This window comes from Pinus tabuliformis, chromosome Q (assembly GCF_031772625.1).
Source record: "Pinus tabuliformis cultivar Carrire ecotype Pingquan chromosome Q, CPIR1, whole genome shotgun sequence".
In the NCBI taxonomy this organism is placed as follows: domain Eukaryota; kingdom Viridiplantae; phylum Streptophyta; class Pinopsida; order Pinales; family Pinaceae; genus Pinus; species Pinus tabuliformis.
In genome coordinates, this window is record NC_142296.1 from 522,435,173 (window position 1) to 522,507,261 (window position 72,089).

At 34.4% G+C, this 72,089-nt stretch overlaps 2 protein-coding genes across 2 annotated transcripts; both read right to left on the minus strand.

Annotated features, from left to right (window-relative positions):
- Positions 1-42,127: 42,127 nt before the first annotated feature.
- LOC149220494 (protein neprosin-like) lies at positions 42,128-43,096 on the minus strand. Its single transcript, XM_089387111.1, has 3 exons — positions 42,992-43,096; positions 42,610-42,759; positions 42,128-42,508 (listed from the first exon to the last, which is right to left on the minus strand). Exons 1-3 carry the CDS (start codon positions 43,094-43,096, stop codon positions 42,128-42,130), a joined length of 636 nt encoding a protein of 211 aa, XP_089243237.1.
- Positions 43,097-45,790: 2,694 nt separating this feature from the next.
- Positions 45,791-50,824, minus strand: LOC149220495 (uncharacterized). Its single transcript, XM_089387112.1, has 5 exons — positions 50,704-50,824; positions 49,805-50,607; positions 48,900-49,705; positions 46,938-47,864; positions 45,791-45,878 (listed from the first exon to the last, which is right to left on the minus strand). Exons 1-5 carry the CDS (start codon positions 50,822-50,824, stop codon positions 45,791-45,793), a joined length of 2,745 nt encoding a protein of 914 aa, XP_089243238.1.
- Positions 50,825-72,089: the final 21,265 nt, after the last annotated feature.

Below are 72,089 nucleotides of genomic sequence, written 5' to 3' on the forward strand. Positions count from 1 at the left end.
AAACTTGAGTTTCAATGAATTCATAGGAGGAATACCTCCACAAATTGGAAACCTAACTAATTTAACATTTCTCAGTTTAGAAGGTAATTCTTTTACAAGGTTAATCCAGAGGTTGCAAGCCTTACAAATTTAGCTTTCTATTTCAACTTGTCAAACAATTTATTACATGGCCATGTACCTTTAGAACTAGGAAAGTTCAATAAGCTTCAAGCTATAGATATTTCTGCAAATCAATTAACTGGCTACATTCCAAGTGCACTTGGAAGTTGCCAAGAAGGAGAATATCTGAATCTTTCTTGCAATGCACTTGAAGTTCAAATTCCACTATTCCTCAACAAACTTCTAAGCCTTCATGACCTAGATCTCCCTTCCAACAATTTGTCAGGTGGAATACCCATATCACTATAAAATCTCACAATGCTCCATCACTTGAATTTTTCTTTTAAAAAGTTGTCAGGAGAAGTCCCTAAAGAGGGAGTTTTCAAAAATATTGGTGCCACAACATTTATGGGAAATCTTGGTCTATGTGGACCTTGGACAAATCTACCACCATGCTATGCTCATAAACATGAAAGTGTTCTAAATCTAAAAAGAGTTATCACACTTGTTTTTGTTGTAGCATTGTTCATATTGTGTTTGTTTCTTGCAATCTTGTGGGGACGAAATTGCAAGAGACATATTCAAAGAGAGAGTGATCCATCATTAAATGTGGGGCATGGAAGAATCTCCTATGCAGAACTTGTCATCGCAACAAATGAATTTTGTGATGCCAACTTGTTAGGAGTTGGTAGTTTTGGCAAAGTGTACAAAGGGGTTTTGAATGATGGTAGAATGGTCGCTGTCAAGATTCTCAATCTACAATATGAAGGGGCTCAAAAGAGTTTTGATAGAGAGTGCAAATTTTTGGGTAAAGTTAGACAACAAAATTTGATTCGAGTCCTAACATGTTATTCAAATCTCTAAATCAAAGCTTTGATATTTCCATTAATGCCAAATGGAAGCCTATAAAAGTGGTTATATCCTGATGATGGAGAACAAAGTGGTTTGAATTTGATTCAAAGGCTGAATATAGCAATAGACATTGCCCAAGGCATGACATATCTCCATCACCATTGTTTTATACAAGTGATTCACTGTGATTTGAAACCCAACAATGTGTTGTTGGGTGAAGATATGACTGCATATATAATAGAATTTGACATTGCTACTATATGTTTTCCAAATAATGAAGGTGGAGCTCTTGCTTCCACAAATGCACTCAAAGGATCTACAGGGTACATTCCTCCAGGTATTATTTAAACTATATTCCATCTTAAACAATGTTATGATTTTCTTACGTTTACTTAACATTTTGAATTAAAAAATTTAAGATGAGGATCTATGAATGCATAATATGGAGTGGGAGGGCAAGTTACAACAAAAGGTGATGTTTATAGCTATGGAATAGTGCTATTGGAAATTCTCACTAGAAAGAATCCCACCCACCACATGTTTGTGGAAGGAATGAATTTGTAAAAATGGGTGGGTAGTAGTTTTCCAAACCGAGTACAAGAAGTGGTGGACATGGGTTTATTGAGGAGCACTAATAGATGTAATGAAGAAGATAAAGATATCAATTGTATCAATTCACTCATAAATGTGGGCTTGCTTTGCACAAATGAATCTCCTCAAGGACGACCTACTATGATGGGCATTCTAGGCACACTGCAAAACATCCAAGATGCGTTTTTGAGCACTACTTCCATTCCCAAATTCCAACCAAATCTAACACATTTGTTGGGTAGTACAAGTACTAATGTGAACAAAATTTGTGAAGGCCAAAATTCTTCCTCGTCTTAGTCTATTGTAACAAAGTGGTAGTTACGTAACTAAACTATGAAGTAATTTGAGCCTTATTTCCCTTTCCTTGTTTGTACATAAATATTTGTTGTTGATTGTATGAAAATGTGAACAATAAATTTAGATCCATTGTCAATGGTGTTTTGGAAATGTCTTTATGATTATAACATTTCTTATTCTATCTTTAAAAATAATTATATTCAATGTCCTTTACATTTATAATTGAATGTATCACAATCTTCTAGTATTAAATACATAAGGATTTTTGTATTTCTTTCCAATGACTATAGAAATATTTTTTAATTCTAGAAATTATTGAAGAAAATATCATTCTAATTGATGAATATAACTATGGTTGTTCAATTTTTTTATATAACTCTTTACAATTAGGGCTGGAAAAGTCTATCATAACCAACATAAAATTGATGCTACTAGTGAATTTAAAGAAAAGTCAATTGACACACTTTACTATAAGAGCTTTAGCTTTAGGTAGTCATAGTTCACAAATTCTATCATGCCTTATCTTTAGAACATTATTGTCATTGCAAATACAAGGAAAACATATATCTTTTCTATCTTTCAATAAATTAGTAAATTTCATTTCCTTTTAAGACTAATGCATAGACAAAAAATTTGTTCTATATTTCAAGTTTTTACTATCTCCAAAGTTATATTACAATTTCTATTATAAAGTGTTTTTTTATACATGGACTCAACCTAACATGAATTACCTATGCATGAAACGAAAGAGTGCTTTCTTCTCTGCTTGTCAATGAGAGAATACATTCTATTGCAACACTTACTTATGCATCAAATCCATACCATACTTTCATACCTCAAATATTGCCTACTTATAATGTGTATCTCTAATGATTAATTATCTTTGTGTGCATGAGTTCATTTTTAAAGTAAACTACCAGAACTATCATTGAAACTATTTTGTAGAAATATTTTAAAGAGTACCTTAAATCTATCGGAACTATCATTGAAACTTTTGTAGAAATATTCTAAAGAGTCCAAGTAAAGGATAATATATCATTTTAGCATATAGCTAATAACATACTTTATATCTATTATTGAAACTGTTTTGTAAAAATATTCTAAAGAGTCCGAGTGAAGGATGATATATCATTTTAGCATATAGCTAATAGCATACTTTATATCATCTAAAATAGATAAGGAAATTAGAAAACATAAAAGAAGTTTATGAGTTTCCAATCTTACCCGTGATTGACCAGAGTTTTAGCATTTAAAAGCTGATACAATTATTTTTCCATTAGATTTCCAGTATTTTAAATTGACTATTTTCGTGAATGGTCTTGATGTTTGTTAGTATTCTTAGTATTTTAAATTGAGTATTTTCATGAATTATCTTGATGTTTAATAAATCTAAGATTAAGATATATTTATGTTTGTTAGTATTTTGGAGCGAATAATATTAGCAAATAAATTTGAATGCAAGTGATCAAAATGAAATCTTACTAAAATATCAATGTTTCTTTGCGAGTACAATGTTTTTGATTAAAAAAGAAATGGATTGGGTACCTTTTCAAAGACCTTTGTCATGTCCTTTGGTTAAAGAACATGTCCACATGTAAAAGTTTGAGAGACTAATCACAAGCAAAAGTTTGAGAGACTAATCAGAAGCACAAGTTTGAAAGCTCTAATTTGATTATATTATCATCAAACTAGAATTGTTATGATTAACAAAATCATAGGCACATCCATACCTTATTGAAGAGGTTGTGTATCTTGCAACATACACTAGTAATAGAGTATTAGAGTAAAATTTTGGGTGTTATTATCAAGTTGTGAAGCATGTATTAAAGAGTTATGTAGCGGCAAATTGACCAGTACAAATTAAACACTCCTTCCTTTTCCAACAATCTATTTTGATCATAGAGATACTATGATTCATAACTATATTAGTTTTAATTGGAGAATCCTGAATTATGAGAGCCATTATCAATATTGGATGTTAGAGTAGCGGAATTTATATTTTTAAAATTGTCATTGATATTGAATATTAGAGTAGTGGTAGCTTTATTTTTAGAATTTATTTTGCTCCTAGAGATACTCTGATTAACATGATTGGAGAAACCTAAATTATCAAAATTGTGATCAATATTGGATGTTAGAGTAGTGGAAGTTCTATTTTTAAAATTGTCATTAATATTGGATGTTAGAGTAGTGATAGCTCAATTTTTAGAATGTTGTATAGATTCTATGTGAATTTCGTGTTGTGTGGATATTCTTCAATGAAACCAAGCACTCCCTTACCCAACATCACATGATATGGTGGAAACTATTCCATTTGGATATTTTATGGTGGCAACTATTCCATTGGGAGATTTTGCATAAAGAACGTTTCAGTGAAGCAAATGGCCTTTGTGGAAGATCACAAATGGTAAGGAGGTGTGGTCCTATTAACATGGCTTTGGAAATCTTTGAGACGTGCTGACAATGCATAGTATAAATTCAAATCTATTGTGAGTTATCATATCATTCCTCATTCAGGAATTGGAAAACTTAACATGTTATATAAATCACAATATAGTATTCGTATAAGACCTTAAATAAATCGAGTGTCCTCTAGCTGACTCATATTAGAAGTTGTTTTCGCACTCCCACTGTATATTTATGTTATTCTTTTTAAATCCCATTAATCAACATTGTGATTCTTTATTGCACTTTTAGAGGTTAACAATATTATATTTTTTTATCTACTTTTGAAAAAAAAATGTACGCGTTGAAACCTATTGATTAGGAGACTTGTTAATTATATAACCCACATTTAAGACTTTGCAACCAACTTCTTCTTGTTGATAATGTGGATCCGAAGGAATTGGGCGCTCTGACATAAATTTAAATAGAGATCCAGAGGATTTAGTTGTTTTGACGAAAACTTTAAATTGGAGAAGAATCCTACCAAACTAAATGACGAGAAATTTAGCAGGAACATAAAAGCATGGGGTAGAAGTCAGCGTTCTATGGCTAAATGTTGCATGTTTTTGAGAATATCCTACGAGGAGCATCTTTTTTACTGACAAGCACTCATACAATGGCAATTATAGCTACAATTCTCCAACTTTAAGTGCATTGTCCAATTCCCTAGCAGGATTTCTAATGGAATGTTCAATTCCATAGCAATATTATTTCCAACAAAAGTTCTTACTAGTCAAGCAATTCTAGCTTTCAGTTTGCTTTCAAAATCTCTAAGGTAGATAGCATTTTGCACTGCTATGGCGGAAAAAAAGTCTTATTCACAAAACAATTGGAAAAGCAAACATGGTGCACACAGTACTCACAAATCAATTTTTATATTGCTCACAAAGCCAAATTACAAGCCACATAAATAGTGTTCATGAAATCCAACAGATTCCAAACAAGGAAAATGTTGAGAAAATCTCTCAACAAAACTCCAACACCCAACAACTCAATCCTACCTATATACTAATATAAGAATTATTCCAAGTCCCCCCTTTAATGCTTGCATTATATCATTACAAATATTAATACAGAAATGACAAATTACAATTCACATGTCACATTTGTCTGGTCTTCCTAGGCACATATTCTAATTTTGAAGTCTCCAGACAATGCTCTTTCACCACCACAATATTTGAGCTTCCCATTCAACTCATTTAAGACATAACCGCCTCTAACCATCTTTGATGGACTTTATATAATTTATGCTTCTCAATCTCCCGAAGAACAATCTTGATATTGTATCTAACAATAAATTATGCAATTGACTATTCTACACATAGATTTCATAAAGTAACGTGTAAATGATGCTCTTGAAGCTCGAAGCACAACGCTCTTGAAGCCCCATCAACGAATAATAGATTCACACAATCAAATTAGCGATATTTTTGCTCAACACCAAAAAAAATAGATAACCACTAATTTATGCTATGTTTCTTTGTTAGTTCTTTCATAATACAAATTTTACAAACTCAAATACTTTAAAATAGAATACTCAGGAAATGTCACACAAGTATCTTTTAATGATCTCCTCATGTGCACAATGGAGATATCTTACACATGAGAAGAGTAACTGACAGTCCAGCATGGAATGATTGCGCATAGCCTCCCGTGAATTAAATCTCCTCGTTTCGAGCATGAAGATACCATAGCTTCACTGTTAGTCGCAGGGATCTATGAGCTCCTCCTCCCTTTCAAAAATAATTGAGCCGAAATGTAGACGAAAAACGTCCACCCGCTTCAGAGCCAAACTTCTTAATTAATGATCTATACAATCAGCCCCAGGTAAGATTGTTTCAGATGACAACTACTTTCAGTCCGCGTAGCTCTAGTTTCATTGCATTGTGTTAAAAAATTAAATCGACAAACCCAAACTTGCAGGAAAATTATAATGAAAACAACATGGTATTTCTTCCCGTACGAATACCCTTCTCAGCATCCATTGAGGCTTGACATTCTTCGAGCAATCATCGCAGCAACAGGACACTATGTTGGACCTCAACGATACTGCACACATTTTTATGGATCTTGCAGTCTCCACGACAAACAATGGCAGTGATATCAAAGCCTTAGCACCCCGTCATATGAAGTTTTCTTATAGCTATTCTACAAGCTATCAATCAACAGCCACTCCGTCCCCATGAGATCCAATTCCCACTGGCAGTTGAACCACGGAGAGTGCAACGCTAGGCTATCCACCATGTCAAATTTTTTTCCCACACCACAAGCGAGCTCGTCCACAACGCTGTGAAACTCACAGCCCAGTCCTTTGATGTTTCCTTATCCACGGCTCAACATAGTCGTTCAAGAATCCACAAAGTCCTCAATGTAGTAGGTTCAAGGTTCAAAGAAATAGTTCAAAGGCTCCACACAGCGCTCACTGCTCAAAGAAAGCACACAGGCAATCTCAGCATATCAACAGTGTAAAAGAAGCTCTCCTTGATGCCTCGACGCCCTGGTTAAAATAGTTAGGAGGTCCAAAAATTTTCCGTTGTCTGCAATCCGATTACACACAAAAAAACAAAAACTCCAATCTTCACGCAGACTCTCACACTCTAAATTAATCTAACGTTACACGTTGTCTACTTATGTACAGAGAATTTGGAATCCCTCACATCTCTTCCATCTGTTTGGGCGCTAACTTAGGGAGTTAATTTCATACAAGCTTTCATACTAATAAAACACTTGGTAAAACAAACATGGTGCATAAATTACTCACAAATCAATTCGTATATTGTTCACAAAGCCAAATTACAACCCACATAAATAGTGCTCATGATTCCAACAGATTCCAAACAAGGAGAATGTTGAGAAAATCTCTCAACAAAACTCCAACAACCAACAACTCAATCCTACCTATTGGTAAACAAACGTTAATTTTGAGTTAGATATAGTTAAGCAAAATGCAACAATGGTGGTTGTGATTTTCCGCATGCAAAGATAGTTGATGGACTACTTTGACGAGTGAGAAAATCTACTAAAAAATGGAGGTGGGATAAAATAAATTGTCACAACATTCTTACATTGGGATTCGCTAAGCGTGCAATAAGAGGTGGATTTTTTTATATCCAAAAACTTTCGTTAAAATTTAGATGGATGAAAATTGCACTATAAAACTTTGGTTAAACGTTGATAAAGCCAAAAGAAATTGGTCAATTAATGAATTAATGGCCCATCAACGATCTAGTGATCGCTATAGTCTTGCGCGAAATTTCAGCTGAAATCCTTGTAATTCTAAAACTTTTTCATTAATTTACATAAAATTTAACAGAATCATACCACTGTAATCACTAGAAAGCAGAGTAGAGAAAGCCTAAATAAATGAAATAAATCCTTTTTCCCAACTAAGAAGGTCAAATATGAAACGCCGGGACGGTATCGAAATGTAGTGTAGGGTTAGTTCTTTATTTGACTATATCATCTAGTTGGGCTAAGATAACATTAGCCAGAACACATCAAATCTATTAGCTATGTCCTTGGCTCTGCTAGGGTAGCGACAAGCATGGTGACACAGGGAAGGACATGATATCAATGGTGTCGATGTGTGGCCAAGAGATGGGCCCACAAATTTATTTATAGCAAATTAATTACATTATATGAGGCTCAAATAATTTGACGTGTTGACGTGGTTCTCAACGGTATTTATATCCTTGACACATTCTAACATTGTAAACACTTGTCCTTCTTTATACATCGCCTGACTATGCACAACCTCGATCAGATGGGATGGAAGGAAAGGATTGTTAGATCATCTGGCTTGGGATCAATGGGTGGCTCTTGATGGGACTGAGGGTGAGGCAAAACCCGCATTAAATGGAATGAGTTAGCAGCATTGGTGAGGTAAGGAGGTCATACCCATACCTGGTCTTCATGCGGATTCAGAAGAGAGAGAACGTAGCACAACCATACAGATTGATCCCAACCAACCTTTTTCTCCAACTTGATCAATTGGAAGGGATGTTATTGAGTGAGGTGGTGTTACAATAAAGAACTTGAATGTTGCACTTCGATATGCGGAACTCCTGAAAACTGGTGCACTTGATTGTATAGGAGAAATTTCCAAAAGCTTATTCTTTATGGGTCATCAGCACTACTAGTGCATTTGTTCCTCTGCTTGTCCACTACCCATAATAATTCCTTATGTCATTATGAGTGAAGATTTTTTTCAGCTAGCCTTTATTGATCGACCTAACTGCGTATGAGCCTTGTTCTTGGCCTTTATTGGTACTAAGTGGGTGTACATGGTGAAATCATATCTTCTAGTGAGTGATAGTGAACATGAAAACCAGTTAAAAATCTATTACATTCTAGTAAGATGAGTTTATTATGTTTTATCCTGAGTCTATTCATGACTTCCTTTAGGCGAAGGCACTAAAGCACTACATAACTCACCTACCTGACGGGATATTCATTTTAGCCCTGCCAACCAGAGGGTACATGATTTTTCAACATTCGTCGTCGAAAGTGTATAAATGAGGTGAGGTTACTGAAGGTGTCTTATTGTTGCAGGGGGTATTTATAAAGGCTTGACCACCTCCTCACTTCATGGATTAGATTCTAGCTCTCTTTACTAGTTGTGGTATGGTTGTTACGTGTTCATTAGAAGTAATTTTTGATGTTGTTTATTCAAAAATATTGATGGTCTATAATTATTGCAAAAATATTCAAATTCTTTGCTAATATGAATTATAATGTCAGAAGTGTATTCATAGCTAGAATACAATGTTGTTTATAGGACCTGAAATGAACTGCTAAATGTTTGTTTTGGTGAAAAGACAAATTCCATAACATTTTTTAAGCAAATTATATTTTCTAGATGGGTTTGTTAAGCAAATCACAATTTCTTTACGAGTTTCTAAAATATCACAATTTCTAGATGGGTTTGTTAACCAAATCATTATTTCTTTATGGGCTTCTCAATTCTCACAATTTTAAATGTAAGGGTTTTCAAATCTCTTTTTTCCACATAAATGTTCTTGTTGATCTAATGAACAAAAGACATGTATTGTTTAATTCCCACTGACTACATTGTTGTTATGGGTCTGAAACGAAATGCATAACGTTTTGTTAGGCGAAAAGACAAATTAAATTACATTACATTTTTAAGCAAATTATATTTTCTTCATCAATTTGTTGGCTAAATTACATTTTCTTATGGGGTTTCTCAAATATCACAATTTTAAATCTAAGGGTTTCTTAATGTTCTCACCAATCTAATTAATTGAGATGACTATTTATTTTATGAGTTGTTTAAGTCTACATCTTGTAGATTAAAAATAGGGAAGAAACCTTACTTGCGAAGTGGAGAACTTTGGCATTTATTCAGTAAGATTTTGAAATATTTTAAAAATGTATAACCAAACTAAGTTCAATTTTTTGAACTGCAAAAAACATTACATCATAATTATATTCCACACACATCAATTTAAGTAAATTGGAAAGAAAATATATTCAACACTTTTTGAATTTAGAAGATATATTGAATATTGAAACTTCAGATTTGTAACAAATAAATTTCAACTTCGGCAGCAAACCGTCTTGCACATTGTCCTATATTGTCAATGTCATGGCTAAGAAATGTTCCACAATTGGGTTTTTTTTGTAGCATAAGATTGCATTTAGATTTTATGAAGCATACCTAACTTCGAATGTGAGCGACGTTCATGAGCTTCAGTGATAACCTTCTGCCTCATTCTCCTTTACCAGCAGGTCTCTTAGCATGCCCATCTCTACTTTACCAGCACCATCATGTCTCTTACCATGTCCATCTCTCCTTTAACAGCACTAGCATGTTTTTACCATGCCTATCGCAGTTATACACGAGATATGCCACCTGTACACACATGGAGGATTGTTGAGAAGTCTCCAACATATGGAATTCTTACACCAACAACTAGTTGTTGTGCACGAAAAAACTTTGGGTGCAATGCTGAAAAAACTTTGGTTATAAAAAAAATTTGGATACCAAAACAACTTTTCCCCAAAATTAAAATCAATTGTCACAACATGCAAACTGGACTTTGGATAAAATAAATTGTCACAACATTCTGCAAACTAGACTTCAAATAAAATAAATTGTCACAACATTCTCACATTGGGATTCTCTATGCATGCAATAAGAGGTCGATTTTTTTATATCCAAAAACTTCCGTTAAAATTTAGATGGATAAAAATTGCACTAGAAAACTTTGGTTAAACGCTAATAAAGCCAAAAAAAATTGGACAACTAATGAATTAATGCGTCGTCGAGGACTATAGCGATCACTAGATCATTGATGGCACATTAATTCATTCGTTAACCCATTTTTTTTTTTGGTTTATTAGCACTTAACTAAATTTTTATAGTTCGATTTTCATCCATCTAAATTTTAACAAAAGTTTTTGGATATAAAAAAATGGACCTCTTATTACACGCTCCGTGAATCCCAATGTAAGAAATGTAAGAATGTTGTGACAATTTATTTTATTCGAAAATCCAGTTTGCATGTTGTGACCACTCATTGTAAGTCATGACAACTGATTTTAAGTCTGTGGCAAAGTTTTTTGATATTCAAGGTTTTTTATAACCAAATTTTTTTCAGCACTGCACCCAAAGTTTTGTTGTGCACAAAATCCAGTTGTTGGTGTCAGATACCATTGATTCCATATGTTGGAGACTTCTCGACAGTCCTCCACGTTTGTACCAGTGGCATATTTAATGTCTAACTAAGATGGGCATGGTAAGAGACATGTTGGTGCTGGTAAAGGAGAGATGGGCATGGTAAGAGACATGATGGTGCTGGTAAAGGAGAGATGGGCATGCTAAGAGACTTGTTGGTAAAGGAGACAAAAGCAGTTAAATAAGACAGAAGGATATTGCAGGGAAGGCTATTGTTGAAGCTCACAGACGTGGCTCACATCTAAAAGTCAGGTACGCTTCAAAAAATCTAAATGAAATCTTATGCTGCAAGAAAAACCCAAATGAAAAATCCTCTTTATAGAATTTGTATCAAGAAAGAAGCTTTGTCTGGTTCCTTTCCTATCATGGAAGTGTGAAGTCTGAAAAAACCAACTGTGGAACATTGATAAGCCATGACATTGACAACATAGGACAATGTGCAAGACAGTTTTATGCAAAAGTTGAAATTTATTTGTTACCAATCTGAAGTTTCAATATTCAATATATCTTCTAAATTCAAAAAGTGTTCTTCCAATTTACTTAAATTAATGTGTATGGAATAGAATTATGATGTATTGGTTTTGCAGTTCAAAAAATTGAACTTAGTTTTATTCTGCATTTTGAAAATATTTGAAAATATTACTGAATGAATTCCAAAGTTCTCCACTTCGCAAGTAAGGTTTCTTTAATGTTTTTAATCTACAAGATGAAGACTTAAACAACTCATAAAAAAAATAGTCAGTTCAATTAATTAGATTAGTGAGAACAATAAGTGGGAAAATAGAGATTTGGAAACCCTTAGATTAAAAATTGTGAGATTTGCGAAACACGACAAGAAAATGTAATTTGGCCAGCAAACTGATGAAGAAAATATAATTTGCTTAAAAATGTAATGTAATTTAATTTGTCTTTTCACTTAACAAAATGTTTTCCAGTTTGTTTCAGACCCATAAACAACATTGTAATAAGTGTGAATTAAAAAATACATGTCTTGTTTTGCAGAATTTCACAGAATTGAAAGGAATCAAAGGGCATCTTGGAGAGATGAATATTTATATTAATCCAGACACTAAGCCTGTTAAGCACTGACCTTATAGAACTAATCCATTTAAACTAACTTATTTTTCCATCGGCTTACTAAACTATAAGGAGGGTATCCTAATCTAACTCGATAGCTCATGCCTCATTCAGCTAGTCTGGCTTACCCACCTAGAAAGAAATACGTGTTCACTGATTCAAAGAGTGGAAGTCAAAACGAGATGTGCGTACTAGCCATCACATAGTATTGGTTACTATCACCGCCATATAGGACTTCTCTATTTATTGGATTGTTACGAGGGTGAAGATGAGGAGGGTTTTGCACATCGATAGCTCAAACGAAGGTTTTTATTAATATCGAATAGCCATTGAGTAGGTTTCAAAACATTGTGTGAGCTTGACCTTGTAGTATGTGGAAAAAAGAGATTTGAAAACCCTTAGATTTAAAATTGTGAAATTTGAGAAACCGGTAAAGAAATTGTGATTTTCTTAACAAAACCGTCGAGAAAATATAATTTGCTTAAAAAATGCTATGAAATTTGTCTTTTCGCCGGAAAAAACATTTAGCAGTTCGTTTCAAGGCCTATAAAAAACATTGTATTCTAGCTATGAATACACTTTTGACATTGTAATTCATATTAGCAAAGAATTTGAATATTTTTGCAACAATTACAAACCATCCAAATAAATAACATTAAACTTACTTCTAATGAACATGTAACAACCAGACCACAAATAATAAAGAGAACTAAAATCGAATCCTTGAAGTGGGCAGCACGCAAGCCTTTATAAGTACCCCCTACAACAATTATATACCTTCAACAACCTCACCTCATTTATATGCTTTCGACAGCGAATGCTAAAAAATCATGTACCCTATGGCTGGCGGGGCTAAAATGAATATCCCACCAGGTATGTGAGTTATGTAGCACTTTAGTGCTTCCGCCTAAAGGAATTCATGAAGGGAATCAAGATAAAACATAATAAACTCGTTTTTCGAGAATGTAATACATAATAAAATCATCTTCCCATAATGTAATAGATTTTGAACTTGTTTTCTTGTTCACGATCACTCACTGGGAGATCTGAGTTCACCATGTACACCCACAACATTTCCTACCATTGTTTTATTTGTTATTTTAGAAAAAGGGAGGCTTTGCATAGTTAGACGATGTATAAAGATGGACAAGTGTTTACAATGTTAGAATGTGCCAAGGATATTAATATCGTTGAGAACCATGTGAATGTGTCAAATTATGCAAGCCTTATATAATGTAATTAATTTGCTATAAATAAATTTGTGGGCCCATCTCTTGGCCACTCATCCACACTACCATCGTTATCATGTCCTTCCTTGTGTCGTTGTGCTTGTCGTTGCCCTGGAAGAGCCATGGACATAACTAAAAGATTTGAAGTGCTCTGGCTAATGTTGTCAGAGTTGAGCTAGATCCTATAGTCAAACAAAGAACTAACCTTACACTACATCTCGATACCATCCCGGTGTTTCATATTTTACCTTTTAGTTGGGGAAAAGGATTTATTTCATTTGTTTAGGCTTTCTCTGCTCTGCTTTCTAGTGATTTAGTGGTATGATTTTGTTAAATTTTATGTAAATCAACGAAAAAGTTCCATTATTATGAGGATTTCAACTTAAAGTTCCTTTGATATTGTTATAATTACTTCAACTTGTGATGTTAACCTCATTTATCTGTTAAATTTTTCTTTATTCTTTGTTCGTAGGTGAAATTTCTTGAAATTTCTCTTTTAGTTCCCAAAGTTTTTTCCTTTTAATCATAAGGAATTTTTTAATGGCTTAGACCTTTTTTCACTTTGCTTTCCAATGCATTCCATGGCCTGGCTCTCTTAAACTTTATGCAAATCAAGCACATGTTATGTTGATGCCTCTAAAATCAGTGCAACAACATTGGGGATAACCACCTGGTCGGGGACTTGAATATCATCCCTTTTCTGTTTGGAATAGTGGCTCCGTCTGGATATAATGGGACCAATTTCCCAATAAAATGTGATAGAATGGATGTAGAGTGCTTATAACCGAATCTAGGTGATAAATGGAAGTGATTATAAACTAAAATACATGTATTAATCTATCTATTACCCGAGGTTACTTATGTTTATGCGATCTAAAATAATTGTCCTTAGTGCATGATAATAAAGATTAATCAAACACTTGCAAAAATGAAAATAATTTAAGATAATTATTTTGATTAAATAGTTAATCAAAATAATTGATGAAACTCGTATCACAATCAAATAACATTAACAAATCGCTTATATATGTATTAAAGATGACAATTCTAGCATGTTTAGAAATGAATTAATGCAGAATTGCATTAGAAAAGATACATATAATAAACAATATAAAGAGGAATGACTATCAATTCATAAACAAAACAGAAATACAATGATAAAAGTACCCGATGTATGTTACTCTACTCATGAAAGAAATAGTTATGGTCTAGTCTTTCTCATTAAGATGGTTTCAAGAATACAAAAGTGCAAGCTCTCAAAGCCTTCTCTACAAAACTTCAGGACCCTGATCCAGTCATTCTACTAAGATAAGCTTGAAAGTACAGAAGTGCAAGCTTCCAAAGCCTTTCCTTATAAAATTTGGGGACCCTTTCTTTGTAGACATGAAAGGGTTTATATAACAAAAATAAAATATAAAAATAGACAATACATAAAAAGTGTTGAGGAGGTCAAAACAACTCTCCTTAAAATAAGAGACAATAGGAAAAAAAATAGAAGTTGTTGAAATGAAGAGCCCATGAATGTAATTGTGTATATTCTTACATTCGCTGCCTGAGCTTGTAAATACATAACATTGGCTTAAATTTAGGGGTTGAGCTATCCTCATGTGTAGTTGTCCAGTGTACACTGCATCTGAAAGCATAGGAAGCATATGAGTGGATGAGTCAGCAAGGCAACGGAGCATTGGCCATTGACTATGTAGCTTCACAAGATATTTCCAGTACATCTCCCAGTGAATTTTTGTTAACTTTTTAATTGCTTCTTCCTTTTCCTTTGAAATTTCCTACCATTTCCTTTCCAGAACTTCAATATCAGGAAGATTACCAAGTGGGCATTCTTGAATCAAGTTTCCATTATGTAGGTTATCATTTGTAGTTTCAATTATGTTATTGGCAACATCATTTGCCCTGGAGGCTGCCCTTTCTGCCTATTTCAACTGAATGTCCCAATCAATAAAGAGGATTTCCTTGTGAGATTCCTCTATTCTGGGAAGGTCTGTTGCTTTACCTTCTCACATATCCTGCCATGTTATAAATCCTGAGATTTTATCATCAATGTCATTGAAATTCACCCTCAGATTGGATGATTGATTCATCAGTGAATCACTTTTGACACATAGTGGATTGATGATAGATAAATTCTGATAGAATATAGCTTGTTGTTGCGATAAAAAGGTGTTTAGCTCCAATTCTTCCTTTGTAAAGTCTTCCACTTTAGGATTTTCCTTCAGCTGATCAAGTGAAAAACTGGAGCTGTCGGATTTGAGTATCCTTAGTATTGATCTCTGTCGGATGTTGGAGCTTTAATCGATCAAAGCTCTGCTAAAGTTGAGACAATTGTGTCTTCACTTGTTGATCAATACTTTGTTTTTCCTCTATCAACTGATGTTCCAACTGTTGAATTCTTTATTTCTTTTCCCTAAGCAGTTGTCGAACTTCTGCCGCTTTATCAATCATGGCAGATGCATAAGCACCTGCAAACTATGACAACTTTGTTAAATTCTCTGAAGGATCAGTTTGTGTATCCTTCCACACTATGTCCATTGGTATATCACTGGGAATGATTGTTGATGATTGCTTCGTTCTTCTCCTTTTCCTTTGTCTTTTCACCACAGCCCAATGTTTGGGACTGTAAAAGACGTCGAGAGGAGGGATTTCTTCCACGTTAAGGACAATTTTGGATGAAGGGAATTCCTGGATGATTTCAATTTCATCTATACTTATAGCTTTATCAAAAGCCCTATCAGTAAACGAGCTATGTCCATTGTTCTGGGGTGTGCTGACTATTTTCTCCAGCTCAGTATTCTCTGCCCCTTGCTATCCTTTTAACTGCTAATCAAATTGTTTCCAAGCTTCATCCAGTTCATTATTGAAGGGTGTTTTATCAATTTCTGTTGATTTATCTTCCACTTCAATGTCTTTAGAAACCTACTCTGAGTCTTGTCCTGAATTCTTCTCTTCTTGGGAAATCGGTTGAGAAATCCTCAACAGATCCAAAGGGATGTTCTACAGTCTTTTTTCCCTGTATTCTTTGAATTGCGCTAGCTTTTCTAGATTAAGTTTCAATGTAGCTAGGTGTTGTGCTTGTGAAAATATCTCGACAGACTCAAATAGGTCATCATAGTCATCATCTTCATGACTGAATTGCCTGATTTTTACTTGAGCAGTAACATTTTGTGCTACTTTGTTTGGATCAAGCTGTCTGCCAGGAACAATAGCAACATTTAAACATTTGATGTTATCAATTTCAAGCTATGTGTGCTTGAAATCATGTAGAGAATATACACCACATTGGATAGGGAATGAAGACCATAAAGATTTCTTGGCTTCCTTTAGGGTTTTTGTCAATCCGTCCCCTACAGTTTGATAGGCAATCTCCTTGTCCAATAGTTTATCAAGGACATATAATGGGAGAACATGAAGAGTTGCTAGACTTCCATAGACTCTAACATAGGTAAATAATTCTTCACCAAACCACCTGCCTATAGGTATGAAATCAATTTTGGCCTCTTCGGACAGTCTTGGGGCTCTTTTATCAAAAACGGCTTGGTGTATTGGCAGAATGACTCCTTGGAAAATTTTATAAAAATGGGCATGGAAATTAGACTCCCACGGGATTTTATGATATACATGGATAGGAGTGGGGTCTTGAATGGTCCATTTCCATCCCATGATTGGGAAATCTGAAGTGAAACAGACTGCATCCATGATATATGCACTCATAAAGAATGGTGGAACTACTCTGGTAGTAACATATCGATTTTGTCTGTATTCTCGGATTTGGGAGGCAATATTATTTGAAAGGATAGTGCCCCAATCCATTATATAAGAATCTGATGTTGCCTCAATAAGAGGAACCCATTCGACTGAGAATTTAGTAATATTAGGGTACCCGAATAGCCTACACATCATAGTTGCGACATAAGAATAGGGAGAGGCAAGAGAAGATAAAGAGTACATACTTGACTTTTCATGTTTGTGTTTGTTTGGGTAGGATCTCCATCATCTAATTGGATCTGATTCCACCTCATTCTCACTTGCAAATTGTTCGAGGAAAGCTTTGCCATATACCTTATGTGGGTCGGTTATATGGTACATTTTCTTCAAATCTTGAGTTGTAAAATACCCAATGACTATTTTTCTTGAAGTCAAGAATTTCCTATCGTCTATATTGATGATCTCAATTATCCATTCACCATATCATTATAAGGAATGATCTTGGGTCGAGCAACGATCCTGTGAAGTAAAGAGCTGGCGAATTCATAGTTGGAGGCTTCAGAAGATGAAGTAGCATTCGTTGTTACCACTCTCTGAATTAACTTGGGTCCTTCACTTTCAAGAGATTGATACATAGATTCCCATGAGGATGATCCACTATCTATCATGCACGTAGTGTCCAAGAAAAGCGGGAGCATTTCTGTTACTTCGGAAACAGGAGGTGTGGGTTGTGAAGCTTCCATGGTTTTCTTTCCTTTCTTTACTTTGGTCATTCTACTACACTGTGTCTTTTCGGGATTAGCCTACAATTGGAAACATAGAGGAATGAGAAAAACATGTTTGAAATGTGGGAGCGTTGAACATACAAGGTTTGAAATGATGGCGAATATAGTTTAAATACGAAAAAAAATCTGAAATATCTACATATAGACCATCAAATCACCTTGGGGATTTAAATCATAAATACTGTTACAAGTCCTTAATAACTGAAATCATGGATTCACATGATAATTTATTATTCAATGAATAGATTGTATCACAAAAACCTTTCAAACGGTAATCGTAAACATGTCTCATTGTGTTTTCCCGATATGTGATTGTGATACCATTATATTGGCAGTTTGGGTATCGAAAGTCTGCGATGCGATGATCGTAATATCGTAATCGAGGGTTTGGAGCAGAGGACAATGGAAATGACCAAAATCCTTTTTCGATTGCGAAATTGCGAGGAATTATGTGGCAGTGGAGCAAGCCCAACCGATGACTTAATATTATCTTTCAACACGCTTTTCCTTTGTTTTATTCATTCTTATGATTTTATTAAAGTTGCGCTTTAATAAAGAGTTTTATCGCAGTCAGAAGATCAAAAGTGAATGGAGCGGCCTCCCTTTTGCCAATTTGTGATTCATCTGGATGCAACATATTTATAGGGTTGTGTTAATTGTTATATCAGTTTGGAAGGTTTATCGCATATCGCAATCAGAGTGGTCCTCGGGTCCTTTTTAAATTGCGCTTGTTATACGTTTTGCGATGCGGGTAAGCTCCAATATAGAGCATATATTTAACAATAATTAAGGCTTTTAAAGCTTAAGTATGTTTTTGTTCTCGGGGGCTATATGCATTGGGATATGTGATTTGCAATATACTTTATCGCATCGCATCATTTCAAAAGGATAAAACAGGGAGTTGCTCATTAGGACTTGCGAAGTGAATCCACAGATGCTAACTTCATTCTGATCTGTTGTTGAAACTATCAAAGCCTGTCATATTTATTCAACTTATGTCCCAGCTGTGGAGGTTAAATAAGTTAACCTTGCAAGCTACAAAACTATTATGATTAGGCCAATCTTTGTTAAATCAAAATTTTGGATGTTTTGTTCAATCTTTTTTAAATCATAAAACATCTGATGTTTAGAAAGAAAATGAATGATAGAGACTTTTGTAAATACCTCAGGGTGTTTCTCAGTATAGATAATAAATAGCAAATGTTTTTTCTGCAATTAGAATGACATTTCTTATGGAATATTACTTCTTTCCATCAACCCATTTTTGTTTTATCTTTATTTATCATATTACTTCAGGCCATCAACCCATTTGGCTTCATCTTTATTTGTAACAGGCAGGAAATTCCCAAAGTCATACCACATGGTTGACATGCCATAGAAAATTAGTCTTCCAGTATAGAGTATAGAGAATAAACTGTATTCAATGTTTTTTGTACAAGTACAATGCCATTCCTAAAGTCATAGTGGCTAAGATGCCATTGCAAGTTATTCCCTGATTATGGAGAATAAATAGTTTTCAATGTCAAATTCATACTACATGGCTGAGATGCCATAGCATTTTAGTCTATAAGAAATAGTATTCAATGTATTTTCTGTTAATTACAAACCATTTCTCAACGAATATTACTTCATGTGATTGGCTCACTTTGTCTTTATCTTTATATGTGAGTAGTAAGAACCTACATAGCTGAGATGCCAAAGAAAATGATCTTTGAATGAAAAATTCGTGAAGTCATACCACATGGCTGAGATGCCATAGCTAATTCTGTTTAAATGGAAATAATTTATTCAAGATTTAGAAAGAAAGGTGGCTCTGAGATTCCACTATAGTCTTAATGAATAACTCATAATAAGATACCATTCCAAAACCTCTCATCGTTATTCAAATCATGTCCCAAGTGGTGGAGGCTCTTGCTCTGTTGGTTCACTCATGGAAACACGACACAGTCAATGTGAAGACCATTATCAATATTAATGATCATTCATAGCAGGATGGATATTTGTGATGTCATCAATTATTATGATGGAATCACACGTAGCCATCATACCTGGCTATAGAGTCTCTTCGCTTAAAAATCTAATTATGTTACTGGTTGGTATGGCATGGCCCAAATCTAATGAAATACCTAAATAATTTTAACTATTTATAAACCTTTGAATCACAATTTTTTAACCAAAAGCTAATCTCTCCAATGATAAACAAATTAACAAAGAAAAAAAAATCCCAAAGTTAGATGAAAAGTGCTTATATTCATTTTAAAACTCGGAAATAAAATTTTGTTCAATCATAAATTTTTTAATGTTTAACTCATTCTTTGTAAAATCATAAAACTCTTTATGCTTGGAAAGAAAATTAGTGATACAGACTTTTGTAAATAAGTCGGTTGTTTTTCTTAGTATAAATGATAACTAGTATTCAATGTTTATTGTGCATTTACAATGCCATTTGTTAAGGAATATTAATGCTTGTGCCATATGAAATAGAAATTCATGGAGTCATACTACATAGTTGAGATGGCATGGCAAATTAAATGAAATGATATTTTAACTAGACTAAAAATAGTCTATGAGACCATTAATCATTGCTTTTAGTCTTTTGCAATTAAAGCATTTTTTTATTCAAAATGATGATGGGCTAGCCCAACTTTCCAAAAATCCCCTCACTAAAGAGACAATGATTAAACCACATTTGTAAAATCATGCCACGTCATTAAAATGATGCTATAGAAAATTAGCTTTGAACGAGAAATTTGTAAAATCATACCACATGGTTGAAATGATGCTCTAGAAAATTATCTTTCAACTAGAAATTTGTGAAGTCATACCACGTGGTTGAAATGATGCTATAGAAATTCGTGGAGTCATACTACATAGTTGAGACGGCCCTTTCAACGGGAATTTTGAAAGGGAAATTTGTGAAGTAAAAACACATGGTTGAAATGTTGCTATAGAAATTCGTGGAGTCATACTATATAGTTGTTTTTGGAATCATACTATATAGTTAAGACCATGATTGGAATTTGGATTTCTCTTTATCTGACAAACAATTTTTTTTTGACGTTTTGGATCTTCATACTACCCATCAAAGAACTTTATGTTTAAAAATTTACCCTTCACAAGTGATTCTTTGATAATAAATTAACCATTCACCAATGAAGTTTTGAGTAAAAACTTACCCTTCAGTAACACAATTATGTTAAAAATTTCACATATTTATCATAAGAAAAAATACAAAATGACCATTGAATCTGATCATTTCTTTATAGTTAATAATGATAACATATTTTCTATTTTAAAATATCTTTTTATATCAAAATTTCTCAATAACCAAATTGAAAATCAAATTAATTGTTAAAAATTAAAATAAAAGTACTTCATTGTAAGTTTTGTATAAAAAATCATATAGTATTTCATAAGTATACAAAAAATCATATATTTTTGTACACAACTATATTATTTTTTATTTTTGTACATAGCCATATTATTATTTGTACACAATTGTTATTATTAATTCCAATTAGACTCAATTAAGTATCATTCTTTACCTAAGTTGTCAAATCCCAACCCTCATGGGGGCTACTATGAGGACTCCACCCAACAAACAAGTTGTGGTTGGTGAAACTGTTAACATAGATATACAAATACAAATGATTCATACATCATTAACTTGTAGCAAAAACTAGTCCAGTGAAATCAACCCAAAAATGTTGGTCTAATGAAAAATTGATTAAATTACATTTTCGATTTCCACCCAAAAAAACTGGTATAAGGCAAAGTTGATTAAATTACATTTTCGATTTCCATCCTACATTACATGTTTATAGATTCTCTAATAATTTATGTCCCTCTTTCCCATATATGTAATAGTAAATCTATAGTCAATAACTACTATATCCTCTTCCTCATCTTTTAAAGTATCCTTACCCTTTACCTTGGGCATGACTATCATGTCACCCTCATGTAATTTCAGTCATCTCATGGTGCACATATTCTAATTTTCATGTGAAATTATAGGTTTGCCTCCACTCCACTCCTAATGTCTCATCCTCAAACTAACTTCCTTTTTTTCTTTGTTTTGTGTGCTAATTTCTTGTCATTTTAAACTAACTTCCCTTTCTTTGTTTGTTTTATGTGTTAAGTTCTCATCATTTTAGAGCATAGATTGATATACTTCCTCAAAAATGCAGCTTATGTAAATTTATCTCATTTTACATCGTAAATTTTTAACATATTTAGGATGTTGGAATTCTTTTTTCCTCCTGATTTTTATGTAAAATAATATCTCATAAAATTCTATAATATACACTTTATACTCTATTCCTCAAACACATTTTCACTCATTTTCCTTCTCTTACATTTGAATAACACTTTCAACTCCTTTCTTTCATTTAATTCTTTCTTAGCCATAATTACAACTCATATCAAATTGAAACTAAATTTAATTGAGAATCCCTTAACACACTAATATTAATTAAAACTAAAATTATTTTTATTTTTTTCCAAATTTTATTATGAAATGTTTAGTAAATTTTAAATTAAACAATTAACATAAAAATAAAAACCAAAGGCTAGTGAAGTTTATCACCTCAATTGGGATTTAATCACAACATTATAATAAGTCAAGTGAAGTTAATCATCTCATAATTGGCACTTTACCACAACTACATAATAAATCATACTCGTTTCATTTCAACACAATAAAAAATATGTTACTTCACCTGGTAGTTGGCACTTCAAGACTACTTTATAATAAACCATACTTGCTTTTCATGTAAACACAATAAAAAAGATGTTAAAAAATTTAATGGGTTAAAAATATAATTTAGGAAGAAAAATGAAAAAAATATAAATAATTAAATAGATTTTGTTGTAATATTAAGAGATAAAGTAGTTGGTCAATCCTTAGTGAATAAACTCCATCTTGCAATTAAATATAACTTGTGAGAATATTTTTTATTTTTTTTAATAATAAATAAAAAATAACAATTTACAAAATATTTTTAATAAAAATACACATCAATAAAAGCAAAAATACACAAAAAACTAATAAAAATACACCTCACCAAAAATAAAAATACACAAGATGTTGCACACCAAAAAAACACAAAAATCTATATAAAAATATAATTCACCCTTTATAAAATTTCCTAACCTAAACACAATCCAAAGGTATCATTTAACTGTTATAAAGTTTCCTATCATAAACACAACCCAAAGTATCATTGAACGGTTATAAAGTTTCCTAACATAAACACAACCCATTTTGCTAGTTTCCTTGTTTTGATTTATTTTTCATTGCTACCAGATTTCCATATTTTTATTAATTAATTTTTATGTTAAATGGCCAATAAATAATGGTTCGCTGGAATGGTTGAGATTTGGTAATAAATACACATGTAATAACCCAAATAAGAGTTAGATTGGGTCCAAATACAAATATCTCAAATGGAGTTGTTTTTAGTGCTAGTTTTTGAAAGTTTTTATGGTGGATTTTTTTGATCTAATTTTTCTAACATTTGATACGAATTCATTGAAATCACAAGATTGATAGGTAAAACCTCCACAATAAAAGTTCCCTAGGGTTTTTCATAGTACTGAATCCATATATACACTCAAAAAACTAGTTTAAATAACACAAATCAAGATTTCACCTCAAAATTTTCACCGGATTCTGCACCGGCACCGGAAACTCCAAAAAATCACACTATAAACAACTCATATTTCAAATGATATGATGGCGTCACTCACCCAGGGGTTAAATTTGACACCCATATACACATTTTTATCTTTTTTCCCCATTAAATACCACTGGTTTCCAAATCTACACGTCATCTGTGACTGGCATATAATTTTTGAAAAAGTCATATTGATGGGAATACTTAAAATTGACCGTTTTTTTTTTGGTTATATATACGTGATCCAGTACAACCTCAATAGTTAGAAACTCTATAGCATGAAATGATGGAAAGGTTACATAGTCGATAAATTCTCGAGTGAGAATAGCATTTACAAACCTAGGGTGGTTGTATTATTTACATTGCAGACTAATGATGGCTATGAATTATGATATGGAAGGCTCCCTCACGTGTATGGCTATGCCCAACATCACCTACAAGTGGATCTCTCCCTTAGATGTGACTTTGGTTGCAGATAGTAGTAATATTCATATTTCTCAGAGCTTAGATATGCAACTACCAAGTAGCCACGCCGGTCATTTTCATTGCGTATGTGCTCCCTCTAGTCGAACCATCTATGGGTAGCTATTCATTCTCTGAAGCATGGAGAATAGATGTTGTTTTGAATTTGTCATTAGTTCCTCGCTCTTCACCAGAATTCACCTGGACTCTCTGGGACTTAGGTTGGCTGCCTCATGTTACATTTATAATCCATCTATCACATCAACTGACCTACATCATCTCATTTTTATGATTGCTTTGATGGGTCCTCTTCACATCAGTGTATTCATTTTTGGTGATGTCCCAAGTTTCATTGCCAATAACCGTGATATTAAGAAATTCCACAGGCCCGGGTTGACATTATTCAAAGGGTACTCAATTTTGTTCCATTATCTATCAAGTTCTCAAAGAAATTGGTGTGATGAGAGCCTTAGAAACCAACTCATGGTTTACCCATTTCCATATCTCGAGGGACATTCAACATTCCACTTGGCTGGGTGGTGGTTTGTGATATTTCACAAGAAACTTCCAATGGTTCCTAGCTCCAATGTTCGTCGTCCATGGTTTGTGGTGCCCTAGTCTATGGCTCATGTCTTTTCTTTAAACGTTTGTAGACAACAACATACATCCTTTTGGTTGGTTTCATCCCATTGGGTTGCTCAGAATGTGTGGTTCTAGGTAAGAATGTGTGGTTCTAGGTAAGTTGTGGCCTAGCCCAGTTCTACATATCCAAGACTCTCCAAGGAAACCCTTTGAATCCATATGCACTCTTGGAACATATCTTCTAAATCTATGAATACTCTCAATTATAGAATATTTTGTTCTACAAAGCAGTGTTTGCTTCCTCTCGTTCCTTTATCCAATATTCATATATTATTTTTTTAACATCTTCTCCAAGTCTATATTTGTATGGTTGCCTACAAATAATTGTCCAACAATCGAGCTCATCATTTACATCTATTTGTAATCAAAATTTCCTATGTTTGTGCAATGTTTTTCATGAGGTCCCTAATATTTTTGCCATAGATTTTACCAAACGATTTTCTTTATTACTTGATGAAACCAGTACCATTTGTATTGTTCTATGTGCATTTATATTACTTGTCTTTATAGAACTTCCAATTGATTTTGAAGCACTATTAATATTTTGAATCACATTTTCCTACACCTTTTTATCTTTTGTTGATTTTTGAATACCAAATATAGTTGTAGAGTCTTTTAATTTCTTTGATGTTAAGAGACCTCTCAAAATTTGAGTTTGAAATGTCACACTTTCATCTTTGAAGAACTTCTCAATAATGATCTTAACACAATATTTTACAATATGGCCATCTTTTTTATCTCCATATATGTCAGTGTCAACATTTTCTAACATATCATCATCAATATTGATTTCATCTGTGCATATGAAAATTAAATGTAAATGGGTATAAATATTCCTTAAATAATAAAATTAAAAAATGGAGTTTGAATGAAATTGAAATTAATAAATATGTATAGCTTCAATTATACACATGATATATATATATATATATATATATATATACTTGATGGTGATTCAACTTCTTCATTTGAATATCTTTCAACATTTTCAACAACATCATCAATCATTGGTTCATTATCTTTTTCACTTTGTCTTTCAACATTTTCAATCTCATCATCAATGTTATGAGGAATATCTCTCTCTGTTTACATTGCAAAATATTTTTCAAATTAGTTCATCAAATAAAAATTGAATTTCACAATACACTAGTTAAATTTTAAATATCATTTATAATATTTACATTTACATACCTTCTTCAACTTCTAGTTGAGATTGATTTTCCCTTTCAATATTTGTGTGTTCTTCTTTCTTTCTTTTGTAATAGTTTCTCTCGTATTCTCTACGTTCCTCAATGCCTCTTATTCGATTATAATTTCTCTTGCAATTTCTTTGATTTTCCATGATAATTCAATCTAAGTAGATTTTTAAAATCCAACCCAAAAAAGTCAATTCCAAAAAATCCTGCAAAAAAATCCACTTTCAAAATTTAAACCAAAAAGCTCACTTTAAAAATTCAGCATAAAAGAGTTATTTAAAAAAAAATCACTTTAAAAAATTCAGCCAAAAAAGTTTACTTTAAAAAAACGCACTTTAAAAATTCAGTGCAAAAATTAACTTTACAAATTTAGCCTAAAAGACTTACTTTAAAAATTAAGCCCAAAAAACTTACTTTAAAAATTAAGCCCAAAAAACTTACTTTAAAAATTAAGCTTAAAAATATCAATTTAAAAATTCAGCCCAAAAGAATTACTTTAAAAATTAAGCTAAAAAATCTCACTTAAAAAATTCAGCCCAAAGAACTTACTTTAAAAATTAAGCTAAAAAATCTCACTTAAAAAATTTAGCTTAAAAGACTTACTTTAAAAATTAAGGCCAAAAAATTTCCTCCAAAAAGTTTAGCCCAAAAAACTTCCTCCAAAAAGTTCAACCCAAAAAAAGATTTACCTTAAAACTTTACTCCAAATGAGGAAAGTGTGTGAAAATGAAGTTTCGACTCCATGTATTTATATTGTTTTGCGTGAAACATTTTTTCGGAGAGTCACATCATTTCATTTTTACGGTCGATCGAAAATATTGACACATTTTCGGCTGAACTTTCAAAATTAATTCAACCAAACTTTTAAAATAATTCGACCGAATTGTTTTTCCGTTTATTTTAATGGGCATCAATGACAAACACAAGTTCGACCGAATGTAATTTTAATTTGGCCAAACTGTTTTAACCTGCAACTTTGCAACAACTCGACTCTAGTCACGTTTTTCAAATTTCGGAATGCTTAAACTTCATCAAATATGATGAATTTGTTGTCGGAACAAAAACCAAAATTTGCATAATTCAATCTACTTTCAGTAGATATAAATTTTATGGAATTTCATAGAAATTTGCTAAATTTTAATCAATTTTCTAAAAAGTTGTGTGCAAAAAATTTCTGAAGGCCATTATGATTCAATGAAATCAAAAAAATTTATTTACCAAAATACACTATAAAAAATATGAAAAACTTATGGTTCATTATATTGGTTCGTCTTCTATAATGGGTAATTTTCAGAGTTTTAGTTTATAACTAATATGTTGAGAAATTGGACGCTTAGCTAAACATCTTCAAAATCTATAGTTTTTTCATATTGGTTCAATTCAAAAAAATTTAGTAATTATGATGTGCATCAATTGGTTTCATAAATATAATGATATCGTAGTAGAGTCTATCTAGATTGCTGCAACACATTTTGTTTTTCAAAAACACCAAGTTAACAAAGAATACACTAGTGCTAAAAAACATGGCGTGTTATGAATCCCTTTATTTTTAAAGAACACACAGTCAAACAATTGCGAAGTTGAAATATCAAGTGTGAATAAAAAAATTCCAAAAAAATAAGTAATAGAAAGCTAATAAAATTTCTGACAAGTTTCATTTTTATTGTAAAATGAAATTCTAAACAAAAAAATTGCTTTGAATTGCCAAAAGTTGAAAAACTTCTAAAAATGATATTGTTTTTCTCAAAAAATGGCAAAAAGTGTAACCCAGCTTCACATTTTCACCCTATTCTACTTATACATGTAACAGATAAAATGAAAAAACTAGAGAACAATGTAATGCAAGCACACATCAAACACCATGAGCACCAAGATATGCTCTAGGAAACCCTTTCAGAAAAAAAAAAAAACCCATTTGGATGGTCAAGTCGTTTTGCCCCTTTTTATGTGGAATGGAAATGATGAAAATACAAAGGAGAACCTCTCTCTATGTAGTTGACTAAGACCGTTGGCTCGTGGGCTACATCAAAATAAAAACTTGTCTCTGTTATTCTCTCTCTCTCTCCCCGCCCCCCACACTTAGCTATTATGCTCTATTATGGAACAAAATACCAAAAGATATAATAGAACATGTTTTCCTCCTAGTTGTCTAATTATAACACATTTTATAGCCAACTAGGAGTTAAATTTAACCCATCTGATCCTCAACAAGAGTTTCAATTCGACCCTTCTAAATAATTCTTTATCATCCCCACATGGCCATTCCCTTTTCCATGAGTAATGGAATTTAACATGGTATCCTCTCAAATATGGTGGTCAATCACAATATGTCAACTTCTAAGATGCATAACTTTTGAACTTGAACTCTGATTAACATCTTTCTTTGACCACTAGAAAGATCTATATGTGTAGAATAGCATTAGGGTGTGTGGTGCAGGTGACAAAGTTTTTCCCCAAATAAATGTCACTTAAGACTTCAAAATGTGCCCAAAATGTTTATGATATAAATTCTGCAATCTAGGTCCCACCACTAAAATTTCTCTTGTAAGTTGATTTCTTTGATTTTTTTACCCTAAAAGCATTGAGATGGATGGCACGGAATATAATGATCCAATCCAAATTAATTGAACTCTAACCATAATGTCTATATCATTTTCCCCTTGGTTTAATGATGCATGCCTTAGATGATTCATTATTTCTTTAAAATTGAGCTTTTTTATGTAAAATACCTATCCCTTTATGCTTGGTGATAGAACTTGGTTATTCTCCTTTATTCGGAATGCCATATTTAGACATTTTATCATTGACCTAGTCATTTTTTCGATGTACATGCAAATTATTTTATTAACAAACAACACTTAGCTAATTTTACCATCTCCCTAATCTCTAGTCCAAATAATTGAGTCACTCTATTAACCCTACCCATTTTCTTATCAAAATATCTTAGTATTTTGTTTAACATTCGCAACATAACCACTTATTCCCCTCTATAAGCACTACAATTCCTCTCTACTACTAAAACTAAAATACTTATCGCTCATTAAACACCTACTAAACCAACCATTTCAATTTACTACCTGATAATCAACTCTTTATTTAACCCTAAATTATTTATATATTAATAATTTATTTAATCTTACTTAGAAATCAACTATTACTCAATACATATTCATTTTATTAATTAAAAACACATTACATAAATATACAAGTCTCTATCTAAAATAAATACATTTAATCTAACTTAATAAGAAAATAATGATTAATCATCTAATAACAAGTACCATCTCAATTAGATCACAACCTACCTAAAATAAATAAAATTAACCTAACTTTCTAAGTTCATTTACATAACTTTTTAGAAAAATAATAATTAAGAATCTAAAAATAAAGAACATCTCAATTAAATGGTTACCCTACATTACATCATGTGGAAAACAACAACAAACAACAAGTACATAATGAGACTCATAAAATACCTAAAATTCAAATTAGTTACTCAGGTAATCAACCATGCACTTCCCTAAATATTGTATCCTACCAAAACCAATGATCAAAAAATATAAAATGAGGCTCATTAAGGACTTAGAAATCAAGCAACGTGCTCAGGTTATCAACCATAAGTTCACACACAATGTGATTTGAATATAAAACCTCATATTTAAATGGTGATAGTTAAGCTACACATACAGATATAATGGTGAAAAATAGAAAGTGATCGGGGAGAGTCTGGACGTGATTTCCAGACTTGTGGCTGGGAGAAGAGACTTTCCAGAAGTAATTTTCATTACAAGTTAAACATATAAGTAAGATAGAAAGCTTCTTTATGAGTTAATGACCATGGAAATTAGTCTAACGATTAAGTGGAATTTGATCCTTTGAATTGATGTAGAAAAATTATTTGATTTACAGTGTAAACATAGGAAAGAAAACCTTGGAAAGTATAGTATTACTGAGAATAAGAGTTATCGGCGTGGAAAATAAAATTGTAAACCATCATTACTATAGACCTCCAAAAATAACCATAAATGCTAGCTCGAGATGGAAGATTAAGTTCATCCAATCATTAATCAGTCCTCTACTCTAGAGTATGAAAAGCAGTTAATTATAGCATATTAGTGTGGCAAATAAAATTGTAAACAGTCATTATTGTAGACCTCCAAAAATAACCATAAATTCTAGCTCGAGATGGAAGATTAAGTTCATCCAATAATTAATTAGTCCTCTACTCTGGAGTATGAAAAGCAATTAGTTGTAGCATAGTAGCAAAACATTCGATTTGAAATATTACTAGAGATTATATATAATGGTTGGTAGGAAATGCTACGAGATTTCAATAAAATCTATCTCTAATGTTAAGTTATAGTAATATATAAAAAACCATGTTGTCAGATATTAATCCACGCTAGATTAGAATAATGTATTAACTTGATATTATTACGGTAGCAAATTGAAAGCAATTAATCCTAAAAACAAGAGCAATCAATGAATCAGTCAATGCCATGAGCAAAGAAAAACAGAGGCATTCTCGGCCTAACTTTCAAATCAATAAGAAACTACGAAATCCACCATTCAAATAAAATTAGAAATAGCATAACAGACCTTTTAAAACAAAGTGTCGATGACATAGATTATATAAGTTTCAAAATAGCACAGTATTGCATTTCAGAAAAACTCTCGACAACTGGAGCATGTCAATATAACCAGACCCAAAGGAGAGAACCATCTTGTACATTAATAACTTAAGATTTTACATAGAGGAGAAGCCCCCAAATCCCTCTAATGACTAAGTCTAGAGCAGTGTCTCAAAAAAAATTGTAAGAGCCCTGCTTAATTCATGACCCATTCTGGGATATTAGAAACCATATACACTTCGGCCTCTACTTTCGTATAATTAAACAATTGTTTTTGTAAATAGGTTGATGTACCAGAGGATAGGTCCAACCTATAAATAAACCAGGACACTGTAAGTTCTTGAGATTTTAAGGGTCGTGATCTTGCGCATAAGGCTATCCGAGAAATCACACCATATTACCTGTCACAGAGGTCAAAAACAATAAATTCAATATGTGCTAGAATCCACTTTATATATATGCAAGTAGAATGATGCCCTAGGAGGGATTCTCACCTGATTTTGGAATGTATCCTCGGTGAATCGTCTACCTATGGAACAAAGAGTGGTTTTAGTTAAACATTGAAAGACGCAGTGCGAAATCAAAAGGAACCCTTAACTAAATAGAAACTGTAGGTAAAACTTCATAGCCTTGGGGTTACGTTACCAAAGAATTTACCTTTCAAAGATGGTTCTTGGATCATAGTGTTCCCCACTACCTCTGGATCCCCTTTAGCCATCCCTGTGTAGTGGAGGTGGACCATTAGAACAGGTTCAAGGCAGAAACCCAAGTAGTCACTAAATCCTCAACATTTAACAAATGAAAATCATGTTTTACAAGTCCGTCAAGCATTCTTGCTTCTATATTTTCAACTAACTCTACCATCTCAATCTGCAAAAATATCAGCAGTTATACGAAGGCATCTGATAGACCAAGCCATCATGGAGGACAAGAAACCCATAAACGACATCAACAATGAATCCTCTAGAGCTCGGGTGTGAAAAGTTGGTTAGAGGACCAAACCCTAAATTCCTTACGTCGTCGGATTGCTGAACCAAGATCAACGGATGTAAAGCAAAACAGATGTCGCAAGCCAGTGAAAATCTCGTCTCATAATCTATTTTCTTGCCGCGTGTTACCGCGTACAAGAGCCAGCTCAATGTGATCTGAGCAGGGTTAATGTGCACATAAAACCAGGAAAATCCCCTTTCTGATTTCACCCACTGTGTATCTAATATCACATAAATCGCGTATAATTTCTGTGGCAAGAGCTAACCAGCCTTCCATAAGGCATTTAATGCCTCTATGGTTGCTAGTTCACATGGATGATGGTCATACATAGTATGGCAAAGATCAGGGAGTGGTGACTCTTTTCCGACTGATGTGTTGGTCAACTACTCCGTCCCTCTATCGGCGTTCGTCTCCATCCCGTCGACTACCGTTCTTTTTATATTTATTGATAGAAAGTGCAGGTTGTCCTGATCCATGTGACAGGAGATGAGGATCACAAGGTCAGCCGTCGATTAGAAGTAGAATTTGGACGGTAGAGATCTGTGGGTGCGCAATTGAAATCTGAATTAAGTAATAAATAAATAAATTGAAATTGTAAATAAAAAGGAACTCGATTCTACGACAATGAAGAATCTTTGTTGTGTGTTTGAATTTGCAGAGCAGATGAAAAGTAAAAGAGATGACCAGTACGAAGCAGACGAAGAGCTCAGGTTTGGGAGGACCTTAAATTTTCTGAATACTACTACAATTTTTTTACCGTGACTTTTTTATTACGAAATTTTTTTTGGTAGGTTCTTCACCCCTCTGCCCATTCAAGCCAATTTTTTGGCCAAGGGCCTCTGTCCTCACTCAAGTCAAGTCAATACACTCAGAGCTCTGTAATTGTCTTCTGATTTCCCAAATCCACTTACAATTTTTTTTACTGTGATTTTTTTATTAGGAAGAAACTTCTTCGTAGGTTCTTCACCATTCAAGTCAATTTTTAGGCCCAAGGGCCTCCTGGCCTCATTCAAGTCAAGTCAATACACTCAGAGCTCTGTCTTCCAATTTCCCAAATCGATTTCTCCATCTTTCATTTCCAATCAGCGTTTGACAGAGGATGCAGTTTGCCAAAACTGCCATGCTGTGATCTCTTGTTGTATCTCTGGTTATCACAATCACTTAAAATACACACCCACGTTTATACGAATCAAAAGAAACACATCAAGTCTCACTGTTATTCAAAATTTTAAAACTTATTTCCTAACAAAGATTGTGTTTCGACGACAACAATTTTTCAGGATTTATAATTGAGTAACAAAGTTAAATAAACATTAATATTATTTTTAAATATTCAAATTTAACATATAATATTAAATTAAATTACTCACTAAATCTAAACTCTATGGAATAATCATAATCATATACACGGATACGATACTTCTGCTCATTTTCCGTTAAGGATGTTGATTTGAGTTGTTGAGTGATTATATGATTAATTAACATCAACTTCGCTTTTAATTCAATGTCTTTGTCAATATAACTATCCCACATACAACATTTCGCATGTGTTACATTATTTAATTCAATATTATATTATATCCCAATATTTTAAAGAATAAATGGAAATGGTAAAAAATATATTTTATTGGGAATAAAATATGGCTCTTAGCTTCACGAAAATAGTTGTTGGCTCATCCGCTTCTGGAGGGAAAGCTCCTACCCATATCGTCAGTGAAGCCCCAACTCCCACTGTCTAGGTGGTCCAGGCCTCACTCAATGAGGCTTTGAAGTTTTCCGAAAGTGCTCTAATCTGCCGGTTCAATGGTTTTTGGCGGCAGCTGACAGCTCTCCACAATTGGATCTCGGAGGTATGGAAGCCTGTCATTTCTGATGAAATTAATATCTACCCTTGTGCTAGGGGTTTCTTTATAGTATATTTTTAAAATCCTGAAAGCGGACAATGTATTCTAGATTCTAGCCCTTGGTTTTGGGAAAAATCAGGGCTATTCATGAAGCCATGGAACCCATCATTCGATCCCTCTACAGCAGTCATAACCTCAGCACCAGTTTGGGTGAGATTGCCAAGCCTACCCTTGCATCTCTGGAATCTCCCTTCACTAAAAGCCATTGGAAATGCAATTGGGAAATTTTACTACAAGTGCCCAGAAACAGAGGAATATGGCAGAACCACCTATGCACGCATCTGTGTGGAAATGGACTTCAGCGCTGAATTCCCAGCTGAAATAAACCTAACAAGTAAAGACTATGTGTGGAACCAGAAACTCGATTATGAAAGTGTCCTCTTCAGATGTCAATCCTGCTTTGAGACAGGCCATCTAGCAAAAAATTGCCCAAAAGCCTCCCAGAAAAATTCTGCTAGAAAAAACCATCATAGATCTACATGGTGGGAAGGAGTAGAAAAAGAAAACTACACTATCATCAAAGAAGAATACTCTATAGAAAGCTCTGAATCACAAGAAATTGGGCAAGGAAGAAACAACTCTCAAGACAAGCAGGGAGAAAGTCCCGCCCAACAAATCAACAGTTATGAGGATTCGAATACTGCACAAAATAAATCTTCATTTGTCAGCAAAGTAGATCTCCTAGACCAAACTTCTTCTCCAACTATCTTCAAAAGGATGAACACAATAGATTGCGAAGCTAAGACACCAATGTCCCAAGAACCAGAAGAGATGAAGGAGATGCAAGATAAAGGAAGTTGGAAGACCGTAGAGAAAAAAAAGAAAGCTACAGCACCAATCTCGCCAAGAAAGACAAGGAGCCAAATTGTAGGTCCGATAGACCAATTTGGTCACAGTGGACGTTAACCACCACCACCACCACCATCATCATCATCAATAATTTTATTTTAAATATTCAATAAAAAAAATTATATTATTTATGTAAAATATGTGTTTTTTAAAGATTAATATAGTAAAGAAAGGAAAAGTGATACTTAATATGATATATAATAATAAAAAACCTATTAAAAATAATAAAAAATAATTATATTAAAAAAATAAAATAAATATAATTGATTATATATATATATATATATATATATATATATATATATATATATATATATATATATATATATATATATATATATATATATATATAATTCAAAGTGAATTTAAATTTATATTAAAATTATTTGAATTTAATTAATATATTTTAAATCATATTAATAAAATTGTTAAAATATATTATCATATTTTCTTAGAAGATATTAAAATCCTTTTAAAGGGAAAATAACCAAAAAAAAAAAAAAAGTTAAGATGATAGGCAACAAAATCACAAAAGAAGTTAAGATGAAGTTGCCCCAATAAAATATTAATAGTGAAGAAGCCACAAACTTGAAATCCTTAATAATAACAAATAGAGTAGTCTAACTAGGCCACAATTTTACTTGAAAAATAGTGCAAATGTCATCAAGATTTTGATTAAAATCCAGCAAAATTTTGGGGAAATCTAGGTTAAAGTTGTCAAGCTTCATGCTTTTGGGTGCCCTGAGGGTTTTTGGTGGTGTTGAATCAACTTCCACCATCAAAAAAGTATTTAAACAACCTAAGGGTTGGATTTTTTGAAAGAAAAAATGGTTGGATTCTGGCAAAAATTTGTTTTCCAAGCAAAATACGATTTAGTTCCCGGATAGTAAGTGTGTTATTAAATATATAATCGATCAAGGAACTGGAAATGTTTCTTTAATCATTTAATCGAGGGATAAGACTAGGTTGTATATTTGATTGTATTGTCATGAATTAAACATATCAAATTAAAAATGATTGGGATATTGTCTTACTCGTGTTTGTAGAGCTAATCCTCTTTCCTCTAACTCAATGTCTCAGGAAATAATGGCCCAATTCCTAGCACATTATTCATTGGAAAGTGAATTTTTCAAAATACAATCAAGCAGAGAATGAACAATGTTAGTTTGATCATGGATCCAAAAGCCAAGGTTAGTTTGTTCTGGAGACTGAATTGTCATGGAAGTAATGAGATTTCAAAAGATTGAGGGAACGAATCGTTCACTAGTATGGTTGCCAAAAAAGATGTTGATGTTATTATAAGATTAACAAATCAACTACCTCGAATATCGTCTCACAACGAGATAATGAGACATGCTAGCTCGTATATGAAGGGGAGTGGGATTATTTTATGTATTTTTTGGATTTTTATCAAGTGTAGAAAAACAAAGTAGCAATTAAAATAGTTGTATATACATTAACTACAATAATTACAATTGAAATAAAGAAATATGCAACATATAAATAGAAAATTCAAAATGAAAGATTAGACAAAAGTAGCGAACTAATCAGAGCCCAAGGTTTTGTACAACATAAGTTGTTATAATTACAAACAAGGTAGTAAGCTAACCAGGATTGGAGCAACAACCTTGTATCATGTAGAGCATAAACTACGAAAAAAATTAAGTAAACTAGTGAGAAATAGTATAAAACAAATCAGACATAGAGAGACATATAAACGGGTATTTGATGAATCAATGGCCAATTTTTATTGAAATGAGACAAAGACAACCAAAATTATAAAATTCAATCGTTTGTGAAGACTTTTGACTAACCCAATCATAGACTATTGCAATGTAAAGCTATCATATATAATAATTCGAGCAAGAAACAAGAATAACAGCAAAATGAAATCCTTCAAGCTAGTAAGATGTGGCCAAATTGTTTTTCCGCAAATAACTAGTTGTTAGCACTGGAAATACATTAGTTTGACCTTCAAACAACAATAAAAATAATCAGAAAGACACAATATACCTAAATAATAATTACTAATTTCAAAGGATTCACCTAGCTTGTTGCCCATAGATGATATAGATTTGTTGTCACCATCAGGATTAGCTTCAGAGTTTGTGAGAAACTATAAAAAATAGTGGCCATAAGTTATAACATACCTCTCCCTCAACAGTTCTCCTTTTGCCTCCATAGATTGATCCTCTTTTAAGAAGGCTTCAGGCAGTTTTGGTATTTTTTCTTTAGTCTTAAAATGATTAGTTTCTTTAATTTTTCCAATCAAAGTTGATTAGATAAATAAGAGGAGAAAATTTTAAAGCTTGTTAAAATAATTAAATTAAGACTAGACTCTAATAGGTGGGACCCTCTATAATCCATTCGATCAAGTTTCCTCTTTATTTTATCATAAATAGTCATTATGTGTCATTTATCTGTTGAACTTTTTCATTTCAAATCAAATTGTTGGTTGTAACATATAACACAAATAAGAATTAACCATCAAAAATAAACAACCACTGCATATAATGCATCATTAAAGTAATCATCACATAAACTAAACAAAAATGACTCCTTGTACCTCCATGCTCCTTGCTACTCCATAAAACTCATATCCAAGTGGTACCACAAAATATAAAGCCTAATATTCACACAAATATAACCATTCTCCTCAAATTGATAAGTTGTCAAAATGATAAGCATAGCATCTGGTGATCAATTTAGACAGATAACCTCACCTCATAAACATATTAACACAACTACAAGTTAAGTAAGGTAACTTGTACTATAGCATAACTGAAGTGCATAAAAAAGAACCCTGATCATTTCCTTTGCCCAAGAGAAGGAGATGATTCTGCTTATTACTCCTCTTGTTGTGGGTGTGAAGTGACTAAGTGAGATGCTGAGTGAGAAGAACCATATGGTGAGGCTTATGTGTTTTGTTCTTGTTCACAGGTAATTGGCATGGGAATGACTGGGCATTTTGATGGTTGAGCATTAGGCCCAACCATTATTACAAGCTACTTAGAATTATGATGTGTAAAATGAATATGATGAGTAGTATGGGTGTTGTAGGAGGAGTGTAACCTATTCATGAGGCATCGTATTGTAAGTGTGATATGTTCGATTTTTAGAACATACCTTTTTTATTTTACAATTTTTAGAACAAACCTGTAATTGTATAATTTTTGTTGTTGGGATTTTTCGATTTTTAGAACAAACCTGTAATCAGTTATTTCTTGAATAATATTATTTGAGAGGTATATCTTTAAGAGAGGTCCCACCTATTAGGTCTTTTAACAAGACATATTATTTAGGGGGAGGACTATTTTAGGCGTCACAATGGTTTGTGAATCTTGTTAGTGTTGACCATCGTCAACGAATTACAATATTGATTTGACTATTTTTTCCAGTATTTTAAAAAATTACTAAAACATTACAATAATGAAAATATTGATTTCAAAATTTGTAAACTTTTGTAATTGATTTAAATGTATATTTCATTGATAATGAAGTTGCCATAAAGAAGACAAGTAAAATTGGGGAAATTTTTAGTAAGTTTTCTTAAAGCTTAACCGATAATAATTTATATGGTAGGGGTTTTGGTGTAAATCACATTATCAATCATTTGTAAAATAATGTGATTTACGCCGAAACCCCTATCATATGCTTTCCATGGATCACAGAAGCCTCAATTCTACAATAATAATTTGTTAATGAGAAAAAGTAAAACATTTGAAAGATTCACTGTTGGTGGTCTTTTAACCCCATCCAAAAATCGGAAAGAAGAATATGGCATCTCTACAAGAATTTAGAAAGAAAAATAATTCATGGGTTTGGAGGACCTTAGACTCTCTTAATAAGGTCAATTTATGTTAATATTGGGTTTTTATTTCCTTATTAGCCTTCTTTTCTCTTGTGGCTCACATAAGTGGTTTGTACAATAGTGGATGCTCTAAATCTACCAACACTGGTGCATGCCTTATGACTTTCATAGAAGGGGGACCCCATAGATATGTAATAAAGAGCATGTTGCTTCTTCTATTCGGTACAACCCTAAGAACAACACTTATGCATCTTACATTACTCAACACCTGCAAGTAGCAACAATCACCATAATTTATCGAAGCATTTAATCCATCAAACAACAACTTAAATCTTTATCATGTACAATTACTTGTAGTAGTTCTCCCATATTGACTACTAATTAATTGGTTATAGAAGGCACAATAATCCACCTTCATCCTACAACTAAAAATGAATATCTTTTACTCGGCCCTAGTAAAGGAGGTTAAGGAGTGTAGATTATGCCTGAGGAGTCATTCCCATTGTACGAAATGGTTGTGGATAAGGAGGATGATAGTTCATCTGCAATGGTCCGGTTGTTGCATCCCATTCAATATCACACCATTTTGGATCTCTTGTATTTAGCCCCAGGATTCTACTGATTAATGACATAAATGACATCTTGGATAAACTCGTATTCACGAACTCAACGATAATCCTGCCATGGGTTTATTTCATTTCAAAAATCTTCTGGGCAACTGTTTAGTTTGAAATTTCATTTCAAAAATCTTGCGGGAAACCCTTTAGTTTGAAATATTGGGTAGGCTAATAACATTTGAAATTTTTGCACAAAGCTATCATTGAATGTTATAATGGATTTGTCTTATCGTCCAACACTTGTGATCACATCTGGAGTCAAAGTTGTAAAGCAAACTACCAAAAAAGCTGGAGCAGAGTGGCCGGTAGATTGAGGCACCCTGGAGTTGTTAGACATGACCATGGTCATGTATGTATGGTGGGCATGCCATCAAGTACTATCATGGTAATGCTGGGATACCTATTGGTGTATTAAATAACCAATAACAAGGTATTATTGCTTGTTGGTTTGGAAAATTGAAAATCTAGTTTATTGACTTGACTTGAGTGAGGTAGAGGAGGAGCAAAGAAGGTTAATAAGGAAAATAAATCGCAATATTAATAGAACTTGACGTTATCAAGAGAGTCTAAGGTCCTCCAAATCTATGAATTATTTTTCTTTCTAAATTCTTGTAGAGATGTCATATGAGTCTAAGGTCCTCCAAATCTATGAATTATTTTTCTTTCTAAATTCTTGTAGAGATATCATATTCTTCTTTCTGATTTTTGGATGGGGTTAAAAGGCCACCAATAGTGATTTTTTCAAACGTTTTATTTTGGCTCATCAACAACCTATTATTGGTTAAGTTTTAATAAAATTTCCTAACAATTTCTCCATTTTTAGTTGTCCTTTTTATGGCAACTTCATTATCAATGAAATATACATTTAAATCAATTACAAAAGTTTACAAATTTTGATCTCAATATTTTTATTTTGGTAATGTTTTAGTGTTCTTTTAAATACTAAAAAAAATGTCAAATCAATATTGGAACTCATCATTATTAGTGGAGATTTAAATTTTATTTATTACTAATATTTACTAAAATTATTAGAAAAATAAATTGGATTTCTGAAAATCTATTAAAAAAATAAAATTATTTAATTTATTTTAATATTTTAAATGTGTAATTTAAAAAATGGTATAATTTTTTTTTAACAATTATAATTTTCATTGTTTATAATAAAGATTTACAAAAATATTATAAGCTCATGATGATGTGGTCTAACTTTGAATTTCAAAATAAAATTAGTGAAAAATACAAATTAAAAGATTAGGTTTTGTAATAAATTTAAATACATAATAATAGTAACAAAAAAATCACTTTAAATTATAATATGATCGTGAAAATTGAATAATTGTATATATATTTATGATAACAAAAATACAAATAACTATGTAGATATATGTATTTACATTACAATATCTACTTCAAAATATTTTAATAATAAATTGATTATAAGAAGTTAGGACTCTTCTTGATAGTTTAATTCTTAGAAGGTGGTTTTTATTGTCAACCCTGAAACTTGTTAGAGAAAAAAACACCAAACAAAACAATTAATCTATAATTTATGAATTTGTTTATTAATGGTTAAGAGCATGTGTTTCCTAGTAAGAGATCAAACGTTCAAAGCAAGAGGGGATGCCTTCATAGACTTTAGCAATCAAATCTTTGTGCAAAGGTGCATCCTTTGTCCCAAAAATAAGAGGTCTCATACACTAATTCGGTGCCTAACTTGTTTGTAACCTTAAAATTAGATAACGTATCATTTTATTAAAATAATATAAAATTTATTTTTTAAATAATTTATTGTATAACTGTAAGAGTAATGAAAAATAATATTAATTATCAAAATATACTGTCTTTTATGGATTGAAAAAATTAATTAAAAAAGAATAACTCATCCTTCTATTTCTTCATTAATTTGTTAATATTAAGGATGTCAAGTTTATGCCTTCTTCATTATTAATATTTTATTAGCACAACTTTTTCTCATTTTCCTTTTAATAAGAATTTAATAAAATCTTTTATACTTTATAAAAAAAATATAAAATATATTTTAACAATTATTTTATCATTTTTATTTACAATCGCATTTTTTTTTTCTTTTTTTTTTTAAATTTCAATTGCGCCCCACACCCATCTAGATATATACTGTCGAAAGTCTACATCGAATCGACGGCTGACCTTGTGATCCTCGTCTCCTGTCACACGGATCAGGACAACCTGCACTTTCTATCAATAAATGTAAAAGGAATAGTATTGGACGGGAGGGAGACAAACGCCGTTAGAGAGACGGAGTAGTCGACCAACACATCAGTCGGAAAAGAACCCCACTCCCTGATCTTTCCCATGCTATGTATGACCATCATCCATGTGAACTAGCAACCATAGAGGCATTAAATGCCTTATCGCAAGATGGTTAGCTCTTTGCCAAGTTCCGTTTGTTCCGTAATTTAATCATAAATGCAATTAATATATATCATTAAGTTATGATTGGCCCATGGTTCAAGCCCTGATTTCTGTATATGGATAAATATTTTTGTTTTTTTCATGTATTTTGTAAGGTTTAATTTAGTTGTTATAGTAACCAATTAAAAAAAAGTGACCTAATCAATATGCTATTTTTATATATTCTTAATTTTTTTGAAATATAATTAAGGAAAAAAATTAATTTTATTATTTTATGGAAAATTAAAATGTTATATAGTATTATATAATTTTTTTAATATTTTATAATTAAATAATTTTTATTGTTTTTATCAATATAACAAAAAAAAATGTTGCACTAAGAAGATTGTTTTATTAATGCATACATTTCTCTTATTAACCATATATAAAAAGATTATGAGTCAATTTTGACTTTTAAAAAAAAAAGGAATTATACATCTTATTGTAAAATGAATTAATTTTCTAAATAAAATTTGTTTATATATTAATTTCCCCATCTAATTAGAATATAAACTTGTTAGAATTGGAATAATATCAAATCCCTAGGAAATTAGTGAGCCAGGAGCCACATGAAACTAATCTAATTTAAGAAAAAAAAAGAATTACACATGTTGTGAAATGGACCATTTTGCTAAATAAAATTTGTTATATATTACTTTTTCCATCTAATTAGAATATGAACTTACTAGAAATGGAATAATCTCAAATATCTCGAAAATTGGTGGATAGAAAATGACTAGACACAAATATAAATTTTTAAATTTATTAAAAGTCAATAATAAACATGAAAACACGAAAACTAAACATATACTGAACATAATCCCTTAACCATCAATATAAACCGTCAATTAAATAAATCAACGAATCTTTATCTGTTTTAAGTTGAAAAAAATTTCAGCACGAAAAAAGTGATATAATTATATTATGTTTATTCAAAATGGAAATATACGATATCTGATACAAAAAAGAAAAGAGATGTTTCCAAATCTCTAGAAAAAAGATATATGTATCCTATGAAGAAAAATATAGCAATATGGACGAATCTTTGTATAAAAGTCCAATAAAACAACCCCATGAGCCACTGATATGTATGTAGAAACAACATATAGAAGGACTTATTAATATTTCTCACATGACGCAACCGGGATTATCTCCTCCAGGGCCTCCAAAGTAGAGATGTTTACCATTTTGATTGTCTACTTCAATTGAGACATCATAACAATTTGGTCTCCCTGCTATAGTGCTTCCTGGGATGTCGATTAACTGTCCATTGTTGTCAGTAATTTGTACGTCCCTTATAAGAGCACTACGACCAAATCCTTCAGAGGGGAAGTGGCCGCTGCCCATGTCCGTTTTAGTGAACTGTGATCCTGGGCTACCTCCAGATGAAAAACAAACTTCCCCTCCAAATTCCACACTATTGGACGAGGAACGAAGATTTTTAAACAAAGAAGCAGGCCACCAACCTAAAAGTTGGTTGTTCACATATAAATTCCAGCGATCATTTGCCTGCATATGCATGTAATAAAATTTTGGCCAATTAGCTCTCCTCACACAACGAATATATTATAATATAATTTTCTTACCATATAACAGAAAGGGTCACTTACTTTAGAAACCTTTATATCTAACACGAGTTGTTCTCCATTATATGTGGACACGGATGCTATTGGAGAACCTGGATATGCTGGAGCACCAGGTGCTAGCACAAACCCAGGGCAATTTAAGTTCCAGCAACCCGTTTTATCATATCCATCAGCCTATATCAAAGACATTAATAATTCTGTTTTATATTTAAAAAAAAAAATTCTTAAAATTGGTGACTTGGGAAGATGTTAAACAAAAATACACAATTTCCCTATTATTTGACTACTATAAATAATATAAATAAAATCTAATCAACTTTAGTATAAAACTGAGCTAATTTAATCACAATCTAGTGTATATATATAAATATAAACTATGTACTTACTGTCCAATATATAAAAAAACAGTCTGCAATATTGCCAGATTGGTACTGCGTGTCTCAGCACCAAGCTGTATCCACAGTTCTCGATTTTTCTGACGAATGCTGCCCGCTCCCTGCATCTCCTCCATCTTACTGGTTGACTGCTAACAGTTTGTTGTTTCTGTATCAATTCTCCTAATTGACAACAATGAAATCAATTTAGTTGAATCTATTACTTCCTCAAGTATGCACTGTGTAATAATATTTTTTTTTTTTTTTTTTTACAGCTGGGACTTGCTGCTCCAGAGGTCACAGTTTTGGAACCTTTGCTCTGATACCACATAGTCACGATCCCATCGTAATAACTTAAAATTTACAAATTACATCCATAAATTTTTTTTTATGATGGTATAGGTCTTCACCTTACACACCATTACCAACCTTAGGTATATATATTACATGGTGATCTCCCTCTCACTATACCCCACCTACCCCTCTTACACAAACCATAAATTCGTATGTTTTATATGTCACCTCAACTTTGGGTAATTCATGGTTTTGAACGTTACCTTTGTGACTTGGATATGTTGAGTTCAATGGCACCTACCACTTGCATGTACCCGGCACTGTACAGGTGGGACGAATGCATTAACCCAATCCCACCTACCTGATGCCAGGTGGCGTAGGCCATGTGATCATTCGGGTTTTGTGCCATGATCTCCCGCTTGTTTGAACGGTGGGGATGCATTGACCGCATCGGAGGGCTCCAAATGATCGAAGGGTTTGGCGGTCAATTGATATACTGCCGAGAAACGCGTTATGGATTCATTTGCAACACTTGGGAGTTCATACTTGCTCCCAGCTCGGCGGCAGACCTCTGCAACACCTCAGGGTTTCAATTCAACCTCACAGGTATATGTATTCGCATAATCTTTTGCTTGTTTCAGATTTATTACCTGTAGCATGGTTATGTGTTCATACAATTTTCCTATCTCGTTGATAGTTCTTGGCATTCGACTGACTGGTGTTCTATGGTGACGCACAGGGGTTCACTGCTGTGGCCTTCCACCACTGCGGAAGCTTTGTGGCCAACTTCAGCGCTTCACGGGTATGTTGTCTCCGGACCCCACTTGGTTTATTTGTGACAGAGAGGGTTTATGCGAAATGGGGTAATCCCCTTCCTCCGGACCGGAATAGGGTCTTATGGCATTTCTCTGCTTGCGTCTCAGGTTTGGTATGCTTTCTACGAACCCCAGCTTTGATCTGCAGCCGGCCTTTCTATGCCAGGGTTTGCACTTTGAAGGCTGCCATGGGCTCGAACAGGGTTCTTCCGGCTTGTAAGCCGTTCACTGTGTGTGTACACTTGTTGTTATGGTCCTCGGACCTGAGTTACGTCTTTTGACTTGTATAAATGAAGAAACACTTTCTGTTATTTGAGGTTTATATGAATGTTTCGCTACAGGTTTGAACAGACAGTCACGGTGCTGTCTGCAATTTCTATCTTGTGTATTGCTTGGATTGGAACTGGGCTCTCCGGACCCAAGTTGCTTAAGTTATTCGATGTAAATATAAATCATTTTGGTTACAGTCTTATTAGACATTTTCACGTTTCTGTATAGGATTTTATTCCTCTCTGGACCATAGTCCTCATATGTTCACTGTCGTAGCATTGTTAAATATACCGCTTGCTCTTGGCTCCATCGTTCGCATTATCTATTAGTATGCTACTTGTCTTTAACTCTGCCGTTGCATGAACCTGAATCATAGTCTATTGATATAGATGCATTGTTTAATATGTAATTTCTTAAAATAGTTACGTATCGTTTGCCTGCCCATTATTACCCTACGGGGTTTAGTTTGTCCAACCGTCAAAGTTCGAATATGTTACAGGCTTGGAATGTATATGGAACCCTTATGTATTTGGCATTACGCATATCTGATTCTCAGTGGTTTGCTTATCATGTAACTGTGTTGAATCTAGCGACATGTTTTACTTTTCACAGTGCGGCCCTAAGGGTTACGACTCGCATTCAGTTGATGAATGCCGAGTCAAACCCTCTCCGCAAATACAATGAATACTGCCGTGGCTGATTTACCTTAATACAGTATTGCATACTCAGGGTTAGACAGAGTTATGTTCTTGTTCCAGTATATCTTCTATGAAAGGTCTTTCGAGTATGTTTGTAACGTTATCGTTTCCTATGATGCATCTTCTAGTTTACACAGCATGTTTTCTTGTTTACACAGCGTGTTTTCTTGTTTACACAGCGTGTTGGTTTATATGCACACTAGATTTCAGTGCGAATTCCACACCTGTAATTATTTAAATTCCGTAACTCTTATATGGCTGTAAGTGTGTATTATTCTCCATAACCGAAGACTCTGTTTACTTATCTCGTCTCTGTCTATTCAATGCTACTATGGTTTCTCCCACCACACTTAGCTTTGTTGAACATTTGTAATGTACACCCCGACTCATTACCGAGGACAAACAGAGGATTTAACCTCAGTAGACTAAGTTACAGGTAGGTAATTACATGCATGAATCTTTACGATAGCTACAGTTATCTTAAATTCCTTGCTTAATAATAAGAATACACAGATGACTGTATTTTATCTAATAAGGAAAAGTACAGATACTGCACCATATCCATATGCTTCCTTTACCTTTTTCCTTAAGCCAGAATTCTGTAAGAAACGCATACCTGGTTAACCTGCTACCGCGATTCTTCTCCAAGAATTCACCTGCAATCGTTTTTGCTCTTATCCTCCCAACCTTAAGATCCACTTGCACTGGATTCTCCCCCCGAGCCGTCTTGCAGGCCTGCAGCCCTCAACAAGACTCATGCACTACCGTGCTGGGTTATCTGGTCACTACCAGACTTAACCTCTTTTCTCACTCTGCTCTCTCTCTGGAAATCTCTTCTCTGCCTGTTCATCAACAGCCCAGAGGTTTTTCCTCCCAGGACCTTTCCTTGGGTGACAAGCAGTTGTTTTTCAGTTTCATAACTGATTTTATTTTCTTTTAATAGAAAATCCTCCTTTAGGAGGCTGCCAGCATTTCATCAATACACATATGCAAAATAATCTATTATATTCACTTTCATAATTAACAATGTCATTTAGTAATAACAAGTTACCACTCATACAGTTTTCACCACAGTAATTATCCAGAATTACAAGTTACCGGGGTCATTACATCTCCCCCCCCTGGGATTGGACATCGTCCCGATGTCTATTCCCGTTAAATAAATTTGGGTAAGCCTTTCTAAAGAGTTCCTCGTCTTCCCATGTAGCCTCCTCAGGCCCATAGTGCTGCCACAGCACTTTAATTTGGGTAATAACCCGTTTCCGCAGCCGCACTTCTCTCCGGTCGAGAATGCTCTGTGGTTCGACCAGGACCTCGCCTTCCGGTTCGACCTGCAGACAACCAATACCTTTAATCAATTTCCTATTGAATATAGCTGCATAATCAAAACAACCGGATTAATTCTTACCCGCACATCTTGCCATTGAATAACATGTTTAGGGTCATATACATATTTCTTTAGGACAGAAACATGGAACACATTGTGAATCTTAATATGACTTGGCAAAGCAAGTTGGTAGGCCACTGGCCCCACTCTAGCCAAGACCTGAAAAGGTCCAAAATATCGAGGAGCCAGCTTGGCGCACCCACTCCACTGCAGTGTACTCCTCCTAGCTTGAATCCTCACAAACACATGGTCACCAACTTTGTACTCTGTGAATCTTCTTTTCCTGTCCGCAAAACTTTTCTGTCGGTCTTGTGCAACCTTTAAATTGGCACGCACCCTTTTCACCATATCTTCCATTTCTTTAAGCATTTCAGGACCCAAACTCAACTTGTCCTCAGGTCCACCCCAACTTGAGGGTGTGCGGCACTTTCGTCCATACAAGACCTCAAAGGGACTTAACCGGGTTGAAGTGTGATATCCATTATTGTATGCAAATTCAACCAGATGTAAATACTCTTCCCATTGACCTGGCTTCAGCATCACATATGCCCTCAACATGTCTTCCAAAACCTGATTAACTCGTTCCGTTTGACCATCGGTCTGCGGGTGATAGGCCATGCTAAAGTTCAACTGAGTACCCAACTCAGCAAACAGTGTCCTCCAAAAAGTGGAGGTGAATTTCACATCGCGATCTGATATAATTACCTTTGGTAATCCATGCAACCGGAACACATTTTGCATAAAGAGGTGAGCAATTTGCACTGCCTTGTACGTGGACTGCACAAGTATAAAGTGTGCTGCTTTACTTAATTTGTCAACCACTACCATGATCAAATCGTTGCCTTTCTTGGTTCGTGGCAACCCAGTTATGAAATCCATGGAAATGGTTTCCCATTTCCACTCCGGGATAGGCAAGGGCTGTAGAAGTCCGGCTGGATGTTGATGTTCTGCCTTAATTTGTTGGCATTCCAAACACCTCGCCAAATATTCAATTACCTGTTTCTTCATTCCTGGCCAATAATATTCTTTCTTAAGCGCTGTGACCATCTTTTGGTACCCTGGGTGGCCAGTGTAGTGGCTGATATGGAACTCATCCAAAATCAGCTTCTTAAGGTCATTTGAATCAGGTACATACATTTTCTTATTAAAACACAGCATTCCAGCACTATCTAGTGTGTACCCTTGCTGTAATCTTTCATTAACAGATTGCTGTACTTGCTGTTTTAAATGCTGGTATTCAGAATCGCCACTTGCTGCTGCTTTTATTTGTTCCACCAGCGAGTTTCGCCACTTGCTGACTGAAAGTTCATACACACAATGAGCCTTTCGACTTAATGCATCTGCCACTCGGTTTTCTTTGCCTTTTAAATGCTTTATCTCAAAATCAAATCCACTTAGGAAATCCACCCAACGGCCTTGTCTCGCGTTCAGGGTAGGTTGGCTGAAATAATGCGTCAAGCTGTGATGATCTGTTAATAACAGAAATTTCCTCCCTAAGAGGTAATGTCGCCACATTTTCAGCGCATGAATAACAGCAGTTAACTCTAAATCATAAGCAGAGTATCTCTGCTCATGCTCCTTGAGTTTCCTTGATTCATACGCTATTACTTTTCCTTCCTGCATTAATACTCCTCCCACACCCTCCTTGCTTGCATCGGTGCACACCACGTAATCCTTATTAGGATCAGCTATACTCAGGATGGGTGCAGTGGTGAGTAGGTGCTTCAAGCGGTCAAAACTCTGCTGACACTCTGCTGTCCACCTAAATATCTTCCCCTTTTTCTGCAATGAGGAGATAGGATAGGCTATCCTAGAAAAACCTTCCACAAACCTCCGGTAATAGCCAGCTAACCCCATAAAGGATCTGATATCAGCAACATCTTTGGGTATGGGCCATTCCATAATAGTTTTTATTTTCTCGGGGTCTACTGCAATTCCTTCTTTAGTGATCACGTGGCCCAAATACTGAATTTCCTCCTTGAAGAAATCACATTTGCTGAACTTAGCGTATAGCTGATGTTATCGAAGAGTCTGTAATACCAACCTAAGGTGCTCTTCATGTTCCTGCTGGGAACGAGAATATATCAGAATGTCGTCGATAAATATCAGCACAAATTTGTCCAAAAACCGATGAAACACGCTGTTCATCATACACATAAAGGTGGCAGGTGCATTGGTCAAACCAAAAGGTAGCACTACAAATTCGTAGTGTCCATAGCGTGTCCTGAAGGCGGTCTTGGCAATGTCCTCATCTTTAATCCTGATCTGATGATAACCAGATCGTAAATCGATCTTGGAAAATACTTTTGCCCCTTTCACTTGATCAAAGAGTTCATCTATCCTGGGTAAGGGATACTTGTTTTTGACCGTGAGCTTATTCAGCTGTCGATAGTCTATACACATACGTAGTGTCCCATCTTTCTTTTTCACAAATAATACTGGAGCTCCCCATGGTGATACACTGGGGCGAATATACTGCTTATCTAACAGCTCTTGTAGTTGCATCTTCAACTCTGTTAACTCTGGTACGCTCATTCGGTATGGTGCCCGTGATACTGGTGCTGCTCCCGGTATTAATTCTATGGTAAAATCTATGTCCCTCCTTGGAGGTAGCCCTGGTACCTCTTCAGGAAAAACATCTGCAAATTCCTGTATCACAGGAATATTGCCCAATGCGGACATCTTATCCTTCTGGTTTGCATAGCCAACTTGTATGGCGTAGATCTGACATTTCTTTCTAAGGCACTTGGCTAGTTGAGAAGCAGTGATAGGCCGAATCTGGACAGGGTGTTTAATCCCCTGCAATTCTTGCTGCTGCCCCGAATCATCCTTGTAATAAATGGTTTTGGTTTTGCAATTTACTAAGGACCAATGCTTCTCCAGCCAATCCATTCCAATCAGGATGTCATAAGATCCTAATGGGAGCACATTCAGATCTGCTATCACTAGCTGTCCAGCTATGCTGAAGGAACAGTTATTAATTTTAGCTAGAACTCGTCTCTTGGCTCCCGTAGCTAACTGTACCAACCATGGGTTTTTGAACCTTTCTGATGATAGCTTACAATGTTCCACTACTTTTGGGCTAACATAACTTAAAGTAGCACCTGGATCAATAAGAACAGTTATAGACAGGTTTGAAATCTTACCTTCAAACTCCACCATGGTTGGTTGATATTCCGCTTGCCGGTCCTCCAAAGCTGCATTAATTCTTGGTACGCTGCGTGCTACATCCCCAACGGTCGATGCCTCGTGGATTTGGGATATTTGGTCAACTCCTTTCCGCTGTGGGCAGTTTTTAACATAGTGCGGTCCTCCACATCCCCAACACTGGACTGGAGGTCTGGTCCCTTCAATTTCTGATTTGGCAGGTGGTTCGCTGACCCTGCTTTCGCTTGGCTTGGTCCGGAAGGTACCCTTATTTGTGTTTCTGTTAAACTGCCCCTTCCTAGCACTTTTACCACCACTTCCACGACTTCCTTTGTTATTCCCAGCAACTTTACCGCTTTTTCTTTCATTCCATATTTTGCTGGAAATATCTCCTTTTTGTTTGTTTTGCTGGTAACAAATTCTTGCCTTACGAATTGCCTCGTCCATGGTTCGAGGATTATCGAACTCGATTCGTTCCCTTATATAGGCTGGTAAGCTGCTCACAAATCTTTGTACTTTGGCCTTTTCTTCTTTGATATACGGCACATAGCGGAGCAGGGAGGTGAAACGGTTAATGAATTCATCCATGGATTGCTGTCCCAGTCGCAAATCATGGAATTCCCGTGCCTTCTCATCGTAGAAACGCTTGGTAAGATATCTCTCCTTAAAGTATTTCTGGAACTTTTCCCAAGTGATGTTCTGTTCGCTCACTCCTTTTACAATTTTAATTTCTTCCCACCACAAGGTTGCTTTGCCTTGTAGCTGGAAGATAGCCAACCGTGCTTTCAGATTTTGGTCATATTCATACAATTGGAAATACTTATTAATGTTGATTAACCAAGCCTCTGCTGCTTCTTCCTGTTCTCCATCGAAAAGTGGAGGTTTAATCTTCTGGAATTCTCCCTGTAATTCCATTTTCTGTCTTTTTGAGGTTTGCTGCTCCAGAACGTTGTCGGAATGGTCCTCCTTCTCCTCTGAAATCTCAGGTGCGTAATCCCGTTCTTCAGTTCCCCTTTGCTGTTCCGCACTGGGATTCGCTAATGGTGGATTTTGTTTATCTGACAGACTCTTCAAGATTCTTTCCTGTTCCACTGTTAATCATGCATTGTCTTCTTGCAGACGCGCCATCTCACTTTTCAGCTCTTGAACAGTCTGCAATATTGCCAGATTGGTACTGCGTGTCTCAGCACCAAGCTGTATCCACAGTTCTGGATTTTCCTGACGAATGCTGCCCGCTCCCTGCATCTCCTCCATCTTATTGGTTGACTGCTAACAGTTTGTTGTTTCTGTATCAATTCTCCTAATTGACAACAAGGAAATCAATTTAGTTGAATCTATTACTTCCTCAAGTATGCACTGTGTAATAATAATTTTTTTTTTTTTTTTACAGCTGGGCCTTGCTGCTCCAGAGGTCACAGTTTTGGAACCTCTGCTCTGATACCACATTGTCACGATCCCATCGTAATAACTTAAAATTTACAAATTACATCCATAATTTTTTTTTTATGATGGTATAGGTCTTCACCTTACACACCATTACCAACCTTAGGTATATATATTACATGGTGATCTCCCTCTCACTATACCCCACCTACCCCTCTTACAAAAACCATAAATTCGTATGTTTTATATGTCAACCTCAACTTTGGGTAATTCATGGTTTTGAACGTTACCTTTGTGACTTGGATATGTTGAGTTCAATGACACCTACCACTTGCATGTACCCGACACTGTACAGGTGGGACGAATGCATTAACCCAATCCCACCTACCTGATGCCAGGTGGCGTAGGCCATGTGATCATTCGGGTTTTGTGCCATGATCTCCCGCTTGTTTGAACGGTGGGGATGCATTGACCGCATCGGAGGGCTCCAAATGATCGAAGGGTTTGGCGGTCAATTGATATACCGCCGAGAAACGCGTTATGGATTCATTTGCAACACTTGGGAGTTCATACTTGCTCCCAGCTCGGCGGCAGACCTCTGCAACACCTCAGGGTTTCAATTCAACCTCACAGGTATATGTATTCGCATAATCTTTTGCTTGTCTCAGATTTATTACCTATAGCATGGTTATGTGTTCATACAATTTTCCTATCTCGTTGATAGTTCTTGGCATTCGACTGACTGGTGTTCTATGGTGACGCACAGGGGTTCACTGCTGTGGCCTTCCACCACTGCGGAAGCTTTGTGGCCAACTTCAGCGCTTCACGGGTATGTTGTCTCCGGACCCCACTTGGTTTATTTGTGACAGAGAGGGTTTATGCCAAATGGGGTAATCCCCTTCCTCCGGACCGGAATAGGGTCTTATGGCATTTCTTTGCCTGCGTCTCAGGTTTGGTATGCTTTCTACGAACCCCAGCTTTGATCTGCAGCCGGCCTTTCTATGCAAGGGTTTGCACTTTGAAGGTTGCCATGGGCTCGAACAGGGTTCTTCCGGCTTGTAAGCCGTTCACTGTGTGTGTACACTTGTTGTTATGGTCCTCGGACCTGAGTTACGTCTTTTGACTTGTATAAATGAAAAAACACTTTCTGTTATTTGAGGTTTATATGAATGTTTCGCTACAGGTTTGAACAGACAGTCACGGTGCTGTCTGCAATTTCTATCTTCTGTATTGCTTGGATTGGAACTGGGCTCTCCGGACCCAAGTTGCTTAAGTTATTCGATGTAAATATAAATCATTTTGGTTACAGTCTTATTAGACATTTTCACGTTTCTGTATAGGATTTTATTCCTCTCTGGACCATAGTCCTCATATGTTCACTGTCGTAGCATTGTTAAATATACCGCTTGCTCTTGGCTCCATCGTTCGCATTATCTATTAGTATGCTACTTGTCTTTAACTCTGCCGTTGCATGAACCTGAATCGTAGTCTGTTGATATAGATGCATTGTTTAATATGTAATTTCTTAAAATAGTTACGTATCGTTTGCCTGCCCATTATTACCCTACGGGGTTTAGTTTGTCCAACCGTCAAAGTTCGAATATGTTACAGGCTTGGAATGTATATGGAACCCTTATGTATTTGGCATTACGCATATCTGATTCTCAGTGGTTTGCTTATCATGTAACTGTGTTGAATCTAGCGACATGTTTTACTTTTCACAGTGCGGCCCTAAGGGTTACGACTCGCATTCAGTTGATGAATGCCGAGTCAAACCCTCTCCGCAAATACAATGAATACTGCCGTGGCTGATTTACCTTAATACAGTATTGCATACTCAGGGTTAGACAGAGTTATGTTCTTGTTCCAGTATATCTTCTATGAAAGGTCTTTCGAGTATGTTTGTAACGTTATCGTTTCCTATGATGCATCTTCTGGTTTACACAGCATGTTTTCTTGTTTACACAGCGTGTTTTCTTGTTTACACAGCGTGTTGGTTTATATGCGCACTAGATTTCAGTGCGAATTCCACACCTGCAATTATTTAAATTCCGTAACTCTTATATGGCTGTAAGTGTGTATTATTCTCCATAACCGAAGACTCTGTTTACTTATCTCGTCTCTGTCTATTCAATGCTACTATGGTTTCTCCCACCACACTTAGCTTTGTTGAACATTTGTAATGTGCACCCCGACTCATTACCGAGGACAAACAGAGGATTTAACCTCAGTAGACTAAGTTACAGGTAGGTAATTACATGCATGAATCTTTACGATAGCTACAGTTATCTTAAATTCCTTGCTTAATAATAAGAATACACAGATGACTGTATTTTATCTAATAAGGAAAAGTACAGATACTGCACCATATCCATATGCTTCCTTTACCTTTTTCCTTAAGCCAGAATTCTGCAAGAAACGCATACCTGGTTAACTTGCTACCGCGATTCTTCTCCAAGAATTCACCTGCAATCGTTTTTGCTCTTATCCTCCCAACCTTGAGATCCACTTGCACTGGATTCTCCCCCCGAGCCGTCTTGCAGGCCTGCAGCCCTCAACAAGACTCATGCACTACCGTGCTGGGTTATCTGGTCACTACCAGACTTAACCTCTTTTCTCACTCTGCTCTCTCTCTGGAAATCTCTTCTCTGCCTGTTCATCAACAGCCCAGAGGTTTTTCCTCCCAGGACCTTTCCTTGGGTGAGAAGCAGTTGTTTTTCAGTTTCATAACTGATTTTATTTTCTTTTAATAGAAAATCCTCCTTTAGGAGGCTGCCAACATTTCATGAATACACATATGCAAAATAATCTATTATATTCACTTTCATAATTAACAATGTCATTTAGTAATAACAAGTTACCACTCATACAGTTTTCACCACAGTAATTACCGGGGTCATTACATCTACCTTTCTCGTTTTTGAACCTATGACCTCTTAGGGGGAAACACATGCTCTTAACCATTAGGCCCACTCATGTTGTATAATAAAGATACATAAAATTAAAATTTTCATATATTATGTTTTTAAAGATTTAATATATCCATAGAATATGGTTTTCCTTTTACAGATTCATGTTACAAATATTTAATTAAAAGAAATATTAAGAGTTTGGAACAAGATTTTCCATTTTTTGTGTTGGATTAACCTTTTTAGTTTGATTTAAGAAATGGTATTGACTTTTGTAACAAGTAAAACATAGTAAAACACAGTGTGAGACGGCAATGTAAAATTATTAAACGGATTTTACGGTCAAAATACCTTTCCAACCCTGGTTGAGACGGCACGGCAACTTACCTCTCAACGGTAAATTTGTAAACTCATACCATATGGTAGAAATGATGCTATAGAAATTTGTAAAGTCATACTACATGGTAGAAATGATGCTATAGAAATTCGTGGAGTCATACTACATAGTTGAGACGGCACATAGTTGAGACGGCACGGCAGCTTACCTTCCAACGGTGTTGAAATTGTAATTTCAACTGCCGCTACAGTTGAACAGGGGCGCGCAGTTAATTCCGGAAACCAGGGAGTTTATTCCCCGCACCACCTTTCACGCGGAGTGGTATATTCTTCCCGAAGGCTCCGATCACATCTTCAGAGAGAGAGTGATCCATCATTAAATGTGGGGCATGGAAGAATCTCCTATGCAGAACTGGTCATCGCAACAAATGAATTTTGTGATGCAAACTTGTTAGGAGTTGGTAGTTTTGGCAAAGTGTAAAAAGGGGTTTTGAATGATGGTAGAATGGTCGCTGTCAAGATTCTCAATCTAAAAAATGAAGGGGCTCAAAAGGGTTTCGATAGAGAGTGCAAAGTTTTGGGTAAAGTTAGACACCGAAATTTGATTCGGGTCCTAACATGTTATTCAAATCTCCAAATCAAAGCTTTGATATTTCCATTAATGCAAATGGAAGCCTAGAAAAGTGGTTATATCCTGATGATGGAGAACAAAGTGGTTTGAATTTGATTCAAAGGTTGAATATAGCAATAGACATTGCCCAAGGCATGACATATCTCCATCACCATTGTTTTATACAAGTGATTCATTGTGATTTGAAACCCAACAATGTGTTTTTGGGTGAAGATATGACTGCATATTTAATAGACTTTGACATTGCTACTATATGTTTTCCAAATAATGAAGGTGGAGCTCTCACTTCCACAAATGCACTCAAAGGATCTACAGGGAACATTCCTCCAGGTATTATTTAAACTATATTCCATCTTAAACAATGTTATGATTTTCTTATGTTTACTTAACATTTTGAATTAAAAAATTTAAGATGAGGATCTATGAATGCAAAATATGGAGTGGGAGGGCAAGTTACAACATAAGGTGATGTTTATAGCTATGGAATAGTGCTATTGGAAATTCTCACTAGAAAGAATCCCACCCACCACATGTTTGTGGAAGGAATGAATTTGCAAAAATGGGTGGGTAGTAGTTTTCCAAACCGAGTACAAGAAGTGGTGGACGTGGGTTTATTGAGGAGCACTAATAGATGTAATGAAGAAGATAAAGATATCAATTGTATCAGTTCACTCATAAATGTGGGCTTGCTTTGCGCAAATGAATCTCCTCAAGGATGGCCTACTATGATGGGCATTCTAGGCACACTGCAAAACATCAGAGATACGTTTTTGAGCACTACTTCCATTCCCAAATTCCAACCAAATCTAACACATTTGTTGGGTAGTACAAGTACTACAATGAACAACATTTGTGCGGGCCAAAATTGTTAAGAAATTTATTGCATAACATAAATAAATACTGAGAGGAATAAATATAAAATTAACCAGCAATAACCATAAACACATAAATACACATGTTTATCCAGGAAAACCCCAAATCCGGGGAAAAACCCAATCATAATGAAGTTTCATTATCCTTGGCCAAAACCCTGGCCAATCCGGCCAAGTGAGCCTTCACCGCACACCTTCAGGCCTTTTCATTACAATGAAGTCCTTCCAACCTTTTATAGGCTCCATTACATATAATACCATGGGTGCACAATAGCATGTGCCCCAAAACCATCACTGTTTACCCTGGTCAAATTTTGACTCTATCCCGAGTCAAGTTTACCTAACAATTCCCCCCTTAAACTTGACTTGGGGTTCCTTGACTAACTCCAGCCAAACCTGCTAAGTGAGATAGTCCCACTCACTCTAGCTCTTACCCCCCTTAGATTTTTTTACCCGGGGTATTGTTAACCCGACATCCCCCCTATCACCTAGCTATAACCCAGACTTTACCGGTGATCACCAGGGGTACACATGCCTTACCAGGTCTTACATTAGTATGCCCATTTACATGCAATAATTTTGACTTCATTAATTTTTTTTCTTCGTTTCTTGCTGCTGCGATTCTGATCCATCCTCTCTCAATTTGATTTGCTCAAAAACTTCTATCAAACCACTCCAACTGCGAGCCCTATGAGAACCTTGTAGATTCCAGCACCAGTGGCCTCATGTAGCAGAAAATGAACAATTTTTGAAGCTGCATGAACCCTGAACAATTCGTCAAAATGTTCCAAACTAGTAAATATCACAAATGCACTACGATCCCTGGCGGTTATGGCACTATCTTCCGCGTACGATTGTTCCACCATTATTTTCCAAACCCAGGTCTGGAAAAACGCTGCATTGATCTCATTAGGCACTCTAAACCCTTGGCATCAAAGAATCCCTTTGAAGCCAATATTTGGCTCTGATACCAATTGTTAAGAAATTTACTGCATAACATAAATAAATACTGAGAGGAATAAATATAAAATTAACCAGCAATAACCATAAATACATAAATACACATGTTTATCCAGGAAAACCCCAAATCTGGGGAAAAACCCAATCATAATGAAGTTTCATTATCCTTGGCCAAAACCCTGACCAATCCTGCCAAGTGAGCGTTCACCGCACACCTCCAGGTCTTTTCATTACAATGAAGTCCTTCCAACCTTTTATAGGCTCCATTACATATAATACCACGGGCATAATACCATGGGTGCACAATAGCATGTGCCCCAAAACCATCACTGTTTACCTTGGTCAAATTTTGACTCTATCCCGAGTCAAGTTTACGTAACAAAAATTCTTCCACGTCTTAGTCTATTGTAACAAAGTGGTAGTTATGTAACTAAACTATGAAGTAATTTGAGCCTTATTTCCCTTCCCTTGTTTGTAGATAAATATTTGTTGTTGATTGTATGGAAATGTGAACAATAAAGTTAGATCCATTGTCAATGGTGTTTTCGAAATGTCTTTATGATTATAACATTTCTTATTCTATCTTTAAAAAAAATTATATTCAATGTCCTTTACATTTATAATTGAATGCATCACAATCTTCTAGTATTAAATACATAAGGATTTTTGTATTTTTTTCCAATGACTACAGAAATATTTTTTAGTTCTATAAATTATTGAAGAAAATATCATTCTAGTTTATGAATATAACTATGGTTGTTCAATTTTTATATATAGCTCTTTACAATTAGGGGTGGAAGAGTCTATCATAACCAACATAAAATTGATGATACCAGTGATTTTAAAGAAAAGTCAATTAACACACTTTACTATAAGAGCTTTAGCTTTAGGTAGTCATAGTTCACAAATTCTATCATGCCCTATCTTTAGAACATTATTGTCGTTACAAATACAAGGAAAACATATAGCTTTTCTATCTTTCAGTAAATTAGTAAATTTCATTTCCTTTTAAGACTAATGCATAAACAAAAAATTTGTTCTATATTTCAAGTTTTTACTATCTGCAAAGTTATATTACACTTTCTATTATTGAGTGTTTTTTATACATGAACTCAACCTAAAATGAATTACCTATGCATGAAAGGAAAGAGTGTTTTCTTCTTTGCTTCTCAATGAGAGAATACATTCAGTGTTACAACCCTTACCCTTACTTATGCATCAAATCCATACCATACTTTCACACCTCAAATATTGCCTACTTATAATGTGAATCTCTAATGCATTAATTATCTTTGTGTGCATGACAATGTGCTAAGCTATAGACTTCATTTTTAAGATAAACTACTAGAACTATCATTGAAACTATTTTGTAGAAATATTTTAAAGAGTACCTTAAAACTATCGGAGCTATCATTGAAACTATTTTGTAGAAATATTCTAAAGAGTCCAATTAAAGGATAATATATCATTTTAGCATATAGCTAATAGCATACTTTATATCTATCATTGAAACTATTTTGTAGAAATATTCTAAAGAGTCCGAGTGAAGGATGATATATCATTTTAGCATATAGCTAATATTATACTTCATATCATCTAAAATAGATAAGGAAATTAGAAAACATAAAATAAGTTTATGAGTTTCCAATCTTACTCGTGATTGACTAGAGTTTTAGCATTTAAAAGTTGATACAATTATTTTTCCATTAGATTTCCAGTATTTTAAATTGACTATTTTTGTGAATGGTCTTGATTTTTGTTAGTATTCTTAGTATTTTAAATTGAGTATTTTCATGAATTATCTTCATGTTTAATAGATCTAAGATTAAGATATATTTATGTTTGTTAGTATTTTGGAGTGAATAATATTGGTAAATAAATTTGAATGCAAGTGATCAAAATGAAATCTTACTAAAATATCAATGTTTCTTTGCCAGTACCATGTTTTTGATTAAAAAAAAAATGGATTGGGTACCTTTTCAAAGACCTTTGTCATGTCCTTTGGTTAAAGAACATGTCCACATGTAAAAGTTTGAGAGACTAATCACAAGCAAAAGTTTGAGAGACTAATCACAAGCACAAGTTTGAAAGCTCTAATTTGATTATATTATCATCAAACTAGAATTGTTATGATTAACAAAATCATAGGCACATCCATACCTTATTGAAGAGGTTGTGTATCTTGCAACATACACTAGTAATAGAGTATAATAGAGTAAAAGTTTGGGTGTTATTATCAAGTTGTGAAGCATGTATTAAAGAGTTATGTAGCGGCAAATTGACCAGTACAAATTAAACACTCCTTCCTTTTCCAACAATCTATTTTGATCATAGAGATACTATGATTCATAACTATATTAGTTTTAATTGGAGAATCCTGAATTATGAGAGCCATTATCAATATTGGATGTTAGAGTAGCGGAATTTATATTTTTAAAATTGTCATTGATATTGAATGTTAGAGTAGTGGTAGCTTTATTTTTAGAATTTATTTTGCTCCTAGAGATACTCTGATTAACATGATTGGAGAAACCTAAATTATGAAAATTGTGATCAATATTGGATGTTAGAGTAGTGGAAGTTCTATTTTTAAAATTGTCATTGATATTGGATGTTAGAGTAGTGATAGCTCAATTTTTAGAATGTTGTATAGATTCTATTTGAATTTCGTGTTGTGTGGATATTCTTCAATGAAACCAAGCACTCCTTTACCCAACATCACATGATATGGTGGAAACTATTCCATTTGGATATTTTATGGTGGCAACTATTCCATTGGGAGATTTTGCATAAAGAACGTTTCAGTGAAGCAAATGGCCTTTGTGGAAGATCATAAATGGAAAGGAGGTGTGGTCCTATTAACATGGCTTTGGAAATCTTTGAGACGTGTTGACGATGCACAGTATAAATTCAAATCTATTGTGAGTTATCATATCATTCCTCATTCAGGAATTGGAAAATTTAACATGCTATATAAATCACAATATAGTATTCGTATAAGACCTCAAATAAATCGAGTGTCCTCTAGCTGACTCATGTTAGAAGTTGTTTTCACACTCCCACTGAATATTTATGTTATGCTTTTTAAATCCCGTTAATCAACATTGTGATTCTTTATTGCACTTTTAGAGGTTAACGATATTATATTTTTTAATCTACTTTTGAAAACAATTGTACGCGTTGAAACCTATTGATTAGGAGACTTGTTAATTATATAACCCACATTGAAGACTTTGCAACCAACTTCTTCTTGTTGATAATGTGGATCCGAAGGAATTGGGCGCTCTGAAATAAATTTAAATAGAGATCCAAAGGATTTAGTTGTTTTGACGATAACTTTAAATTGGAGAAGAATCCTACCAAACTAAATGACTAAATTGGAGAAGAATCCTACCAAACTAAATGACGAGAAATTTAGCAGGAACATAAAAGCATGGGGTAGAAGTCAGCGTTCTATAGCTAAATGTTGCATGTTTTTGAGAATATCCTACGAGGAGCATCTTTTTGACTTACAAGCACTCATACAATGGCAATTATAGCTACAATTCTCCAGCTTTAAGTGCATTGTCCAATTCCCTGGACGGATTTCTAATGGAATGTTCAGTTCCATAGCAAGATTATTTTCAACAAAAGTTCTTACTAGTCAAGCAATTCCATCTTTCAGTTTGCTTTCAAAATCTCTAAGGTAGATAGTGTTTTGCACTGATGTGGCGGAAAAAAAGTCTTATTCACAAAACAATTGGAAAAACAAACATGGTGCACACAGTACTCACAAATCAATTTGTATATTGCTCACAAAGCCAAATTACAAGCCACATAAATAGTGTTCATGAAATCCAATAGATTCCAAACAAGGCAAATGTTGAGAAAATCTTTCAACAAAACTCCAACACCCAACAACTCAATCCTACCTATATACTAATATAAGAATTATTCCAAGTCCCCCCTTTAATGCGTACATTATATCATTACAAATATTAATACAGAAATGACAAATTACAATTCACATGTCACATTTGTCTAGTCTTCCTAGGCACATATTCTGATTTTGAAGTCTCCAGACAATGCTCTTTCACCACCACAATATTTGAGCTTCCTATTCAACTAACCGCCTCTAACTATCTTTGATGAACTTTATATAATTGATGCTTCTCAATCTCCTGAAGAACAATCTTGATATTGTATCTAACAATCAATTATGCAATTGACTATTCTACACATAGATTTCATAAAATAACGTGTAAATGATGCTCTTGAAGCTCGAAACACAACGCTCTTGAAGCCCCATCAACGAATAATAGATTCACATAATCAAATTAACGATATGTTTGCTCAACACCAAAAAAACATAGATAACCACTAATTTACGTTATGTTTCTTTGTTAGTTCTTTCATAATACAAATTTTACAAACTCAAATAGAACAATAATACATACTTTAAAATAGAATACTCAAGAAATGTCACACAAGTATCTTTTAATGATCTCCTCCTGTGCACAATGGAGATATCTTACACATGAGATGAGTAACTGACAGTCCAGCATGGAATGATTGCACATAGCCTCCTGTGAATTAAATCTCCTCATTTCGAGCATGAAGATACCATAGCTTCACTGTTAGTCGCAGGGATCTATGAGCTCCTCCTCCCTTTCAAAAAGAATTGAGCCGAAATGTAGACGAAAAACGTCCACCCGCTTCAGAGCCAAACTTCTTAATTAATGATCTATACAATCAGCCCCAGGTAAGAGTGTTTCAGATGACAACTACTTTCACTCCGTGTAGCTCTAGTTTCATTGCATTGTGTTAAAAAATTAAATCGAAAAACCCAAACTTGCAGGAAAATTATAATGAAAACAACATGGTCTTTCTTCCCGTACGAATACCCTTCTCAACATCCATTGAGGCTTGACATTCTTCGAGCAATCATCGCAGCAACAGGACACTATGTTGGACCTCAACGATACTGCACACATTTTTACGGATCTTGCAGTCTCCACGACAAACAATGGCAGTGATATCAATGCCTTAGCACCCCGTCATATGAAGTTTTCTTATAGCTATTCTACAAGCTATCAATCAACAGCCACTCCGTCCCCATGAGATCCAATTCCCACTGGCAGTTGAACCACGGAGAGTGCAACGCTAGGCTATCCACCATGTCAAATTTCTTCTCCCACACCACAAGCAAGCTCGTCCACAACGCTGTGAAACTCACAGCCCAGTCCTTTGATGTTTCGTTATCCACGGCTCAACGTAGTCGTTCAAGACTCCACAAAGCCCTCAACGTAGTAGGTTCAAGGTTCAATGCAATAGTTCAAAGGCTCCACACAACGCTCACTGCTCAAAGCAAGCACACAGGCAATATCAACATATCAACAGTGTAAAAGAAGCTCTCCTTGATGCCTCGACGCCCTGGTTAAAATAGTTAGGAGGTCAAAAAAATTTCCGTTGTCTGCAATCCGATTACACACAAAAAAACAAAAACTCCAATCTTCACGCAGACTCTCACACTCTAAATTAATCTAATGTTACACGTTGTCCTACTTATGTACAGAGAATTTGGAATCCCTCACATCTCTTCCATCTGTTTGGGCGCTGACTTAGGGAGTTAAGTTCATACAAGCTTTCATACTAATAAAACACTTGGTAAAACAAACATGGTGCATAAATTACTCACAAATCAATTCGTATATTGTTCACAAAGCCAAATTACAACCCACATAAATAGTGCTCATGATTCCAACAGATTCCAAACAAGGAGAATGTTGAGAAAATCTCTCAACAAAACTCCAACAACCAACAACTCAATCCTACCTATTGGTAAACAGACGTTAATTTTGAGTTAGATATAGTTAAGCAGAATGCAACAATGGTGGTTGTGATTTTCCGCATGCAAAGATAGTTCATGGACTACTTTGAGGAGTGAGAAAATCTACTAAAAAATGGAGGTGGGATAAAATAAATTGTCACAACATTCTTACATTGGGATTCGCTAAGCGTGCAATAAGAGGTCGAATTTTTTATATCCAAAAACTTTCGTTAAAATTTAGATGGATGAAAATTGCACTATAAAACTTTGGTTAAACGTTGATAAAGCCAAAAGAAATTGGTCAACTAATGAATTAATGGGTCGTCAACGATCTAGTGATCGCTATAGTCTTGCGTGAACTTTCAGCTGAAATCCTTGTAATTCTAAAACTTTTTCATTAATTTACATAAAATTTAACAGAATCATACCACTGTAATCACTAGAAAGGAGAGTAGAGAAAGCCTAAATAAATGAAATAAATCCTTTTTCCCAACTAATAAGGTCAAATCTGAAACACCGGGATGGTATCAAAATGTAGTGTAGGGTTAGTTCTTTATTTGACTATAGCATCTAGTTGGGCTAAGATAACATTAGCCAGAACAGATCAAATCTATTAGCTATGTCCCTGGCTCTGCTAGGGCAGCGACAAGCATGGCGACACAGGGAAGGACATGATATCAATGGTGTGGATGTGTGGCCAAGAGATGGGCTCACAAATTTATTTATAGCAAATTAATTACATTATATGAGGCTCACATAATTTGACGTGTTGACGTGGTTCTCAATGGTATTTATATCCTTGAAACATTCTAACATTGTAAACACTTGTCCTTCTTTATACATCGCCTGACTATGCACAACCTCGATTAGATGGGATGGAACAAAAGGATTGTTAGATCATCTGGCTTGGGATCAATGGGTGGATCTTGATGGGACTGAGGGTGAGGCAAAACCCGCATTAAATGGAATGAGTTAGCAACATTGGTGAGGTAAGGAGGTCATACCCATACCTGGTCTTCATGCGGATTCAGAAGAGAGAGAACGTAGCACAACCATACAGATCGATCCCAACCAACCTTTTTCTCCAACTTGATCAATTGGATTTGCAATTGGAAGGGATGTTATTGAGTGAGGTGGTGTTACAATAAAGAACTTGAATGACGCACTTCGCTATGCGGAACTCCTGAAAACTGGCGCACTTTATTGTATAGGAGAAACTTCCAAAAGCTTATTCTTTATGGGTCATTAGCACTACTAGTGCATTTGTTCCTCTGCTTTTCCGCTACCCATAATAATTCCTTATGTCATTATGAGTGAGATTTTTTTTCAGCTAGCCTTTATTGATCGACCCGACTGCGTATGAGCCTTGTTCTTGGCCTTTATTGGTACTAAGTGGGTGTACATGGTGAAATTAGATATTCTAGTGAGTGATAGTGAACAAGAAAACCAATTAAAAATCTATTACATTCTAGTAAGATGAGTTTATTATGTTTTATCCTGAGTCTATTCATGACTTCCTTTAGGCGAAAGCACTAAAGCGCTACATAACTCACCTACCTGACGGGATATTCATTTTAGCCCCGCCAACCAGAGGGTACAAGATTTTTCAACATTCGTCGTCGAAAGTGTATAAATGAGGTGAGGTTACTGAAGGTGTCTTATTGTTGCAGGGGGTATTTATAAAGGCTTGACCACCTCCTCACTTCATGGATTAGATTCTAGCTCTCTTTACTAGTTGCGGTATGGTTATTACGTGTTCATTAGAAGTAATTTTTGATGTTTTTTATTCAAAAATATTGATGGTCTATAATTATTGCAAAAATATTCAAATTCTTTGCTAATATGAATTACAATGTCAGAAGTGTATTCATAGCTAGAATACAATGTTGTTTATAGGACCTGAAATGAACTGCTAAATGTTTGTTTTGGCGAAAAGACAAATTCCATAACATTTTTTAAGCAAATTATATTTTCTAGATGGGTTTGTTAAGAAAATCACAATTTCTTTACGAGTTTCTCAATTCTCACAATTTCTAGATGGGTTTGTTAAGCAGAACATTATTTCTTTATGGGTTTCTCAATTCTCACAATTTTAAATGTAAGGGTTTTCAAATCTCTTTTTTCCACATAAATGTTCTTGTTGATCTAATGAACAAAAGACATGTAGTGTTTAAGTCCCACTGACTACATTGTTGTTTATGGGTCTAAAACGAAATGCATAACGTTTTGTTAGGCGAAAAGACAAATTAAATTACATTACATTTTTAAGCAAATTATATTTTCTTCATCAATTTGTTGGCCAAATTACATTTTCTTATGGGGTTTCTCAAATATCACAATTTTAAATCTAAGGGTTTTTTAATGTTCTCACTAATCTAATTAATTGAGATGACTATTTATTTTATGAGTTGTTTAAGTCTACATCTTGCAGATTAAAAACAGGAAAGAAACCTTACTTGCGAAGCGGAGAACTTTGGCATTCACTCAGTAAGATTTTGAAATATTTTAAAAATGTATAATCAAACTAAGTTCAATTTTTGGAACTGCAAAAAACATTACATCATAATTATATTCCATACACATCAATTTAAGTGAATTGGAAAGAAAATATATTCAACACTTTTTGAATTTAGAAGATATATTGAATATTGAAACTTCAGATTTGTAACAAATAAATTTCAACTTCGGCAGCAAACTATCTTGCACATTGCCCTATATTGTCAATGTCGTGGCTAAGAATGTTCCACAATTGGGTTTTTTAGACTTCAGACTTCCAGGATAGGAAAGGAACACACAGAGCTTCTTTCTTGAAACGACTTCTATACAGAGGGTTTTTCTCACTTAATAGTCTTGCATTTGGGTTTTTTTGTAGCATAAGATTGCATTTAGATTTTTTGAAGCGTACCTAACTTCGAATGTGAGCGACGTTCGTGAGCTTCAGCGATAACCTTCCCTGCAATAACCTTCTGCCTCATTTACCTGCTTTTGTCTCCTTTACCAGCATGCCTCTTAGCATGCCCATCTCTACTTTACCAGCACCATCATGTCTCTTACCATGCTCATCTCTCCTTTAACAACACTAGCATGTTTTTCACATGCCCATCGCAGTTATACATGAAAGATGCCACTTGTACACACACGGAGGATTGTTGAGAAGTCTCCAACATATGGAATTCTGACACCAACAACTAGTTGTTGTGCACGAAAAAACTTTGGGTGCAATGCTAAAAAAACTTTGGTTATAAAAAACTTTTGGATACCAAAAAAAATTTTCCCCAAACTTAAAATCAGTTGTCACAACATGCAAACTGGACTTTGGATAAAATAAATTGTCACCACATTCTGCAAACTAGACTTCGGATAAAATAAATTGTCACAACATTCTTACATTGGGATTCTCTATGCGTGCAATAAGAGGTCGATTTTTTTATATCCAAAAACTTTCGTTAAAATTTAGATGGATAAAAATTGCACTATAAAACTTTGGTTAAACGCTAATAAAGCCAAAAAAAAATTGGACAACTAATGAATTAATGGGCCATCATGGAATATAGTGGTCACTAGATCGTTGATGGCACATTAATTCATTCGTTGGCCAATTTTCTTTTTGGTTTATCAGCACTTAACTAAATTTTTATAGTTCAATTTTCATCCATCTAAATTTTAATGAAAGTTTTTGGATATAAAAATATGGACCTCTTATTGCACGCTTCGTGAATCCCAATGTAAGAATGTTGTGACAAGTTATTTTATCCAAAAATCCAGTTTGCATGTTGTGACAACTCATTGTAAGTCATGACAACTGATTTTAAGTCTGTGGCAAAGTTTTTTGTTATTCAAGGTTTTTTATAACCAAAGTTTTTTTAGCACTGCACCCAAAGTTTTGTTGTGCACAAAATCCAGTTGTTGGTATCAGATGCCATTGATTCCATATGTTGGATACTTCTCGACAGTCCTCCACGTGTGTACCAGTGGCATATTTAATGTATAACTAAGATGGGCATGGTAAGAGACATGTTGGTGCTGGTAAAGGAGAGATGGGCATGGTAAGAGACATGATGGTACTGGTAAAGGAGAGATGGGCATGCTAAGAGACTTGTTGGTAAAGGAGACAAAAGCAGTTAAATAAGACAGAAGGCTATTGCAAGGAAGGCTATTGTTGAAGCTCATGGATGTGGCTCACGTCTAAAAGTCAAGTACGCTTCAAAAAATCTAAATGAAATCTTATGCTGCAAGAAAAACCCAAATGAAAAATCCTCTGTATAGAATTTGTTTCAAGAAAGAAGCTTTGTCTAGTTCCTTTCCTGTCATGGAAGTATGAAGTCTAAAAAACCAACAGTGGAACATTGATAAGCCACAACATTGACAACATAGGACAATGTGCAAGACAGTTTTATGCAAAAGTTGAAATTTATTTGTTACAAATCTGAAGTTTCAATATTCAATATATCTTCTAAATTCAAAAAGTGTTCTTCCAATTTACTTAAATTAATGTGTATGGAATAGAATTATGATGTATTGGTTTTGCAGTTCAAAAAATTGAACTTAGTTTTATTCTGCATTTTGAAATATTTCAAAATATTACTGAATGAATTCCAAAGTTCTCCACTTCGCAAGTAAGGTTTCTTTACTGTTTTTAATCTGCAAGATGAAGACTTAAACAACTCATAAAAAAAATAGTCAGTTCAATTCATTAGATTAGTGAGAACATTAAGTGGAAAAATAGAGATTTGGAAACCCTTAGATTAAAAATTGTGAGATTTGAGAAACACGACAAGAAAATGTAATTTGGCCAACAAACTGATGAAGAAAATATAATTTGCTTAAAAATGTAATGTAATTTAATTTGTCTTTTCACTTAACAAAATGTTTTCCAGTTTGTTTCAGACCCATAAACAACACTGTAATAAGTGTGAATTAAAAAATACATGTCTTGTTTTGCAGAATTTCACAGAATTGAAAGGAATCAAAGGGCATCTTGGAGAGATGAATATTTATATTAATCCAGACACTAAGCCTGTTAAGCGTTGACCTTATAGAACTAATCCATTTAAACTAACTTATTTTTCCATCGGCTTACTAAACTATAAGGACGGTATCTTAATCTAACTCGATAGCTCATGCCTCATTCAGCTAGTTTGGCTTACCCACCTAGAAAGAAATACGTGTTCACTGATTCAAAGAGTGGAAGTCAAAACGAGATGTGCATACTAGCCATCACATAGTATTGATTACTATCACCGCCATATAGGACTTCTCTATTTATTGGATTGTTACGAGGGTGAAGATGAGGAGGGTTTTGCACATCGATAGCTCAAACAAAGGTTTTTATTGATACTGAATAGCAATTGAGTAGGTTTCAAAACATTGTGTGAGCTTGACCTTGTAGTATGTGGAAAAAAGAGATTTGAAAACCCTTAGATTTAAAATTGTGAAATTTGAGAAACCCGTAAAGAAATTGTGATTTTCTTAACAAAACCGTCGAGAAAATATAATTTGCTTAAAAAATGCTATGAAATTTGTCTTTTCGCCGGAAAAAACATTTAGCAGTTCGTTTCAAGGCCTATAAACAACATTGTATTCTAGCTATGAATACACTTTTGACATTGTAATTCATATTAGCAAAGAATTTGAATATTTTTGCAACAATTACAAACCATCCGAATAAACAACATTAAACTTACTTCTAATGAACATGTAACAACCAGACCACAACTAATAAAGAGAACTAAAATCTAATCCATGAAGTGGGCAGCGCGCAAGCCTTTATAAATACCCCCTGCAACAATTATATACCTTCAACAACCTCACCTCATTTATATGCTTTTGACAGCGAATGCTGAAAAATCATGTACCCTATGGCTGGCGGGGCTAAAATGAATATCCCACCAGGTATGTGAGTTATGTAGCACTTTAGTGCTTCCGCCTAAAGGAATTCATGAAGGCAATCAAGATAAAACATAATAAACTCATTTTTCGAGAATGTAATACATAATAAAATCATCTTTCCATAATGTAATAGATTTTGAACTTGTTTTCTTGTTCACGATCACTCACTGGGAGATCTGAGTTCACCATGTACACCCACAACATTTCCTACCATTGTTTTATTTGTTCTTTAAAAAAAAGGGAGGCTTTGCATAGTTAGGCGATGTATAAAGATGGACAAGTGTTTACAATGTTAGAACGTGCCAAGGATATTAATATCGTTGAGAACCATGTGAATGTGTCAAATTATGCAAGCCTTATATAATGTAATTAATTTGCTATAAATAAATTTGTGGGCCCATCTCTTGGCCACTCATCCACACTACCATTGTTATCATGTCCTTCCTTGTGTCGTTGTGCTTGTCGTTGCCCTGGCAGAGCCATGGACATAACTAATAGATTTGAAGTGTTCTGGCTAATGTTGTCAGAGTTGAGCTAGATCCTATAGTCAAACAAAGAAGTAACCTTACACTACATCTCGATACCATCCCGGTGTTTCATATTTTATCTTTTAGTTGGGGAAAAGGATTTATTTCATTTGTTTAGGCTTTCTCTGCTCTGCTTTCTAGTGATTTAGTGGTATGATTTTGTTAAATTTTATGTAAATCAACGAAAAAGTTTCATTATTATGAGGATTTCAACTTAAAGTTCCTTTGATATTGTTATAATTACTTCATCTTGTGATGTTAACCTCATTTATCTGTTAAATTTTTCTTTATTATTTGTTCTTAGGTGAAATTTCTTGAAATTTCTCTTTTAATTCCCGAAGTATTTTTCCTTTTAATCATAAGGAATTTTTTAATGGCTTAGACTCTTTTTCACTTTGCTTTCCAATGCATTCCATGGCCTGGCTCTCTTAAACTTTATGCAAATCAAGCACATGTTATGTTGATGCCTCTAAAATCAGTGCAACAACATTGGGGATAACCACCTGGTCGGGGACTTGAATACCGTCCCTTTTCTGTTTGGAATAGTGGCTCCGACTGGATATAATGGGACCAGTTTCCCAATAAAATGTGATAGAATGGATGTAGAGTGCTTATAACCGAATCTAGGTGATAAATGGAAGTGATTATAAACTAAAATACATGTATTAATCTATCTATTACCCGAGGTTACTTATGTTTATGCGATCTAAAATAATTGTCCTTAGTGCATGATAATAAAGATTAATCAAACACTTGCAAAAATGAAAAGAATTTAAGATAATTATTTTGATTAAATAGTTAATCAAAATAATTGATGAAACTCGTATCACAATCAAATAACATTAACAAATCGCTTATATATGTATTAAAGATGAAAATTCTAGCATGTTCAGAAATGAATTAATGCATAATTGCATTAGAAAAGATACATATAATAAACAATATAAAGAGGAATGACTATCAATTCATAAACAAAACAGAAATACAATGATAAAAGTACCCGATGTATGTTACTCTACTCATGAAAGAAATAGTTCTGGTCTAGTCTTTCTCATTAAGATGGTTTCAAGAATACAAAAGTGCAAGCTCTCAAAGCCTTCTCTACAAAACTTCAGGACCCTGATCCAGTCATTCTACTAAGATAAGCTTGAAAGTACAAAAGTGCAAGCTTCCAAAGCCTTTCCTTATAAAATTTGGGGACCCTTTCTTTGTAGACATGAAAGGGTTTATATAACAAAAATAAAATATAAAAATAGACAATACATAAAAAGTGTTGAGGAGGTTGAAACAACTCTCCTTAAAATAAGAGACAATAGGAAAAAAATAGAAGTTGTTGAAATGACGAGCTCATGAATGTAATTGTGTATATTCTTTCATTCGCTGCTTGAGCTTGTAAATATCTAACATTGGCTTAACTTTAGGGGGTTGACCTGTCCTCATGTGTAGTTGTCCAGTGTACACTGCATCTGAAAGCACAGGAAGCATATGAGTGGATGAGTCAGCAAGGCAACGAAGCATTAGCCACTGGCTATGTAGCTTCACAAGATATTTCCAGTACATCTCCCAGTCAATTTTTGTCAACTTTTTAATTGCTTCTTCCTTTGCCTTTGAAATTTCCTACCATTGCCTTTCCAGAACTTTAATATCAGGAAGATTACCAAGTGGGCATTCTTGAATCAAGTTGCCATTATGTAGGTTATCATTTGTAGTTTCAATTATGTTATTGGCAACATCGTTTTCCCTGGAGGCTGCTCTTTCTGCCTATTTCAACTGAATGTCCCAATCAATAAAGAGGATTTCCTTGTGAGATTCCTCTATTCTGGGAAGGTCTGCTGCTTTACCTTCTGGTGTATCCTGCCATGTTATAAATCCTGAGATTTTATCATCAATGTCATTGAAATTCACCCTCAGATTGGATGATTGATTCATCAGTGAATCACTTTTGACACATAGTGGATTGATGATAGATAAATTCTGATAGAATATAGCTTGTTGTTGCGATAACAAGGTGTTTAGCTCCAATTCTTCCTTTGTAAAGTCTTCCACTTTAGGATTTTCCTTCAGCTGATCAAGTGAAAAACTGGAGCTGTCGGATTTGAGTATCCTTAGTATTGATCTCTGCGGGATGTTGGAGCTTTAATCGATCAAAGCTCTGCTAAAGTTGAGACAATTGTGTCTTCACTTGTTGATCAATACTTTGTTTTTCCTCTATCAACAGATGTTCCAACTGTTGAATTCTTTCTTCCTTTTCCCTAATCAGTTGTCGAACTTCTGCTGCTTTATCAATCATGGCAAATGCATAAGCACCTGCAAACTATGACAACTTTGTTAAATTCTCTGAAGGATCAGTTTGTGTATCCTTCCACACTATGTCCATTGGTATATCACTGGGAATGATTGTTGATGATTGCTTTGTTCTTCTCCTTTTCCTTTGTCTTTTCACCACAGCCCGATGTTTGGGACTGTAAAAGACGTCGAGAGGTGGGATTTCTTCCACGTTAAGGACAATTTCGGATGAAGGAATTCTTGGATGATTTCAATTTCATCTATACTTATAGCTTTATCAGAAGCCCTATCAGTAAACGAGCTATGTCCATTGTTCTGGGGTGTGCTGACTATTTTCTCCAGCTCACTATTCTCTGCCCCTTGCTATCCTTTTAACTGCTAATCAAACTGTTTCCAAGCTTCATCCAGTTCATTATTGAAGGGTGTTTTATCAATATGTATTTCTGTTGATTTATCTTCCACTTCAATGTCTTTAGAAACCTACTCTGAGTCTTGTCCTGAATTCTTCTCTTCTTGGGAAATCGGTTGAGAAAGACTCAACAGATCCAAAGGGATATTCTACAGTCTTTTTTCCCTGTATTCTTTGAATTGCGCTAGCTTTTCTAGATTAATTTTTAATGTAGCTAGGTGTTGTGCTTGTGAAAACATCTTGACAGACTCAAATAGGTCATCATAGTCATCATCTTCATGAATGAATTGCCTGATTTTTACTTGAGCATTAACATTTTGTGCTACTTTGTTTGGATCAAGTTGTCTGCCAGGAACAATAGCAACATTTAAACATTTGATGTTATCAATTTCAAGCTATGTGTGCTTGAAATCATGTAGAGAATATACACCACATTGGATAGGGAATGAAGACCATAAAGATTTCTTAGCTTCCTTTAGGGTTTTTGTCAATCCGTCCCCTACAGTTT

What these genes read in the sequence shown, in the direction of transcription:
- LOC149220494 (XM_089387111.1), bottom strand. Translation starts at nt 43,096, where the DNA reads ATGGAGGAGATGCAGGGAGCGGGCAGCATTCGTCAGAAAAATCGAGAA. An exon ending in ATCTGGCAATATTGCAGACT is followed by an intron (nt 42,760 to 42,991) that starts GTTTTTTTATAT and finishes TCTTTGATATAG; the next exon opens with GCTGATGGATATGATAAAAC. An exon ending in TAGATATAAAGGTTTCTAAA is followed by an intron (nt 42,509 to 42,609) that starts GTAAGTGACCCT and finishes ATGCATATGCAG; the next exon opens with GCAAATGATCGCTGGAATTT.
- LOC149220495 (XM_089387112.1), bottom strand. Translation starts at nt 50,824, where the DNA reads ATGGAGGAGATGCAGGGAGCGGGCAGCATTCGTCAGGAAAATCCAGAA. An exon ending in GACTGTTCAAGAGCTGAAAA is followed by an intron (nt 50,608 to 50,703) that starts GTGAGATGGCGC and finishes ATCCACCATTAG; the next exon opens with CGAATCCCAGTGCGGAACAG. An exon ending in CAAGAGCTGTTAGATAAGCA is followed by an intron (nt 47,865 to 48,899) that starts GTATATTCGCCC and finishes GCATTATTTCAG; the next exon opens with CCAACCTACCCTGAACGCGA.